Here is a 72,089-nt window from a genome sequence, read left to right on the forward strand (position 1 = left end):
TCAAATGGAATATTTTCTAATGCCCTCTTCAAAGTCATTAAGAAGTAGCAATGGAAAAAGAAGGACATTCCAGAGGGAAAAAACCAACAGACATAGAAAACAATGGACTGGAAAGCACAACAGGAACCTAATCAAGAAATATACTCTACTGCCAAAGCAGAGGTGGTGACGTCACCAAGATGTCGACATAGGAGGTTCTTGAATTTCCTTCCTGCCACAGACAAACTGAATATACACGGAGTATTTCCCTCTGAGAGAAATCTAGAAACCCGTTGAGTATTCCTACACATCAGGCAACTAAGAAAATACCAACATTGAAACTAACAGGAAAGGCTGAGACATACTCTCACCATAAACCCCACTTCTGACATGGCACCTTACAATTGAGAAGAAGCTCTCAACTTCCAGCTTCTCCCTGAGGAGCAAAGAGTTTGGATCACACATTTAGCACTCCACCTTTTAAGGCTATCACACAAGGGATGGACCCCAAATCACCTAGCTCTGCAGGCCAATGAGGCTTGTATTCATGAATCCCACAGGACCACAGCAAACAAAAAAGGAGTTCTAAACAGGTGCACAAGCACTCCCTGTGGCTTTAGTGCAGAGGGAACCAGTAAAAAGGCCATCTCCCAGTGATTCCCTGAAGGGTTTTAATTGCATAATACTTTTCCAGCTGCTGCCTGATAGTTCAGCTTCTAATCAGCCTGTGTCTAGATGTAGACTGGGATCATCCAGGAGACAAAAAGAGCCAGTGGGCATTTCCCCCACATTCTCCCTCTAGCTTGCTCCAACAATAAAATAAAATCACCAGCTACTCCCTGAAAGGAACTTGTCTACACATCTAGTGCCCCAACTTTTATGACTCCCAGCTGAGGGATAAAACCTCAAATCACCTACTTCTGATAAGCAATGGAGTTCAGCATTCAGGAGTTCCACAGGACCATATCAAACAAAAATCAGGATTTAAATGGGCTTGTAAGCACTCCACACAGCTATATTCTCGGGCACAGCATAGAGGGAGAAGGCAAAATATCCATCTCCTAATTTTTCCTTGGAAGGAGTTTGACTGCATACTTTCCTAGCTGCTGCCTGAGGGTCTGGCTTCCAATCGGCATGCAGTTAGTTGCTGACTGAAATCCCGTGAGACCAAAATAGCTGGTGGGAAGTTCCCTGGTGTTCTCTCCCTGGCTGACTCCAACAATAAAACCAAGTTGCCAGCTTCTCCCTGGAAGGAGCTTGTCCATACAAGCGCCCCAACTTTTGCAACTGCCAACTGAGGGACTAGCCCTCAAATCACCTAGCTCTGAAAGCCTAAAGGGCTCTGCATTTATGAGCCACAGAGGACCACATTAAACAAAAGAGGCAGTTTTCAAATGAGCACTCACATACTTCGCACAGAAATCCCTCCCCCTCCCCCCAGCTAATATCATACTTAAAGGTGAATGGTTGAAAGCTTTTCCTCTAAGATAAGGAATAAGACAAGGATGCCCACTCTTTCCACTCCTATTCAAAATAATACTGGTAGTCCCTGCCAGAGCAAATATGCAAGAGAAAGAAATAAAAGGCATCCAGATAAGAAACAAAGAAGTAAAATTGTCTCTGTTTGAAAATTACGTAATATTATATATAATAAATCACCAAGAATCCACCAAATCATGGTAGAACAAATAAACAAATTCAGTAAAAAAATGCAGAAAACAAAATCAAAATATGCAAAAGTCATTGTGTTTCTATGCATTAACAACAAACTATCAGGAAAAGAAATTAAGAGCCAGTCCCATTTACAATAGTATCAAAAAGCATAAAATACTTAGGTATAAATTTAACCAGGGGTGTGAAAAATTTATACTGAAAACTATAAGATTTTATTGAAAGATATTGAAGAAGACACAAATATATGGAAAGTTATTCCACGTTCATGGATTGGAAGAATCAATAATGTTAAAATGTCAATATTACCCCAAACAACCTACAGATGCAATGCAATCCCTGGCGAAATTCCTATGGCATTTTTCACAGAAATAGCAAAAACAATCTTAAAATTTGTATGGAACCATAAAAGACTCCAAAAAGCCAAAACAATCTTGAAAAGGACAAAGCTGGAGGCATCACTCATCCTGATTTCAAAGTATGTTACAAAGTTGGAGTAATTAAAACAGTATCGTATTGGCATAAGAATAGACACACGAATCAATGGAACAGACTAAAGAGCACAGAAACAAACCCAGGCATATATGGTGAATTAATTTTGGACAATGGCACCAAGAATATACAGTGGGAAAAGGATAGTGTCTTCAATAAATGGTGTTGGGAAAACGGAATATCCACATGCCAAAGAATGAAATTGGACTCCTATCTAACACCATACACAAAAATAAACTCAAAATGGATTAAAGACTGAACAAAACCTGAGGCCATAAAACTCTTAGAAAAAAACATGGGGATGAACTCCTGGACTTTGGTTTTGGCAATGATTTTTTGGATTTGACACAAACAAAGGCAACAAAAGTAAAAATAAATAAGTGGGACTACCTCAAACTGGAAAGCTTCTGCACAGGTAAGCAAAGGAAACTGTCAACAAAACAAAAAGGCAGCCTATGAAATGGGAGAAAATCACAGATCTGATAAGGGATTAACATCAAAAGTATGCAAGACATTCATACAAATAAATAGCAAAAAACAAATAATCCAATTTAAAAACGGACAAAGTACCTGAAAGACATTTTCCCAAAGAAGACATACAAATGGCTAACAGGTACATGAAAAGATGCTCAACATCACTAGTCATCAGGGAAATGCAAGACAAAAGAACAGTGAGATATCACTTCACACCTGTTAGAATGGCTATCATCAAAATGATAAGAGCTAAGTTCTGTCAAGGATGTGGAGAAAAGGGAACTCTTGTACACTTTGTGGGAATGTAAACTGCTTTAGCCACTATGGAAAACAATATGGAGGTTCCTCAAGAAATTAAAAATCAACTACCATATGACCCAGCAATCTCATCTCTGGGTATATGTCCAAAGGAAACAAAATCATTATCTAGGAAATTAATCCATACTCCCACGTTTATTGTAACATTATTCACAATAGCCAAGGTATGGAAACAACCTAAGTGTCTGTTTATAGGTGAATGAATAAAGAAAATGTGGAACGTGTGTGTGTGTGTAGACAGAAATATTATTCAATTTTTTTTTTTTTTTTTTTTTTATTAATGTTATGATAGATTACAACCTTGTGAGATTTCAGTTGTACATTTTTGTTAGTCATGTTGTGGGTACACCACTTCCCCCTCCGTACCCTCCCCCCACCCCCCCTTTTCCCTGGTAACCACCAATCAGATCTCCTTCTCAATATACTAATTTCCACCTATGAGTGGAGTCATGTAGAGTTCGTCTTTCTCTGACTGACTTATTTCGCTTAACATAATACCCTCGAGGTCCATCCACATTGTTGTGAATGGGCCAATTTCGTCTTTTTTTATGGCTGAGTAGTATTCCATTGTGTATATATACCACATCTTCTTTATCCAATCATTAGTTTCTGGGCATGTAGGCTGGTTCCACGTCTTGGCTATTGTAAATAATGCTGCAATGAACATAGGGGTGCAACGGACTCTTGAGATATCTGATATCAGGTTCTTAGGATAGATACCCAGTAATGGGATGGCTGGGTCATAGGGTATTTCTATTTTTAACTTTTTGAGAAATCTCCATACTGTTTTCCATAGTGGCTGTACCAGTTTGCATTCCCACCAACAGTGTATGAGGGTTCCTCTTTCTCCACAACCTCTCCAACATTTGTCGTTCTTGGTTTTGGATGTTTTTGCCAATCTAACGGGGGTAAGGTGATATCTTAGTGTAGTTTTGATTTGCATTTCCCTGATGATTAGCGATGATGAACATCTTTTCATGTGTCTATTGGCCATATTCATATCTTCTTTTGAGAAATGTCTGTTCATGTCCTCTGCCCATTTTTTGATCGGGTTGTTTGTTTTTTTGTTGTTAAGCAGTGTGAGTTCTTTGTATATTATGGAGATTAACCCTTTGTCGGATAAGTGGCTTGTAAATATTTTTTCCCAATTAGTGAGCTGTTTTTTTGTTTCAATCCTGTTTTCCCTTGCCTTGAAGAAGCTCTTTAGTCTGATGAAGTCCCATTTGTTTATTCTTTCTATTGTTTCCCTCAACTGAGGAGTTGCAGTGTCCGAAAAGATTCTTTTGAAACTGATGTCAAAGAGTGTACTGCCTATATTCTCTTCCAAAAGACTTATTGTCTCAGGCCTAATCTTTAGGTCTTTGATCCATTTTGAGTTTATTTTGGTGTGTGGTGAAAAAGAATGGTCAATTTTCAATCTTTTGCATGTGGCTGTCCAGTTTTCCCAGCACCATTTGTTGAAGAGACTTTCTTTTCTCCATTGTAGGCCCTCTGCTCCTTTGTCGAAGATTAGCTGTCCATAGATGTGTGGTTTTATCTCTGGGCTTTCAATTCTGTTCCATTGATCTGTGGACCTGTTTTTGTACCAGTACCATGCTGTTTTGATCACTGTAGCTTTGTAGTATGTTTTGAAATCGGGGATTGTGATTCCGCCGGCTTTGTTTTTCTTGCTCAGGATTGCTTTAGCAATTCGCGGTCTTTTGTTGCCCCATATGAATTTTAGGATTGTTTGTTCAATTTCTGTGAAAAATGTTCTTGGGATTCTGATTGGGATAGCATTGAATCTGTATATTGCTTTAGGTAGTATGGACATTTTAACTATGTTTATTCTTCCAATCCATGTGCAAGGGATGTCTTTCCATCTCTTTATGTCATCGCCCATTTCTTTCAAGAGAGTCTTGTAGTTTTCATTGTACAGATCCTTCACTTCCTTGGTTAAGTTTATCCCAAGGTATTTTATTCTTTTCGTTGCGATTGTGAATGGGATAGAGTTCTTGAGTTCTTTTTCTGTTAGTTTATTGTTAGTGTATAGAAATGCTACTGATTTATGCACGTTAATTTTATACCCTGCTACTTTGCTGTAGTTGTTGATTATTTCTAATAGTTTTTCTGTGGATTCTTTGGGGTTTTCTATGTATAAGATCATGTCGTCTGCAAACAACGAGAGTTTTACTTCTTCGTTACCCATTTGGATTCCTTTTATTTCTTTTTCCTGCCAAATTGCTCTGGCCAGCACCTCCAGAACTATGTTGAATAGGAGTGGTGAAAGTGGGCACCCTTGTCTTGTTCCTGTCCTCAGAGGGATGGCTTTCAGCTTTTGTCCATTGAGTATGATGTTGGCTGTGGGTCTATCATATATGGCCTTTATTATGTTGAGGTACTTTCCTTCTATACCCATTTTACTGAGGGTTTTTATCATAAATGGGTGTTGGATCTTGTCGAATGCTTTCTCTGCATCTATTGAGATGATCATGTGGTTTTTGGTTTTCATTTTGTTAATGTAGTGTATCACGTTGATTGACTTGCGGATGTTGAACCATCCCTGTGTCCCTGGTATAAATCCCACTTGATCATGGTGTATAATCTTTTTGATGTATTGCTGTAATCGGTTTGCCAAAATTTTGTTGAGGATTTTTGCATCTATGTTCATCAGTGATATCGGCCTGTAGTTCTCCTTCTTTGTGTTGTCCTTGTCAGGTTTGGGGATCAGAGTGATGTTGGCTTCATAGAATGTGTTAGGGAGTTCTCCATCTTTCTCAATTTTCTGGAACAGTTTGAGGAGAATAGGTATTAAGTCTTCTTTGAATGTTTGGTAGAATTCTCCAGAGAAGCCGTCTGGTCCTGGACTCTTGTTTTTGGGGAGGTTTTTGATTACCGTTTCTATTTCCTTACTTGTGATTGGTCTATTCAGATTCTCCATTTCTTCCTGATTCAGTTTGGGGAGATTGTAGGAGTCTAGGAATTTGTCCATTTCTTCCAGGTTGTTCAATTTGTTGGCATATAGTTTTTCATAGTATTCTCTTATGATCTCTTGTATTTCATTGGTATCTGTTGTGATTTCTCCTCTGTCATTCCTGATTTTATTAATTTGCGATTTCTCTCTTCTTTTCTTGGTGAGTCTGGCTAGGGGTTTGTCAATTTTGTTAATTCTTTCGAAGAACCAACTCTTTGTTTCATTGATCCTTTCTATTGTCTTTTTTGTTTCAATATCGTTTATTTCTGCTCTTATTTTTATTATTTCCCTCCTTCTACTGACTCTGGGCCTTGTTTGTTCTTCTTTTTCTAGTTCTGTTAGGTGTCGTTTGAGGTTGCTTACGTGAGCTTTTTCTTGTTTAGTGAGGTGGGCCTGTATTGCGATGAATTTCCCTCTTAGGACTGCTTTTGCTGCATCCCAAATGATTTGGTATGTCGTGTTCTCATTTTCATTTGTCTCCAGATAATATTTGATTTCTTCTTTAATTTCTTCAATGATCCATTGTTTGTTGAGAAGCGTGTTGTTTAGTCTCCACATTTTTGCACCTTTCTCTGCTTTTTTCTTGTAGTTGATTTCTAGTTTAATAGCGTTATGATCAGAAAAGATGCTTGATATTATTTCAACTCTCTTGTATTTATTGATGTTTGCTTTGGTTCCCAAAATATGGTCAATCCTTGAGAATGTTCCATGTGCACTTGAGAAGAATGTGTAACCTGCTGTTTTTGGATGAAGTGTTCTATATATATCTATTAAGTCCATCTGGTCTAATTTTTCATTTAATTCTATTATTTCCTTGTTGATTTTCTGTCTGGATGTTCTGTCCATTGGTGTTAATGGTGTGTTGAGGTCCCCTACTATTATTGTATTGTTGTTGATGTCTTCTTTTAGTTCTATTAAGAGTTGCTTTACAAATTTTGGTGCTCCTGTGTTGGGTGCGTATATATTTATAAGTGTTATGTCTTCTTGGTGGAGAGTCCCTTTTATCATTATATACTGTCCCTCTTTGTCTTTCTTTATCTGTTTTGCTTTGAAATCTACCTTGTCTGATATTAGTATAGCGACACCTGCTTTCTTTTGTTCATTATTAGCTTGGAGTATTGTTCTCCATCCCTTCACTCTGAGTCTGTGTTTGTCTTTGGGGCTGAGGTGTGTTTCCTGGAGGCAGCATATTGTTGGATCTTCTTCTTTGATCCATCCTGCCACTCTGTGTCTTTTGATTGGGGAGTTCAATCCGTTTACATTTAGAGTGATTATTGAGACGTGGGGGCCTACCACTACCATTTTGTGTCTTGTTTTCCGGTTTTCTTCAGTTTCCTTTGTTTCTCGTCCCATGGTTTAATCTGTTCTGATGTAGAGCTGCTACTCTCTGTTGTTGTCCTTCTACTTATCTCCTCCGCTCTTGGTTTTGTAGCCCCTTTCCTTTTTTGGATTTTTCAGGAATGAGGGTTTTCCTGAGGATTTCCTGAAGAGGAGGTTTTGTGGCAATGAACTCCCTTAATTTTTGTTTATCTGGGAAAGTTTTTATTTCTCCATCGTATTTGAAGGATATTTTCGCTGGGTAGAGAATTCTCGGCTGTAGGTTTTTGTCCTTCAGATTTTTGAATATATCATTCCACTCTCTTCTAGCCTGTAAAGTTTCTGCTGAGAAATCTGCTGATAGCCTGATGGGGGTTCCTTTGTAGGTTAGTTTCTTTTGCCTGGCTGTCCTTAATATTTTCTCCTTGTCGTTGACTTTTGCTAGCTTCACTACTATATGCCGTGGAGTTGGTCTTCTTGCATTGATAAAGTTTGGAGATCTATTGGCTTCTGTCACCTGAAGATCCTTCTCCCTCACCAGATTTGGGAAGTTCTCAGCCATTATTTCTTTGAATAGGTTTTCTGCCCCTTTCTCCTTCTCTTCTCCCTCTGGTATACCTATAATCCTTACGTTGCATCTCCTAATTGTGTCTGATAATTCTCGGAGAGTTTCTTCATTTCTTTTAAGTCTTGCTTCTCTCTCCTCCTCTGCCTGCAACAATTCTATATTGCCATCTTCCAAATTGCTAATTCTTTCCTCCATATTATCGGCCCTACTGTTCAGAGCATCTAGATTTTTCTTAATCTCCTCTATTGTGTTCTTCATTTCCAGTATTTCTGTTTGGTTCTTCTTTATCGTATCAAACTCTTTTGTGACATAGCTCCTGAACTCGTTGAGTTGTCGGTCAGAATTCTCTCTTAACTCAGTGAGTATTTTAATGATGGCTGTTTTGAAGTCATCATCATTTAGGTTATATATCTCATTTTCTTTGGGATTGATTTCTGTGTATTTGTTACTTTCTTTCTGTTCTGGAGATTTAATGTATTTTTTCATATTGCTTGATGATGTTGATTTGTGCCTCCGCATGGAGATAGAGTTTAGTTGCTCCTTTCACTTGTTTCAGCTGCTGCGGTGGGGGGAGCAGCTGTTTATACTTCACCAACCAGGAACCCTGTCCGTAGTTGCTAACTGGGCCTGGGCCCCTCTTCGTAGCCACAGTGGCCCTTTGGATTCCCTCCTCTGCCGTGGGGGCCGTCACGGGGGGCTTCAGGCTGCAGGTGCCTACTGTTGTTGCCCACCTAGATGCGCTCTCTCCTTGGGGTCTGCAACGGTGTTATGGGCTTTTCCAGCGGCCAGGGGTGGGATCACTTTTATTTGTCACTCGGTTGCTGTCGGCACCCACCAAATCTCACTTGTCCTCTATGGGTCGCAGGAGAGCTATTGGCATCTTCTACAGTCTGTGGTTAGTACACCTAGCTATGCTGCTTTTGCCCTGGGGTCTTCCAGCCTTGTGGCTGGCGGCTGGGTGCCTTCTACTGATGCTGTGCAGAGGCTTTCCCTAAGGCTTCTGTGAGCCTGTAGGCTTTCCCCCTAGGCTACTAAGCTGGGTCTCTGGAACTCTCTCCAGCCCCAGTCCTCTCCGAGATCTCCGGCAATCCCTAGCCTCACCGGGTGGGCAACGGCAGCTGGGGGTCGCCCCGCCCTCTGGGCTTCTCTCCGGGCCTCTGCCGGGAGCTCTGAATGCTCAGCGTGGCCCCTCTGCTACCGGCAGACAGAGAGTTTTGTCTGCTGCCTGGCGGAGCTCCGGCGCTTCCCCTCCGGGTCGCCGGACCCGCCTTTGGAAGTTCCCCCGCCCCGGTCCTCTCCGAGATCTCCGGCAATCCCTAGTCCCACGGGGCGGGCAACGGCAGCTGGGGGACGCCCCGCCCTCTGGGCTTCTGTCCGAGCCTCTGCCGGGAGCCCTGAATGCTGGGAGTGGCCCCTCTGCTAATGGCAGACAGAGAGTTTTGTCTGCTGCCCGGGCGGAGCTCCGGCGCTTCTCCACCGGGTCGCCGGACCCGCCTTTGAAAGTTCCCCCGCCCCGGTCCTCTCCAAGATCTCCGACAATCCCTAGTCCCACGGGGCGGGCAACGGCAGCTGGGGGTCGCCCCGCCCTCTGGGCTTCTCTCCGGGCCTCTGCCGGGAGCCCTGAGTGCTCAGCGTGGCCCCTCTGCTACCGGGAGACAGAGAGTTTTGTCTGCTGCCTGGGGGAGCTCCGGCACTTCCCCTCCGGGTTGCCGATCCGGCCTTTGAAAGTTCCCCCGCCCCGGTCCTCTCCGAGATCTCCGGCAATCCCTAGTCCCACGGGGTGGGCAACGGCAGCTGGGGGTCGCCCCGCCCTCTGGGCTTCTGTCCAGGCCTCTGCCGGGAGCCCTGAGTGCTCAGCGTGGCCCCTCTGCTACCGGCAGACAGAGAGTTTTGTCTGCTGCCTGGCGGAGCTCCGGCGCTTCCCCTCCGGGTCGCCGATCCGGCCTTTGAAAGTTCCCCCGCCCCGGTCCTCTCCGAGATCTCCGGCAATCCCTAGTCCCCCGGGGCGGGCAACGGCAGCTGGGGGTCGCCCCGCCCTCTGGGCTTCTCTCCGGGCCTCTGCCGGGAGCCCTGAGTGCTCAGCGTGGCCCCTCTGCTACCGGCAGACAGAGAGTTTTGTCTGCTGCCTGGCGGAGCTCCGGCGCTTCCCCACCGGGTCGCCGGACCCGCCTTTGAAAGTTCCCCCGCCCCGGTCCTCTCCGAGATCTCCGGCAATCCCTAGTCCCCCGGGGCGGGCGTCTCTCTGGGACCCTCCGGGCGCCCCGAGCACCAGGCCGGGTCTCCCCGCCAATGGCGGGGAGAGACTCTCCCCGCGGGCTCAGGTGTGCAACTCCAAAGTTTCCCTCTGCGTTTAGGAGTAATTGCGGGGGGTTTAAGTAGGGTTCTGGTCACCTGTTTCCACCGTCGCTCCTCTGTTGTGTTCTCGCTCCTGCCCTAGATGTGTGTGGATCCTCTGGGGGCGTCCGTTGGAAGAAAGCCGCTTGCGGGTACTAGGCTGCCCGTCGGGGTCGGAGAGTTTTCACCTATTTCCACATCCTCCCGGAGGAAAGTCCGTCCGCCTTCCGATGTATAGTCGCGTGGGTGTCTCAGACGTCCTGAGATGCTGTCTGGATATCCTTTGTCAAGCGATAAGTGTCCAAATAATTGTAGACTCGAAGGGCGAGAGACAAAGAGGACTACTCACGGCGCCATCTTGGAATTCCTCATATTATTCAATCTTAAAAGAGAAGGAGATACCGCCATTTGTGACAAGATGGATGGAACTTGATGGCATCATGCTAAGTGAAATAAGCCAGAGGGAGAAGACAAACAATGCATGATGTCACTTACATGTGGAATCTGAAGGGGAAAAAAAGGGTGGCAAACTCATAGAAACAGAGAGTAGATAAGTGGTTACCAGGAGCTGGGGGTGAGGGAAAAGGGAGAGGTTGCTAAAAGGGAAAAAACTTTCAGTTATCAGATGAATATGTTCTGAGGATCTAATGTATAGCATGGTAACTATGGTTGATAATGCTATATGGTATAACTGATTTTGCTAAGATAGTAAATCTTAAGATTTTTCATTAAAAAAAGGTAACCATGTCAGGTGATGGATATGTTAATTAACTTGATTGTGGGAATTCTTGCATAATTTAAACATATATCAAAAAATCACTTTAAATATATTACAATATTTTTGTCAATTTTCTCTCAATAAAGCTGGAAAAAATTTTAAAATAAATAAATTTTAAAAAAAACAAAAGAAAGTATAAGGTCATGAAAATATTCTCTCCACATTATTTCAGAGTTTTTATGAGCCATGATTGCTGTATGTTTCCTACTATTCTCCTCCTTCAGTGGGACTGCTTGTTATGTTTGTCCTGTCCTGTTTCAACCCTGTTTACTACATCTTTGCCAGGCAGATAACTTGAGTTTTTAATTCCTTGATTACCAGATGAAGTGGAGACAAACCAAACCAAACGTGGATCATAAGAACCTGGAATTCAAGCCTAATTCTGTAACTAAATGAGAATTTGGGAGATGCTCGGGTAGGAGTGAGCATATTTTATATACGGGAGGAAACTGAATAATTTAACCAAGAGTGTAAACTGGGATAGATTGCTTCATTTTCCTAAAATTCTTTAATTCTCATTGTAGTTACAGTCTTTCAAAAGTAATTTTGCAGTATCCTCCACTGTGGGCAGGATGACTGCCTCGTCCGTTGGCTCTGAGCTCAATCATGCAAACTTCCTTTGATAAACTGGGAATTAGTAGGCATGAGGTAAAGAGGTATGAAATGACTTCCACATTGGGGCTGGCCCAGAATTACTCTTCTTCAATTACCATGAGAACATGCCTAGGCTAGTACACTGGTCCAAGAAGGAGAAAAAGAGACTTCCGGAATCAAGTTTTCCCAGGAAGATCCAACCTAAATTGACAATCAGCCAAACTGTAACTGGCTCCTAGGTATACACCAAGTTCATTTAAAAATCATTCAAATAGTTGTTCCTTTTCATATAATCTACTCTCTTTTTCTTTGGCTATTTATAAGATTTTCTCTTTGTCTTTGGTTTCCTGCAGTGTTTATAGGTGAAGTTTTCTTGTTACCTTATGTCATTATCTTATTATCTTAATGAATTAAAACATTTTATCACTTTGGAAAAAATCTCAGCAATATTGCACCCACTTCATTTTTCTCTCTTCTGTCTTCCAGAATTCCAGAAGTATTTCAGACATTCTGACTGTAATGTTCATGTCTCTTGCCCTCTAGTCTGTGTTTTCCCCCTCTTTGTCTCTTTGTGCTTCATTCTGGAGAGTTATCTTCCTAATTCACTAATTCTCTCTTCCACTGCATCTAATTGTTATTACTTATGTCTATTGGATACTTAATCTTGATTATTCATTTTCTCAGTCTTATTGTTTCAGTGATAAGGACAATCTCTTGCTCTTCCTCTATAAATAATCTTCTATGGGGAAAATGAATAAAATACTCATAATACCAAGCTCTTAAAGCTTTCTTATTTTTAGCAATGTTAACAAGAAAATGATAACAATTCCCTTTTTATCCCAAATTTTGGTCACAGAATAGATAAAATCATGGTCTAGTAGCTCTCTAACAAGTTGAAAGGAATGAGTAATGGATTTTCTTGCATAGCAGCTTATCTATTGCTCATTTATCCCCACAGGTTCTTGTTATGTGGAAAAAGAAGTAGCAGGACTTGATCTCTAAATGCCATTCAAATAAGCAAAATGTAATACATCATCACAGGGACACAATCCATGATTTAACCGTTCAGTATTCCTTTTATTCTACTTCCAATGTTAGAAACAGGGCTCTGTGCTTAAACTCTGTGATTTTAAGATCCCCTATTAATGAGTTGCTCTAATAATGCACTTCAACTAAAGAAGAGTCAATTTCTAAATGTATTCAGTTTCACTAGAACTTTGCTATTTACCAAGGTAAGTTACCCACAATGACCTTTAGGAGATTACTTAGATATTGTCCAATTTATGAATATAAACAATTCAAATATGTCATTAAATGTAATACATAATAATGATGATGATGATGACAGCTAAATGAGGGAACTCTAACTGATGGATTTGTCTTCATCCAGTTTTCTAAGTTGCAGAGTTCAGTGTGATAGGAGAACACTGCCGATCTTCTCCACAATCTTATGATACGTGCATCATTCTCAACATTGGGGCTAACTTGAAAGAATAACTTCACCAACTACTTCATCAAGAGTAACTTAAAATCAACATATTTCTGATGATGTATTTGCTATTCCTTTTTCTTTTACTGCATTCTAAAAATTATGACGAAAGTGACCTCAAACAAATAGTTTTTTGCTTTTATTGCCATTTCCTACACACATGTGTATATCCTCTACCTAACAATACAATATATCTTTTTTCATATTTTAATAATATCATTAGCAAGCAAAATTCTCCCCCTACTTATTTGCATTCCCACCTACTATGAATAAATCTGAGTTATTTTATTACAGCAGTCAAAGTAGTTCTACGTATACAAAAAACATGCAAACATTACATTGGTTATGTATTATAGTTTAAAAATAACTTTTGGGTGTCTATGTCTTTTTCTTTTTTTTAACTAACAAAGAACTAAAAAATTTATAGATCTAATTTGTTCATTTTCATTATTGTATCCTATTGTATTGTATCAGTATGCCATAATTTATTTATTCATTTTATTGCTAAAGGACACTTGTACAACTTCTCAATTTCATCTATTAATGAAAATACTAATATACACATTTTTGCATATATATCCTGGTGCACATGTACCAAAGTTTTTGAGTGTATAAAAACAAGAGTTCAATTAATGTGTCTTAGGATATACAAATTTGCCTTAATTATATAATGCCATACTGTTGCACAAAGTTGTTTTACTAATTTATAATCCTATGAATAGTGTATGAAAATCTCTATTGCTTCAGATCCTTTCCAAAATTAGTAACGGTAGACCAATGTTTACACTTTTATATTTATATAAAGTATTATTACACTTATGTTATATTTAGCATTTTATAATCCTTTTTCTATTGTAATTTTGAAATTATCTGTAGCTTGGAAAAATTGCATTAGTCTTTTCCTTTCTATGAATGTAATTTCAAATACATTTTTTCATATTGCGTTGTATATTACTTATACATTTATTAACATTTTATTATATATTTATATAATCTTCTCAAATAATCTTTTGTTATCAGTAAGTGTTATTATAGGAGAGATATTTCCTTTAATTGAACACTAAATCAGACCAGTTGGAGAAAATATGATCAACTAACAGTAGTTACAATGGAAATTTCACTGCTATTTAACCACACCTAAACGGACCCAAGGAGAGAAAAATTGAAATTGAAAATGAACCTACAAGGTCTTCTATTAAGCTATTTTCCCATAGAATATAAGAAGCCCTTTTAAATTCTGCCTATGAAGATAAAGGTTTTGCTTTTCCCAGAGAGAATGTAAGATGCTACAGTAGTCTCAGGTCATCTGTCTTAGCTCGTTGTTTCCCAAAATTATAATTAATGAGTGGCCTGAGGGAAAGATGGTTGAAATTACGATGAGAAACATCATAACCTGATACTTTATACCTTAAGGAAGATCCAACTTGCTAGTAGAGTGAAAACAAAGTAAATGATGAAGAGGAGGAAGAAGGTTGTCACCATCTTCACAGCCCTTTTACGGGCCGCTATGCTGGAGTCCCTCATACCCATCAGGTTGAGCAGCAAATTCTTGGTGTGTCTCAGCAAGGACAGAAATAAAAGGAACAAAGAGGTCAGAGACAGAAGAAAGGGGAAAACATAGGTCAACCTGAGAAGAACAGGCTTTTGAGACAGAACATTTTATTACTGTCTAAGTACAAAGTCATATTTCTTTCCTGCACTTTACAGGTATTCACCCACAACTCACTAAGAGCATCCTGCATTAAGAGATTAACAGTAAGAAAAAAGACCTCAGGAAAATTGCAAGAACCACTCTGTTCACTCTCCACTTCAGCCAGATGAAAAAGAAGTGGGAGAAATTGGCCAACTTAAGGAAGCAGAAAATGCTTAGGCAGGTTGCAAACCAGGTAAAGTGATCAGTAAGTGTCCAAAGAATGTGACCGCGTTTTTGCTAGTTTCCTGGTGGCATACAGATGTGGAGATAGACCCACATTAAATGAACCAAATAGAGTTACCCACAGTTGAATGACTTTGGCCACAGCCAAGTTGGAAAGGATGAAATCACCTGATGAGACCTTTCCATTCTTGATCCATTCGATGACGTTTACCAGTCCAATGAACCCATTTCCTAGCATTCCTTAGATGAGTTATCCTATTGCCACGACAAGAAAGGAGACCTTCATTCCAGGTGACATTTCTATGAAAATATTTATGCCGTGCCTCACTGACAGCTTTATAGTTAAACAGTTACAGATTGACATCCATTTATGATGCCTTTGTAAATGTTCTCATCATAATTCCACAATGTAAAGTCAAAATTCTGCCATGTAGTATAATTTCAGAGATCTTCATGAAGGAATAGTTCATTCTATTTATATTGTAATTCCAGTGATAAGCCAAACATTTTAAAAGACAGAGAGCTTTATGAATACTTTTCTTAGTAGTTTGAGTCACCTACTATATAATTTCCAGAGTAAACACTAATGATGTCCACTTATCCTTGGCACCAGCTACAAATTTCCATTTGTGCTAATTACTGAAAGGATGAAGTCAGGTGCATAAACATGCAAATATGAGAGAGATTATTTTCTGCTAATTTGTACTTTCATATTCCCTGAGCCGTACGTTTGAATGCAAATATTTTAGATTTGAACTGAAATTGCTAGAAAGAATTTTAGTTCAATATTAACTGTGTAGTTAATTAAGATTAAAGTTAAATTTTAATAATTCAGCCATCATTTGTTACTCCTCAGTAAGATCCTTTTACCTGTCAAATATTTTTGTTGATTCAAGATGATTTATGGAAATAATTAAATGCAATTATTTCCAGTTGAAAGAACATACCTGAGTTGTAGAACAAAAAAATTTAAAGAATTAGTACACAGCACTGTAGGAGCTAAATTCGAAGTTATAAGAAAAATATACTGGGGTTGTACATGAGGAAGCTAGAAACACTACAGTGCAGAATCAATTATGGTTTTATAAGGATAGGAAAATTTAGTTCAAACTTAAATTCTTTAGAATTCATGAGGAAATAGAAAAAAGAATTGATATTCAGACTGATGTAAGGACATATACCAATTTTCAAAGTGACATGAACAAGCCACACCAGGCTTTCGAACGGGGGAATTTCTTTTGTTTTACATTAACTTATTGGTTATTTCAATTAAATTATTTCTAAGTGCCCTCCATCTTCTGTGTCCTAAATTCCACGTTCTCCTCTCCTTTCTGGGCTATCGAGAGACTCTATTTCCCAGCATCCCTTACAGATGGTCGTGGCAACGTGCCTGAAATCTGAACAAGGTCACGTGAATGAAAATTATGTGCACCATTTACAGATCTGTCCCCAAAACTCTCCCCATGCACACTCCTCCATATGCCATTCTCCTCCTGGCTGTCTGGAATGGAGATGACTCCAAGGCAATCTTGCAAGCCACATGCTGAAGATGGCATACTTTAGATCAGCCTGATTCCCTGGATAACTGCCAACAGAAGGCCCCTCAGACCCAGCAGTACTGCTGAAAGAGCAGTATTAAATGTACTTTGTGTTTGAGTCACTCTACATTTTGGGTCCTATTGGTGGTAGCATTTTCTCCCTCTGGTCTAATCCAGAAATTGGAACTGAGAGTGTGCAGATTTGTTTAGAGGCATTTGGATGGTGAAGAAACAAAACCAGGAAATCCATGCTACCTGCAGATTTTCTGAGGGGTTTCTTTTTCATTAGTTTTCCAGTCCTAATATGGTTTATTCACCCATTCATCTAGTCATTCATCAGATTATCATTTGGACTAACTATTCTATGGACTGGCTTTTATGTCCTGGGGAGTCAGCAGAAAACAAGATAGACAAGATCCTCACGTTATCCTGATTATATTCTACTGGGGCAGAGAGATTTCTAAAAACAAATGAATAAATCAGCTGTGGAAATGATGTATCTCAAGGTTTATATAATGTTAAAATTTCATACAACTAAGAATTAATATAGACATGTAAATTCCGTTGTTGAACAGGTTATACATTTCTTTCTTATAACTTGCTATCAAAAATATGTTAACACGCTTTCTATTTCATCATTTTCCACAAGATTATGATAAAATAGATCTTCAAGATAGTTGATATAATTGTTACATAGATATAATATATTCCATTTTGATATATGCAGAAAGGTCACTGAATTATATACATATTGTGACATATTTTTTGTGAACATATTTTTAAGATAGGGAAGATTTGAGTGTTCTTATCTGATGTTTAAAAATAATTTTTATGTAGCAAGATGGAGGAGATGATTGGCAATTAAGACGCCCAAAGGCGGTTTTGGAGAAAACTGATAATTTGATCTCAGATCCACTTCAAAAAAGATATTCTTAACTCAAAACCTTGTAAGAAATGACTTTCCTAAGTGCATATGAAAACATTGCGCAATAGAAAACAGGTCATGATCATTTTTTTTTCTCCCTCTTCCCTGTTGTACAACTTGATTTTTACTGAGCTTTTCTTCTACTTGTATTAAATCTAATTTTCTTCAGTACTGTTTATTGCACACATATATAAAATTTATTCTAAATGTTTTTCACTCAAATTTTATTGTGTGCATCGTTTCCTAACAGCAGTTCTGATTGCTCTGTATTAACCATGAAGTAAGAATTTCATGATGGAATAATTTCTATCTCAAACATACATACTCAATGTGTAATTTAGAACTGAAAATCATTACCATCCAAACAACTGGAGGTTCGAGCAATGAAATCTAAACACACTGTTGTACGTATGTTTTGTCCTAATTACAATGAAAATAGAAATGATTTCCTGAGATAAGTTGTCTGCTCTCAAAAGTGCATAAATATAGCTCATAAATTCTTCCATTGAAAGATGATAACTTACAATATCTATGTAAAATAGACATTGCTTCCTAATCCTGAGGAATTTCTTATGATACTTTGTAACATTAGATTGCTTCCCTAAAAAAAATTGGTTAGTGGTCTGGTAATCTTATCATCTTTCTTATAATTTTCAAGGCCTCTCTTAGCTTCTTGTTTCCCCAAATCAGGATAAATGACTGGCTTAAATGATACAACATTCCAAGGGCCTGGCAAAGCATGAAAACCAGTTTGTTCTGCAGACTATGAAAATTCCAAACTGAGGGGGCCGGCCCCATGGTTGAGTGGACAAATTCGCGTGCTCCACTTTTGTGGGCCAGAGTTTCACCGGTTCAGATCCTGGCCGCGGACATGGCACTGCTCGTCAGGCCATGCTGAGGCAACGTCCCACATGCCACAACCAGAAGGACCCACAACTGAAAATATACAACTATGTACCAGGGGCACTTTGGGGATAAAAAGGAAAAATGAAATATTAAAAAAAAAAAAAGAGATAACTAGAATCAGGAAGTAACCAGCATATAGAAAGAGAAAGGAGAGCACAGTTTACATGGCTCTTATGTGGACCTTGGTGCTGGGATCTTGGAATCTTTTGCCATTGAGCTGCATGTTCTTGAGATGTTTCCACAGGGAAATGATTAACAGCAGAAAAGATGTCAGGGACATAGTAAAGGGTATGAAGTGTATTAGTGTGAATAGAGTGACATTTGGAAGGTATAAAATGTCCCTCAATTTGGCCTTCTGAGTGATGTTTCCTTCATGCTCATTAGTCTGCATATTATTATCCATGCATAGCACTGCAAGATGAGGAACCAAAAAGACCAAAGTCCCTAACAACATAACGAGAAGTACACTTTTAACTCTCTACTTTAGGTAAAGAAATACAAAGCTAGAGAAATTATCTATCTTGAACAAAAATGTATGCTGGGACTGGGGCCGGCCCCGTGGCAGAGTGGTTAAGTTCGCGCGCTGCGCTGCAGGCGGCCCAGTGTTTCGTCAGTTCGAATCCTGGGCGCGGACGTGGCACCATTCATTGAGCCACGCTGAGGCGGCATCCCACATACCACACCTCACGGACCCACAACTAAGAATATACAACTATGTACCGGGGGAGCTTTGGGGAGAAAAAGGAAAAAAATAAAATCTTTAAAAAAAAAAAAAAATGTATGCTGGGACTAGTAGCAAGCCAGACATCAAAATGGTTGCTCACTGTCCAGTCAATACAAGCAATAATTTTTACTTCTAAACTATATAAAACTTGAAGGAGCACAGTTGTATACCAAGTGATTGATAGTACCCAGAGCAAACCAATTCTGGAGACCACCAGAGTGTGAATATTTGATCAGCTGAGGACATCTTTTGTCTCTTGACCCAGTCAATGCAGTTCACCAGTGCTATGAAGCCTTGACAAAATTTCCCAGAATAAATTCTGTCGTTATTAGGACAGAAAAAAATGCTTGGTGGTAAAGTTGCCACGTGTATAAAGACAAAAAAGCTAAGTCTAATATTACTTGTCGTGATTCATTTAATATTCTGAACTTAACTTCTGTGTGTAGCTGGAATGTTCAGTAAAGTTCTTATTTCTTTCAAATTTCCAGATTAACGTTTACTTTCATGGCCATGATTTCTAAAAAGTTACCAAAGCACTCAATGGGGAAATGACCTTTGTTCCAACAAATGAAGTTGGAACAATTACATGTTCACATTTATAAAGATGATTATAGATCCTTCCTTCATATCATACACAAAATTAACTCAAAATTGGTCACAGAGCTAAGTGGAACAATCTTTAGAAAGAAGAACGAAGCTGGAGGCATCACTCTTTCCAATTTCAAACTGTGTTACAAGTTATAGTAATCAAAATAGTATGATATTGGCATAAAAACAGATGCATAGATCAATGGAATAGAGCAGTGACCACAGAAACAAATCCACGCATACATGGTGAATTAATTTTGGACAATGGCACCAAGAATATTCAATGGGGAAAGGTTTAATAAAAGGTGTGGGAGAACAGGACATCCACATGCAAAAGAATGAAGTTGGTCTCCTATCTAACATCACACACAAAACTTAACTCAAAATGAATTAAAGATTGAACATAAACCTGGAACTATAAAACTCCTAGAAAAAAACAGTGTCAGGCTCCTTGACTTGAGTGTTGGCAATGACTTTTTGGATTTTATGCAAACAAAGGAAACAAAAGCAAATATAAGTAAGTGAGACTACCTCAAACTAAAAAGCTTCTGCACAGCAAAGGAAACCATCATCAAAGTGACAAGACAACTTATGAAATGGGAGAAATCACAAATCCAATAAAGGATTAATATCCATAATATACAAGGCACTGATACAAATCAGCAGCAAAAAACCAAACAATCCAATTTAAAAATGGTCAAAGAACCAAGCACATTTTCCCAAAGAAGATATAGAAATGGCCAATGGTTCCACGAAAAGGTGATCAATGTCACTAATCATCAGGGAAATGAAAATCAAAAGAACAGTGAGATATCACTTCACACCTGTTAGAATGGCTATCATCAAAATGATAAGAGATAAGTTCTGGCAAGGATGTGGAGAAAAGCGAACTCTTGTACACTAGGTAGGAATGTAAACTGCTCTAGCCACTATGGAAAACAGTATGGAGATTCCTCAAGAAATTAAAAATCAACTACCATATGACCCAGCAATCTCATGTCTGTGTATATACCTAATGGAAACAAAATGATTATCTGGGAGAAAAATCTGTACTCCTATGTTTGTTGCAGCATTATTCACAATGGCCAAGGTATGGAAATAACCAAAATGCCTGTTTATCGATGAATGGAAAAGAAAATGTGCTATATATACATATACATATATATACATATGTATTTAGATATATATGCTGAAATGTTATTCAATCTTAAAAGAGAAGGAGATCCCGCCATTTGTGACAATATGGATGGATCTTGGTGGTCTTATGCTAAGCTGAATAAGCCAGACAGAGATGACAGATAATGCATGGTATCACTTATACGTGGAAGCTAAAAAAACAAAAAGAGAAAGACAGAGTAAACTTATAGAAACAGAGTAGAAAAGTGGTTCCCAGGAGCTGAGGGTAGGGGAAGGGGGGGCGGTAAACTAAAGGGGTAGAAACTTTCAGTTATCAGATGAACAAATTCTGAGGATCTAATGCATAGTATGGTAATCATGGTTGATAATACTACATTGTATAATTGTTTTTGCTAAGAAAGTAAATCTTAAGCTTTTTCATAAAAAAAAGTAACCATGTGAGGTGATGGATGTGTTAAGTTGATTGTGCAAATTCTTGCATAATGTATACATATATCAAAAAATCACTTTAAATGTATTACCATATTTTTGCCAATTTTATCTCAATAAAGCTGGAAAAAAATTAAAATAAATAAATTAAAAAAAAAAAGAAAGTGGAGGATCATGAAAATATTTTCTCCACATTATATCAAAATTGCTATGAGCCAGAATTGCTGTATGTTTCTTTTATTTGCCTCTTTGAATGGGACTATTTGTTATGGTTATCCTGTCCTGTTTCAACCCTGTGTGCTACATCTTTGCCAGGCAGATAACTTGTCTTTTTAATTGCTTAATTAACAAATGAAGAGGAGACAAACCAAACCAAATATGGATCATAAGATCCTGGAATTCAAGCCTATCTCTGTAAACAAATGAGACTTTGGGAGATGTTCAGATAGGAATGAGCATATTTTATATATGGGAACAACCTGAATAATTTAACCAAGAGTGTAAAGTCGGATAGATTGCTTCATTTTCCTGAAATTCTTTAACCCTCACTGTAGCTACAGCTTTTAGAAAGTAATTTTGTAATATCCTCTACTGTGGGCAGGATAACCGCCTTGAGCCTTGGCTCTGAGCTTAATCATGTCAACTTGCTTTGATGAATTGGGAATTAGCAGATGTGACACAAACAGGTTTGAAATGACGTCCACGTTGAGGCTGGCTCAGTGTTGCTCTTCTTCAATTACCATGAGAACATGCCCAGGCTAGTACACTGGTCCTAGGAGGAGAGTGAGAGATCCTGGAATTCAGTTTTCCCAAGCAAGATCCAACCTAAATTGACAATCAACCGAACTATAACTGTCTCCCAGATACATACCAAGCTTATTTAAAAATCTTTCAAATACTTGTTCCTTTTTATATCATTTATTCTTTTTCTTTGGCTATTTCTAAGATTGTCTCTTGGTCTTTAGTTCCCTGTAGTGTTTGTAAGTTAAATTTTTTGCTATCTTATCTCATTATCTTATTATCTCAAATCAATGAATTGAAATGTTTTATCACTTTTGGAAAAAATCTCAGCAATATCATTCCACTTCATTTTCTCTCTTCTATCTTCCAGAATTTCAGAAGTGTGTCAGACTTTCCAACTGTAACATTCGTGTCTCTTACGCTCTACCCTGTATTTTCCGTTTCTTTGTCTCTTTATGTTTTACTCTGTGTAGTTATCTTCCAATTCACTAATTCTTTCTTCCACTGTGTATAATTGTTTGTTACTTATGCATATTGAATTCTTAATCTTGATTATTCATTTTCTCAGTCTTACTGTTTCAGTGATAAGAACAGACTCTTGCTCTTCTTCTATAAATCATCTCCTATGGGGAAACTGAATAGAACAGACATAATATCAAGCTCTTAAGTATTTTTTATTTTTAAGATTGTTAACAAGAAAATGCTAACAATTCATTTCTTTTCCCAAACTTTGGTTGCAGAATAGATAAAATCATCATCTAGTCATCCTCCACCGAGTTGAAAGGAACTGGTAATGGATTTCCTTTCATGGTAGCTTATCTATTCTGGATCATCACCACAGGCTTGCATTATGGTGAAAGACAAGGAGCAGAACTTGATCACTAAATGCCACTCAAATGAGAAAAATGTAATACAACATCACAGGGACACAATCCTATTCCATGACTCAATTTTTCAGTAGTCTTTTTATTCTACTTCCAATGTTAGCAAAAGGGCTCTGTGCCTTAATTCTGTGGTTTTAAGATCACCTGTTAATAATTTGCTCAAGTAATACACTTAAACTAAAGAACGTTCAATTTCTAAATATATTCAATTTGGCTTGACCTTTACTATTTACTAAGGTAAGTTACCCACAATGACCTTTAGGAGATTACTTAGACATTGTCCAACATATGTATGTAAACGTTTCAAATATTAACCCTTAAATATGATACATAATGATGATGATCATGATCATGACGGTGGCAGCTAAATGGGAGAACTCTAATTGATGAATGTGTCTTTATCCAGTTTCTAGGTGGCAGAGTTCACTATGACAGGAGAACACTCCGAATCTCCTCCATGGTCTTATGATAAATACATCGTTCTCAGCATCAGGGCTAACTTGAAAGAATAATTTCACTGACTACTTCATCAAGAGTAACTTAAAACCAACGTATTTCTGATGATGTACATACTATTTTTTTCCTTTATTGCATTCTAAAAATTATGACAGAACTGACCTTAAACAAATAGTTCTTTGCTTTTATTGAAATTTCATATACACATGTGCATATCTTCTACGTAATAATACAGCATATCATTTTTCTTTCATATTTTAACAGCATGATTAGCATGCAAAATTCTCCACCCTACTTATTTGCATTCCCACTTGCTATGAATAAATCTGAGTTATTTTATTACAACAGTCAAAGAAGGGCTACATATACACAAACATATCCAAACAGTGCATTGAGCATACATTTAGTTTTACAAATTACTTTTCTATGTCTATGACTTTTTTCTCTAACAAAGAAATAAAAAATTCATAGATCTAATTTTTTCATTTTCATTATTGTGCATAATTCTATTGTATGAGTATACTATAATTTATTTATCCATTTTATCACTGATGAACATTTGTATGACTTCTCAATTTCAGCTATTAAGAAAAATAGTGATATACGCACTTTTACATATATATCCTGGTGCACATGTACCAAAGATTTTTAGTATATAAAAATAGAAGTGCAATTAATTTCTCTTAGGATATACATCTTCACCTTAATTACGCAATGCTATACTGTTGCACAAAGTTGTTTTACCAATTTACAGTTCCATGAAAATTCCCATTGTCTCAGATCCTTTCCAAAATTTGCAACATCAGATTATTACCTATACTTTTATATTTAAATAAAGTATTATTATACTTACATTTCACAACATTTCATAATCTTTTTTCTATTCTAATTTTAAAACTATATTTGATTTGAAAAAATTACATTACTCTTTTCCCTTTCTATGACTCTGATTTCATGTACATTCACTCATATTGCATTGTATATTACTTAGACAATTATTAATATTTTATTATACATTTTTACAATCTTCTTTGTCTCAAATAATCTTTTGTTATCAACAAATGTTACCATAGCAGAGACATTTCCTTATATCTGACACTAAGTCAGATCACTTTGAGAAAATATGTTTAGGTAAAAGCACTTGTAAGGGAAATTTCTGTGCTGCCTAAAACACCTACAAGGAGAAAGAAATGTTGAAATCGAACCTACATAGTCTTCTATTAATGTATTTTCCCATTGAATATAGGAAGTTCTTTTAAATCCTGCCTATGATGATAAAACTTTTGCTTCTCTCACAGAGAATTTACAGTAATCTCAGATGATTTTTCTTAGATTGCTATTTCCCAAATTTATAATTAATGTGTAGCCTGAAGGAAAGATTGTTGAAATCACCATAACAAACATCATAACCTGAAACCTCTGTACCTTAAGGAAGATCTAACTTTTTCTTAGAGTGGAAATAAAGTAAATGATGAAGAGGAGGAAGAAGGTTGTCACCATTTTCACGGTCCTTTTATGGACCTCTGTGCTGGAGTCCCTTATATCCATCAGGTTTAGGTACAAATTCTCGGTGTGTCTCATCACGGACAGAAACAAAGGAACAAAGAGGTCAGGAACAGAAGAAAGGGGATGATATAGGTCAAGTAAGAAGAAGAAGGCATTTAAGATAGAAAATTTTATTTTCACTTAATGCAAAGTCATGTTTCTTTCACGTCCTCTATGGATATTCATCCACAACTCACTAAGAGCATCCTGCATTAAAAGGTTAACAGACAATCAGAAGAAAGACCCCAGGAAAAGCACAAGAACCATTCTATTCTCTCTCCACTTCAGCCAGATGAAAAAGAAGTGGGAGAAATTGGCGATCTTAAGGAAGCAGAAGATGCTTAGGCAGGTTGTAAACCAGGTAGTTAAGTGATCAGTTAGTGCTCAAAGGATAGTAACTGCTTTTGCTAGTTTCCTGGTGGCATACAGATGTGGAGATAGCTCCACATTCAATGAACCAAATAGTGTTACCTACTGTTGGATGACTCTGGCCATAGCCAAGCTGGTAGGATGAAATCAGCTGATGAGCTCTTCCCATTCTTGATCCATTTGATGCGGGTTACCAGCCCAATGAACCCATTTCCCAGCATTCCTAAGATGAGTTCTCCTGTTGCCATGAGCAGAAAGGAAGCCCTCATTACAATCGACATTTCTATGAAAATATTTCTAATGTTGTGCCTCACTGACAGCTTTAGAGTTAAACAGTTGCAGATTGACACCCATTTATGATGCTTTTATAAATGTTTTCATCATAATTCCAGAACATATAGCCAAAATTCTGCTATGTAATACCGTTTCAGAGGTCTTCATGAAAGAATAGTTCATTCACTTTAGTTTGTAATTCCAGAGAGAAATCAAACAGTTCTATTAAGAGATACAGAGCTTCACGAATACCTTTCTTAGTAGTTCAAGTCATCTACTATATACTTTCCAGAGTAAATGCTAATCACGTCCACTTATCCTTGGCACCAGCTACAAATTTCCGTTTGTGCTAATACTAAAATGACGAAGTCAGTTGTGCAAACGTGAAAATATGAGAGATTATTTTCTACTAATTTGTACTTTCATTTCCCCTGAGCCATAAGTTTGAACACAAATACTTTAGATTTTGAATAGAAATTGCTAGAAAAAATTTTAATGTAAAATTAATGTATAGCTAATTAAAATATATCTTAAATTTTAATATTTCTGTCATTATTTGTTACTCATCAATAAGATCCTTCTACCTATCAAGTATTTTTGTTGATTCAATATGATTTACAGTGATAACTTAATGCAATTATTTCCAGTTCAAAGAACACTTCCAAGTCCCAGAAGAAATAACTACAAATAATTATTACATAACCTTGTGAGAGCTAAGTCAAATGTTATAAACAAATATACTGGGAATATACACAAGGAAGCTACAAATGCTACAGAGCAGAATCAATTATGGTTTTATGAAGATAGGAACATTTAGTTTGAACTTAAATTCTTTAGAAATCATGAGGAAATACAAAAAAGAACTGATATTCAAGATTGATGTAAGGATATTACAAATTATCAAAGTGATATAAACAAGCTACACCGTGCTCCTAAATGGAGAAACTTATTTTGTTTTACAATAACTTATTGGATATTTCAACTGAATTATTACAAAGTGCCCTAAACTTCCATGTCCTAAATTCCATGTTCTCCTCTTCTTTCTCGGCTGGAGAGTGACTTTATTTCCCAACCTCCCTTACAGATGGTTGTGACAACGTGACTGAAATCTGAACAACACTATATGAGTGAAAAATTATGTGTATCATTTACAGGCCAGCACCAAAACCTCTCCCCATGCACACTCCTACAGACACCTTTCTCCTCCTGGCTGTCTGGAATGGAGATGACTCCAAGGTAATCTTGGAAGCCACCTGTTAAAGATGGCATACTTTTGATCAGCCTGATTCCCTGGATAACTGTAAACAGAAGGCTTCTCAGACACAGCAGTACTGCTAAAAGAGCAATATTAAATGTACTTTGTGTTTGAGTCACTCTATGTTGTGGAGCCTATTTGTGACATTTTCTTTCCCTGGTCTAATGCAGAAATTGGGAGTGTGAGTACGTGGATTTGTTTAGAGGCATTTGAATGGTGAAGAAACCAAACCCGGGAATCCATGCAACCTGCAGATTTTGTGAGGGGTTTCATTTTCATTAGTTTTCCAGTCCTAATATGGTTTATTCATATGTTTATTTACTCATCAGAATATCATTTGGACTAACTACTCCATGGGCTGGCTTATATGTCGTGGGGAGTCAGCAGAAAACAAGAGAGATGAGATCCTTGCATTATGCTGCTTATATTCTACTGGGGCACATAGATGACTAAAAACAGATGAATGAATAGGATGTGGAAATGATTTATCTTAAGATTTACATAATATTGTCGAAATTTCATAATACTAAGAATCAATATAGACATGTAAATTCAGTTGTTAAGGTTATATGTTTCTTTCTTATAATAGAACTTTCTATGAATAATATATTAACACATTTTTTCACCATTTTCCATAAAATTATAGAAAACAGATCTTGAAGATATTCCCTATAATTATTGCACAGACATCATAGATACTATTTTAGTATATGTAGAATGGTCATTGAATTATGTACCATAATTTCTTACTATTTTTGTAGTGAACATATTTTTAAGATAAGGAAGATTTGAGTGCTCTTATCTGAAGTTTGAAAAGAATTTTTAGGTAGCAAGATAGAGAAGATGATTGGCAATTCAGAGGCCCAAAGGTGGTTTAGGGGGAAACTGAATAATTTGACATCAGATTTCAACTTCAGAAAAGATCTCCTTAATTCAAAAACTGTAGGAAATGACTTTCCCAACTGCTTATGGAAACATAGTAGCACTGAAAACAGGTCATGATAATTTTTCTTTCCTCTTGACCCTATTGTATAACTCGATTTTTTTCTAAGATTCTCATCTACTTCTATTGGAGCTAATATTCTTCAGTACCATTTTTTGTACACATATATAAAATGTATTCTAAATATGCTTGTCAATCTGAAATTTTATTTTGTGCATCTTTTCCTAACAACACTTCTAGTTGCTCTCTATTAACCATGAAGAAATAATTCATGGTGGAATATTTCTTTCCCAAACATGTATCCTCAATGTGCTATTTATAATTGAATATCATTACCATCCAAAAGATTGGAAGTTCAAACAATAAATCTAAATACACTGTGCAATACATGTGTTTGGTCCTAAATACAATGGAAAATAACAATGATTACCTGAGGTAAGTTGTCAGTTATTAAAAACGCATAAATATAGATCACAAATTTTACCATTGAATGATGACAACAAAAATATCTATGTGAAACCCACATTGGTTCCTAATATTGAGGAATTTCTTACAACATTTTATAAAATTAGATTGCTTACCTCAGAAAGAATTGGCTAATGGTATGGGAATCTTATCATCTTTCTTATGGTTTTCAAGGCCTGTCTTAGCTTCTTGTTTCCCCAAATCAGGATAAATGAGTGGCTTAAAGGATAGAGCATTGCAAGAGCCTCAGAAAGCATGACAAGCAGTGTATTATGCAGCCTATTATAACTCTCAACTAAAGTAACCAGAGCTAGGAAGTAACTGACATACAAGAAGAGAAAGGAGACCACAGTTTGCATGGCTCTTATGTGGACCTTGGTGCTGATATCTTGGGATCCTTTGCCACTGAGCTGCATCTTCTTGAGATGATTCCACAGGGAAATGATTAACAGCAGAAAAGATGTCAGCGACATAGAAAATGGTGCGAAGTTTACTAGCATGAATAGACTCATATATGAGAAGTGAAAAATGTCCCTCAATTTGGTCTTCTGAGTGATGTTTCTTTCATACTCATTAGTCTGAATATTCTCATATATGCATAGAATTGCAAGATGAGGAACCAAAAAGACCAGAGTCCCCAACAGTATTATGAGAAGTACACTTTTAACTCTCCGCTTTAGGTAAAGAAATATAAAGCTAGAGAAATTAGCTACCTTGAGCAAATAAAATATGCTGAGGCTAGCAGCAAACCAGATGTTAAAATGGTTGCTTACTGTCAAGGCAATACGAACAAAAATTCTTACTTCCAAACTATATAAACCCGGATGGAGCACAACTGTATACCAATTCATTAATAGTACCCAGAGCAAAACAATTCTGGAGACCGCCAGAGCAGTGAGAATTTGATCAGCTGAGGACATCTTATGTCTCTTGACCCAGTCAATGCAATTCACCAGTGCTATGATGCCATTGGCAAAATTTCCCAGAATAAATTCCGTCGTTATTAAGACAGAAAAAATGCTTGGTAGTAAATTTACCATGTCTAGAAAAAAAAAAAGAAGAAGTTTAATATCCCTGGTCGTGATTCCTTTAATGTTCTGAGCTTAACTTCTATGTGCAGCTGGAATGTAGAGTAAAGTTCTTGTTTCCATGTTTTCCCTGTTTTAAAGTTCTTTAAATTCCATGATCGATGTCAAGCAGGAAAACACCAGACTATGCAGATGGAAGAGCTCAATACTGTCTTTATGAAAAACATTGTTACTCCCAAAAAGCAGAAATTGTCTCCTATTTATACACGGTGTGTCCTTGCCGTGGGCTGGATTATTTCATAACTGATTTTGAAGTGAAAGATGAATTCTCATTTGCTAGCATGCAAATAAGGACATCTCGTTTTGCAATTTTTTCCTTGTTGAACCTCTCCACAATTCGTGTTCAACAACATTATTTGTTAGTAAAATTTAGAAATCCAATACATAAAACATACAGTGAATGTCTAAACTTTTTGATGGAGCTTGCTTATAAGTAGGATCATTATCATTATGTGTTTATTTATTTTTTTAATGACATATTTCTGGAAAGAATTCAAGCTTTCCCATCAAAGGCATTCATATATTCTTGGGAACCCCAGGAAAGCCAATACACCCTAAATACTAGTTGCTGAAAACTATGTATAAATTTATTGTTTACAAGCTCATAAACACACACACACATTCACATCTATTTCTCATGGATGGAATTATTGTTCTACAATATGAAATGTAAAATCAGGGTTAGGAGGTCCTCTAGCCTTAAATCCTCCTTTTCTCCCATGCAGCAGGCTTTCAAACCATTATTCATAGCTATAAAACACGTATAGATAAAGTTTCTGAGTCTGTTAAATATTAATATTTAATTGAAATGTTCAGGGATTTTATAAATATTCCTTTGGCATTTGAAAAGTATATGTGTTTTCCATTGCAGAACCCAGAGTTTTCCATATATAAATACCAGGGTTTTTTTCTGTTTAATTCATTTTTGACTATTTATTATTTTTTAACATTGATAGATGTTAAAATCAACCTCTACCCTTGGGTTTTATGCAATTTCCATTTTTAAAGCACTCACAGTTGTTTCTAGCAGAGGATCTTGGACCCGGACTGCCAGGATGGAAAACCCAAATTCTCAACTTCCTACGTCTCTGATCTTGGACTCTGTTTTAAAACTACTCTCTGCCTCAGCATAATCATCAGTAAAATACAGATAACAGGGGGATCCTCACCCAGTGGGCTTTTTGAGGCGTGAGCATCCTGTCTGTGTAAAGCATGTTCCCTTTCCCCTGTCTGCTACAGAGCAGGCATGGAGGCTTGTTACTTATTCTGTGGTATTTGATACTTCAGAGTTAGCCTTTGAGGAGTCCCACCTAGGAGTACAATGTAGCAGGTTGAAAAATAATAGATTTCCCCCCAGAACAACACTGATACAGGGAATGAAATTCCAAAAATATATTTTAAGTTCATCAGAGAGCTGTGCAAGGAAGGAGGACCAAGTGCACTGAAATCTGAAATGAAGAGAGTCTTCACATAAAGAGATGGTCGATATAAGCAGTGTGATCCCTGTCTATTCCCAGCAGGTTCTATCTGAGGAAAGTGAAAAGCTATTCCTAAAATATGTATGGAAATGCCAAGGACTCAGAATAGCCAAAAGAATTTCTTAAAAACAGAAAAATACATTGGAGGATTACAGTTCCTAATATCAAAGTTTACTACTAGGCTGCCATAATCGGGATAGTGTGGTTCTCTCATGAAGACACATGTATAAATCAATGAAACACAACTGAGAGTCCAGATTAACATTTTTATTCACAGTCAATTGATTTCAAAAAAGATATCAAGACAATCAAGGTGGAAATGATCTTTTTGTCAACAAATGAAGTTGGAACAATTAGATATTCACATTTATGAAGATGAATTTAAATCTTTATTTCATACCATACGCAAAATTAACTCAAAATGGATCATAGACCTAAACGGGAGAGGAACAACTACAAACTTTAGAAGAAAATGCAGCAGAACATTTTCTAAACTCGCATTAGCTAGACCTCTTAGATTCAATACCAAAAGCATGATTCATAAAATTAATAAACTAATAAATTGGACTGTATCAAAACTGAAACTTTAGCTCCCTCTGATTGCTGGTCCATGATGTTCACACCTGTATAATTCCCTGCCCTTCAGTGTGGGCAGGACCTGTGACTTACTTCTGGCTTCAAGAATACGGCAACCATGAAGGGATTTTGCAGGTAAAATCAATAGATTTTTAACTGATTGAAAGAGATACTATCCTTCAAGGAGCTGATGTAATCAGGTAGAAGCTTTTAACAGTGTGGCTGGGCCTCCCCTGAGCGAGAGAGATTCTTGTTGGCCTTGAAAGAGTAAGCAGCCACATTACGAAGTGCCTGTGGATGGGGCCGCAAGAAAATGAACTCTGCCAAGAACTTGAGTGAGCTTGGCAGTAGATTCTTCCCCGTGAAGCCTGTAGATAGAATGCAATATCACCAAAACTTTTAATTCAACATGATGAGATCCTGAAACAGAGAACACAGCTAAACCTTGCTCAGACTTCTGACCCAAAAAACTGTTAGATAATACATGTGTTTGTGGGCTTAAGCCACTAAATATGTGGTAATCTTATGCAGCTGATGGATAATTCTCATAGAACAATACAGTTTGTCTACATCCTCAGGTGTCATTCAACATATAAACACGGCATCTGATTTCATTGTAACATTGGGAAATTATAAATACATTGCAAATTATATAATTATAAATATATATTTATTTCGAGACATATGGAAAAGATTCTATTCCAGAAATATGTTTTAAAATATAAGAAAGTCCAATGGGAAAATATAGAAATAGTTTTTTTAAACTCTCCAAACATTGTTGGTGTACTTATTTTCCTAATTTTTCCTTTTGGAGAATCATTTTTTATGGAGTTTAAGCTTTCATTCCTTTTAGAAAGCACTTCAGCTGCCCCCAAATCCTAACAGCAGCTTGCTTCAGCTTGCTGTTTCTCAAAATTAGGATAAATGAATGGCCTAAAGGATGGGCAGATGCTATTAATTTACCAAACGTCAATATCAGCTTGTTAGGAGACAATAATGGATGTAACTGTTATCAGAATCAACACAATATAAAGCAGAAAGAGAAAGAAGAAAGAATTCACCGTTCTCATGGCTTTTCCATGAGCTTCACTTCTGGGATCTTGGGACCCTGTGATACTGAACTCCATCCTCTAGCTATGCCTCCAAAGAGAAAGAAATAATGGAAGAACCAATGCTGTGGGAAGAGTTATGGGCAGGGTGATCTCAACACTGATGAGCACTGAGAACATGGTGGGTTTTGTTTGATATGTATTAATCTTCCAAGTCTTGTTTGTTTCTAGATCTAGAATATCAGGAATTATGTGGACTACCACCATGATGCTGAAAAGAAAAATGAGCAGGGACCTCAGGAAAATAATAATAACTATCTGTTAGTTCTCCACTTTAATCAAAGAAAAAGAGGATGGGGAAAAAAAAGTAGCGATCTTCAGGGAAAAGAAGATGCTGAAGCAGGTTTCAAACCGGACATTTAAGTAGTTGATCATTACATAAAAGAGAATATTAATTTTTCCAATTGGCCAGGCTATGTATATCTGCAGACAGCACCATCAGAAGTGAATCAATCAGTATGATGATCCAGTACATTCTGCTTATGGATAAGCTCAGTAGGATGAAGCTAACGAAGCTGTTTTTCCTGTGTCTTACCCAGACAATATAGCTCATTATTCCAATAGATCCATTTCCCCAAGTACCAAGTATGAATTCCATAATTAAGAAACCAAAAACATGTTGTCCTGTGCACTTGACAATTCTTCTGGGTGAAAAGTTACCATCCCCAATAGCACTGTTGATGAATTGATGGATTGCAAATAGTATTTTTGATGGTGCTTATTTGTTTTTATTGGGGCTTCCACTCCATTTCAGTAAACACCAGATTATATTATCACACTGGTCCTCAGCTAACATTGTGGAAATCATTTCAGTTCATATAAAATGTCTTAGTTTGTGATTTCCTTCACAACAAATGTGGATATTTCCCTTTTTGTAGTAATCTCTGCTGTAACTTGTTACGTTCTAATAGGAGTGAAAGAATAGAATTTAGTTTGCTTATGTGCAAATGGAGAAAGATTCTCTTTCATTGTTTCACCCTCTGCTCTACTCTAAAATGCACTTTAGAAAACATGAAAATCCTCAAATAGGAGCTTCTAAGAGCCATCTGCAGAATTAAAATTGGTGTAGAAAATTGAATTTAGAGATGGAAATTCAGCTTCACCATCACAATTAGCATCATCATTCACTATAGTACTAAAAAGGAAATAAGTAAAAAGCAACAATAATTTAACTCTACCTGGGCTGGAGGATCTTAGGTGCCTGTAAATAATTCATAAATTGGGAAAATGGCCAAAATGAATCTCAGTAGTTGAAATTTAAAAGAAATATGCTATTTTTACCAGAATAATCTTTAGTTTGATAATTACAGTAATTCTGATCAACATTCTCTAGATACATGCTTACATTACCAAGTGTTTTTATCGTTGACATCACATTTGCTTCTGAAAAACATCATTTAGTAGAGATAGAACAATATTCTATTTTGAAAATATGCAAACTGGAGATCCCCAAATTTAAATAGTTTGCTCAAGACCATGCAGCTACTGGTGACAGATCAGGCCTTCAATGACATCTTTTGATTCAGAGTAGCACTCTTACATTTCCATTGTATTTATTGTTGCATGCAAACTAACACATGAGCATGCATGCGTTTTTAAAAAGTGAAATTTTCTTCACTGATACGCAGTCCATTAATATGAGAGTTTCTCAGGTTAAATTCCACAATACATTACAATTAAAAGATATTCTCTGAAAAGAATAAGATTTCATAGAGAAAGAAACTTGGAAAATCCCACATGCAGTACTCCCTCTTTAATAGTAATAGAGTATACAGAGAGCCCGTGATTAAAAAAAATGACTGTCAGGGGCCAGCCCCGTGTCGCAGTGGTTAAGTTCACATGCTCTGCTTTGGCAGCCCAGGGTTCACCGGTTCAGATTCCAGGTGCAGAACTATGTACTGCTTATCAAGCCATGTTGTGGTAGGTGCCCTACATATAAAGTAAAGGAAGATGGGTACAGATGTTAGCTCAGGGACAATCTTCCTCAGCAAAAAAGAGGAGGATTGGTGGGAGATGTTAGCTCAGGGTTAATCTTCCTCAAAAAAATTATTGTCATGCTTATTTTTCCCGAACCCAGCATCACTGAAAATTATTTGATATTGAGAACTGCTCCCTTGCTACAACTATAATACCCTGCTGAGCCAGTGGTTTTCAGAACTTTGGGAAACACTGCTCCATACCTCTTTCAATGACCACATCTCATTCTGTTATATTGATGCATCATACTGCTTTTAAGAATTAAAAACTTTTTGGCTTTTATATTAATGTTAGTAAGCTATACATGTCTCTAGAACTAATTCCCTTTGCACATCTGAAATTATTTTGTTGTGATAAATTTTTGGAAATGGGTCCAAAATATATCAAATACAGATAGCATGTACATGTATCAAATATGTATGTGTGTGTACACAGATATAGATGTAAAGTATGTACATATTTATGTTAAATTCCCCTCAAGAGGAAATATCCCTCTATATGCTCAGTCCCACACTATATGAAAGACACTGTCGTGTTTCTGAGGCTTTGACTAGTCTGGATACCATTTTTGTATTTTTCTAATATGTTTTACCAATATATGGCCCTCATTCTTTGCATCTTTAGACATTTTTTTCCTTCAGTTTTTTCTTTAGCTATTCATTCTCCTTTATTCTTTTGGGTAAGTCTTTGACTGATTTTGTGATGTTTGGCAGACCTTGGGGACCTTGAACCCCTCAATTCTACTTATTCTCCTTTGTCAGATGAAGCAGCCTCCCTCCCCTCACCGAGGACGGTTGCCTTCCCTGCCTCAAAAACCTGTCATGACTTCCTTCCGAGGTGGTTGCCTTGGAGAGGAATGCTGACCCTTCTCTAGACATATCCTTACCTCCTCTTAGTTCTTTGACCTATAGCCATACTCAACTCCCAGCAGGCCTCAAATGATAAGATTCAAAATGTGATCACAAGAAGATAATATAGACGAAAAGAATTGTAAGATATTGTCAACTTTATATCAAAAGATACTTGAAGAATTTGAGTAGGAAGGAATCCTGCAGATGGAAGGAATTAAAAATTGGAACAAACCAAATGTAATAATATGTGCTCACTAACAGATATACCAAAAAAATGGCAAACAAGAGAGTCAAATGAATAGTCCATGTACAAAGCAAAACAGTGGGCCTTTTTCCTGGCTTAAAATCAGGATATAGACGTGATACAAAAAATAGTGTAAAGTATTTTTTTATCATAAAAGATTTTACATTTAGTATTCAATACAATCAATTCTGTAGATAAATTTGTTAGGATAAACTCACTCAAGGAAATCTGATAGTTGAACCAAGAAAGGCAGTTTGTGGGTACTATCAACCAATTCCAAAATTCCTACATGAGTTCTCCTAAATCTATCATCAGCAACGTATTTTCCAATTCAACTGAAATACCTAAAGAGAAAAAAATCTTAATCTCTAAGGATGCAGTTAAGAGTTTGCTTCACTTTGCTCCATATCTCGTGAAGTGTGGCATGTATGTGATGCTTCATTGTATAACATTGTATAAAAATATTTCTGACAGGTTGTGGGCAAAAAATTTGTAATAACATATAGCAGTTTTTCTTCTCATCAAACCTTTCCTCTAATTCTAGGCAGTAACACTCTATGAGTGATGATGACTGAGAGGCTGAATTCAATTTGATTATTATGCAAACATGAGAAAGAATAACTTGCCCTGATTTGCAGTTTTCTTTTTACCCTAATACTTGGGTCACCTGGATCAAAATATCAGTTTACCTGAACCTCTACTTACAACAGAGAAGGCAAAAGCTTGTCAGGGCAAAAGCTTGTCAGTATTATTCATGGTACAAGGACGTATATGTAGATTTTCTCACTTGAGATAAAACCAGAGAAGGGTGCAGAAACCTGGGAAAATGATTGTGAGTCCATTTTAGAGGATCCTAAACCAACTAACTCAGGAAAAAAAACATCAAGACTAAAATTCACTGTGAAACACAGAAAAAAAAACTTAGAGATGAGGTAAGCAGTTTAAGAGCAAATGCACAGAGGTGCACTCATTGTTTAGAAAGGTTGCTATTGCTGATGTCTGGCTTTTTGGGGATGGACTATGCCTGCAATATTGAAGTGTCAATATCTATGACGAGAATAGAATCCACAGTCATCTAAATTGTTCTTTCGCACTCCACCTTTCTACCAAAATTTAAAAACCCAATACATAGAACATATAGGAAAAGTCTCAACTTTTAGAGGGAACTTGCTCATGGCTAGGATCACTATCAGTACGTTTTTATTTATTTTTTTAAATGCCAATTAAATGTAGAAAGAATTCAAGGTTTTCCTATCAAAAGCATCCAAGATTTTCTTGGGAACCCAAGGAAAGCCAATACACTGTGAATGCTGGATGCTGAAAACTAATATTTATGTATACAATTCTTGTTTATAAGTGTATAAATACACACACACACACACAAATTCACACCTACATCTCATGGATTGAATTATTGTTCCATAATTTCCAAAATGTAACATCAGGGTCAGGAGGTCATCTGGGTTTAAATCCCCCTTTTCTCCCATGTGGGCTTTTCAATCCATTATTCATAGCTATCATAATTCTCTCTCATGCTTAGGTCTTTCAAAAGTTTCCCTTTGAGTCTATTCAATATTAAAAATAATATTTAGTTGAAATATTCTCTGATTTTGTAAATATTCCTTTGGCATTTCAAAAGAATACGTATTTTCCATTGCAGAGTCCACAGTTTTCTATACATGAGTGTCAGGTTTTTTTCTCTATTTAATTCATTTTTGACTATGTATTATTTTTGAAGATTAATCGATGTTAAAATCAACCTCTACCCTTGGTTTTAAGCAATTTCAATTTTATGGAATTTATGACTGTTTTCAGCAGAGGATCTTGGAGCCAGACAGCCAGGATGGAAAAGGCAAATTCTCGGTTTCATATCTCACTGATCTTGAACTCTCTTTTAAAACTACTCTCTGCCTCAGTGCAGCTGTCAGTAAAGTGCAGATAATAATGCTGTCTGCATCTGCTGGTCTTCGTGAGGAGTGAGGACACTGTCTGCGTAAAGCACATTCCCTTTCGCCTGTCTGCTACAGAGCAGGTATGGAGCCTTGTTACTTATTCGTATGATTCTTGCTATTTGATACTTCAGAGTTAACCTGTGAAAACTCCCAATTAAGAGTACAACGTGGCAGGTTTAAAAGTGTAAATTTACCCCCAGAACAACAATGATACTGGGAATAAATTTCCAAAATTATATTTTAAATTCATCAGAGAGCTGTGCAAGGAAGGAGAACCAATTGGACTGAACTCTGAAACGAGGAGAGTCTCTTCAGATAAAGAGACGGTCGATGTATTCAATGTGATCCCTGTCAAATCCCAGCAGGTTCTATTTGAGGAAAGTGAAAAACTATTCCTAAAATGTGTATAGAAATGCAAAGCCCCCAGAATAGCCAAAAGAATTTCTTAAAAACGGAAAAACGTTGGAGGATTACAGTTCCTAATATCAAAGTTTACTACTAGGCTGCATTAATCAGGATAGTGTGGTTCTCTCGTGAAGACACACATATAAATCAATGAAACACAATTGAGAGTCCAGATTAACATTGTTATTCAGTCAATTGATTTCAAAAAAGATATCAAGACAATCAATGTGGAAATGATCTTTTTGTCAACAAATGAAGTTGGAACAATTAGATGTTCACATTTATGGAGACGAATTTAAATCCTTACTTCATACCATACACAACATTAACTCAAAATGGATCATAGACCTAAACGGGAGAGGAACAACTGCAAACTTTAGAAGAAAATGCAGAACATTTTCTAAACGTGCGTTAGCTAGACCTCTTAGATACAACACCAAAAGCATGATTCATAAAATTAATGAACTGCACTACATCAAAACTGAAACTTTTGCTCCCTGTGATTACTGCTCCCTGATGTTGACACCCTGTATAATTTTTTGTTCTTCAGTGTGGGCAGGACCTGGGACTTACTTATGGGCTGCTGAATATGACAAGCATGAGGGGATTTTGTAAGTAAAATCAATTAATTTTGAATTAATTGTGAGGTACATTATCCTTCATGGGCCTGTCGTGATCAGAAAAAGCTTTTTAAAGAGTGGCTGGGCCTCCCCGGAGTCAGACAGACTCCTGCTGGCCTTGAAGAAGTAAGCAGCCACGCTATGAAATGCCTATAGAGAGAGTCGCAAGAAAATGAGTTCTGCCAACAGCTTGAGTGAGCTTGGAAGTGGATTCTTCTCCAGTGAAGCCTGTAGATAGAATGCAATATCAGCAAAGCTTTTATTTCAGTGAGGTGAGATCCTGAAACAGAGACCACAGCCAAACCTTGCCCAGACTCCTGAGCCAAAAAACTATGAGATGATACATGGGTTTGTTGGTTAAAGCCACTATATTTTTGGTAATCTGTTACACAGCTGATAGACAATTCCTAAAAAACAATACAGATTTTCTAAATCCTCAGGTGTCATTTGACATATATGAAAAATGGATCTGATTTCATTATAAAATTGTGAAATTATAAATACACTGCAAATTATAAATTTTAAATATGTATATATTTCTTTCTAGACATATAGAAAAGATTCTATTCTAGGAATATAGGTTATTTTCCTAGCATAACTTTTTTGTTTTCCTTTACCATAAGTAAATTAGAAAAGTTTACTTTCCTATGTCATCAAGCATTATAAGGACTGGCTACTTTCGTGAATTATAATTTTGTGTTGGACCCACCCATGTCCTTTATTTTATTTTTTTAATGTCATAATAGTTTATAAAATTGTGAAATTTCCTTTGTACGCTATTATTTGCCATTCATCATATAAATGTGGCCATTATGCCCACACCCAACGCCCTTCCCTTCTGCTAACTGCTAATCTGTTCTCTCTATCCATGTATTTATCTTTCACATATGAGTGAAATCATACAGTGTTTGTCTTTCTCTGTCTGGCTTATTTCACTTAGCATAATACCCTCAAGGTCCAACCATGTTGTTGCAAATGGTTTAACTTTGTCTTTTTTCTGGCTGAGTAGTATTCCATTGTCTGTTTATACTGAATGTTCTTTATCTATTCCACAGTCAATGGGCACTTGGGTTGCTTCCACATCTTGGCTATTATAAATAATGCTGTAATGAACATAGGCGTGCCTAAGTCTCTTTGAGTTGTTATTTCACATTCTTTGCATAAATAAACAGTAGTGGGATAGCTGGATCATATGGTATTTCTATTTTTAACTTTTTGAGAAATCTCCACACTGTTTTCCATAGTGGCTGCACCAGTTTGCATTCCCACCAGCAGTGTATGAGGGTTCCCTTTTCTCCACAACCTCTCCAACATTTGCTGTTTTTTGTCTTGGTACTTATAGCTATTCTAATAGGTGTGAGGTGATATGTTATTGTAGAATTGATTTGTGTTTCCTTGATGATTAGCGATGTTGAACATTTTTTCATGTGCTTGTTGGTCATTGGCAAATCTTTGGGAAAATGTCTGTTCATAGCCTCTGATTTTTGATCAGATTGTTTGTTTTTTTGATGTTAAGTATATGAGTTCTTTATATATTTTGGAGATCAACTCCTTGTCAGATATATGATTTGTAAATGTTTTCTCCCAGTTTGTGGGTAGTCTTTTTGTTTTGGTCATGGTTCCCTTTGCCTTGCAGAAATTCTTTAGTCCGATGAAGTCCCATTTATTTATTTTTTCTTTCATTTCCCTTGCCTGAGTAGACATGGTATTCGAAAAAATCCTTCTAAGACCAATGTCAAAGCGTGTACTGACTATATTTTCTCTAGGAGTTTTGTAGTTTCACTTCTTGCCTTCAAGTATTTAATCCATTTTGAGTTAATTTTTGGGTATGGTGAAAGATGATAGTCTATTTTCATTCCTTTGAATGTGGCTGTCCAGTTTTCCCAACACCATTTATTGAAGAGACTTTCCTTTCTGCATTGTATGTTCTTAGCTCCTTTGTCAAAGATTAGCTGTCCATGGATGTGTGGTTTTATTTCCGAGCTTTCAATTCTGTTCCTTTGATCTTGAGCCTGTTTTTGTACCAGGACCATACTATAATTTTTTGGTATATTTTGAAGTCAGGAATAGTGATACCTCCACCTTTTTTTCTTTTGCTCAGAATTGCTTTAGCTATTCGGGATCTTCTGTTACCCTATATGAATTTTATGTTTCTTTGTTCTATTTACATGAAGGATGTCATTGGGATTCTGATTGGGATTGCATTGACTCTGTAGATTCCTTTAGGTAATATGGACGTTTTAACTATGTTTATTCTTCCAATCCACGTGTACAGGGTGTTTTACCCTTTCTTTATGTTATCATCAATTTCTTTCAATAATGTCTTATAATTTTCATTGTATAGGTCTTTGACCTCCTTTGTTAAATTTTGTCTTGGAAATTTTGTTCTTTTTGTTGCAATTGTAAATGGGGTTGTATTCTTGACTTCTCTTCCTGTTAGTTTGTTATTAGAATACAGAAATGTAACCAATTGATGTAAGTTGCTTTTATACCCTGCAACTTTGCTGTAGGTTTGGATTATTTCTAATAGTTTTCCAATAGATTTTTTAGGGTTTTCTCTATATAAAATCATGTCACCTGTAAACAAGGAGTGTTTCACTTCTTCATTGCCTATTTGGATTCACTTTATTTATTTTTATTGCCTAATTACTCTGGCAAAAACTGCCAGTACTATATTGAATAAGAATGACAAGAGCAGGCACCCCCGTCTTGTTCCTGTTCTAAGAAGGATAGGTTTCTTTTTTTTTTTCCCATTGAGTATGGTATTGGCTGTGGGTTTGTCAGATACAGTTTTTATTATGTTGAGGTATTTTCCTTCTATACTCATTTTGTTGAGAATTTTTATCATGAATGGATGTTAGATACTGCCAAATTCTTTCTCTGTGTCTATTGAGATGATCATGTGGTTTTTATTCTTCATTGTGTAATGCACTGTATCACATTCATTGATCTGAGGATGTTGAACCATCCCTGTGTCCCTGGTATAAATCCCACTTGATCATGGTGTATGATCCTTTTAATGTATTGCTGTATTAGGTTTGGCAATATTTTCTTCAGGCTTTTCATATCTATGTTCATCAGCAATATTGGCCGGTAATTTTCCTTCTTTGTGTTGTCCTTTCTGGCTTCAGGATCAGGGTGATATTGCCCTTGTAAAATGAGTTAGGAAGTGTCCCATCTTCTTCAATTTTTTGGAGTAGTTTTAGAAGGATAGTTATTAATTCTTTGAATGTTTGATACCAGAGAGGCCATGTGATCTTGGACTTTTATTTTTCAGGAGGATTTTGATTATGATTTCAATTTCTTTACTTGTGGTGATCTATTCAGACTCTCTATTTCTTCTTGATTCAATTTTGGGAGGTTGTATGAGTCTAAGAATTATAATCATGTATATTTCTGTGGTATCTGCTGTAATTTCTCCTATTTCATTTCCAATTTTATTTATTTGAGACTTCCCTCTTTTTTTCTTAGTGAGTCTGGCTAAAGGTTTGTCAATTTTGTTTATCTTCTCAAAGAGCCAACTCTTATGTTCATTGATTCTTTCTACTGGTTTTTTTTAATTTCAGTTTCATTTATTTCTGCTCTAACTGTCATTTCCCTCTCTGCAGGCTTTGGTCTTTGTTTGTTCTTTCTCTGGTTTTGTTAAGCACAGTTTAAGATTACTTATTTGAGATTTTTCATGTTTGTTATCATTAGCCTTTATTACTATGGATTTCCCTCTTAGGATTGATTTTGCTGCATCCCATATGTGTTGGTATGATGTATGTACATTTTTTCCAAATGTTTTGTGATTTCTCCTTGAATTTCTAATAATCCATTGGTTGTTCAGTAGCATGTTATTTAGTCTCCACATATTTGTCTCTTTCCCAGCTTTTTCCTTGTAGTTGATTTCTAATTTCATAGCACTACGGTCAGAAAAGATGCTTGATATGATTTCAGTCTTCTTAAATTTACTGAGGCTTACCTGGTTTCCCAACATATGGTCTATCTTTGAGAATGTTCCATGTACACTTGAGAAGAATGTGTATTCTGCTGTTTTTGGACGGAGTCTTCTCCATATATCTACTAAGTCCATTTGGTCTAGTTTTTCATTTAGTTCCACTATTTCCTTGTTGACTTTCTGACTGAATGATCTATCCATTGATGTAAGTGGGATGTTAAGGTCACCTACTTTTATTTTGTTTCTATTAATATCTCCTGTTACGTCAATTAATAGTTGTTTTATGTACCTTGGTGCTCGTTTGTTAAGTGCATTTATACGTGTTATGTCCTCTTGGTGGAGTGACCCTTTTATCATTATACACTGCCCCTTTTTGTCTCTCATTGCCTTTTTTATCTTGAAGCCTACTTTGTCTGATATGAGTAAGCCAGCAGCTGCTTTCATTCATTTGCCATTAGATTGGAGTCTTGTCTTCCATCCCTTCACTATAAGCCTATGTTTGTCTTTATAGCTGCAATGTGTTTTGCAGGGGCAGCATATTGTTCAGTCTTGTTTTTGAATCCATCTAGCCAGTCTGTGTCTTTTGATTGGAGAATTAAATCCATTTATATTTAGAGTGATTATTGATATATGAGTGCTTAATGCTGCCATTTTATCCTTTGTTTTTAAATTTTTTATTTCCTTTGTTTCTAGTCCCATGTCTTTCAGACTGCCAATTCAGTTTGGTGGTTCTCTATGAGGATTTTCTAAGTTTCCTCTTTATTTGTCACTTGTGTCTCTGTTCTGGTTTTTTTGTTTCATGGTTATTGTGAGGTTTTCATAAAAGCTGTCATTGATGAGATAGTCCATTTTCTGATAGCGTTGTGTGTCCTTAGTCTAAGCAGTTTTCATTCCTGTCCTCATCCCCATCTAAATTACTGTTGTCACAACTTATTCTATTTTGTGTTGTGAGTCTGAGGTTAATATGAAGTGATTATATTTATTCTTGATATTTTCTGTCCCTTTATATTTAATGTTATAATTGTTTGCAAATCTGTTCTGAGAGAACAGCAATTTTCTGATTTTGTCTGCCTATTTATCTCCTTGCTCAAGGCCTTGTAAATCCTTTTTTTTCTGGTATGAGGGCTTTCTTGACCATTTCTTGCAGAGTGGGGGTGGTCTTGTGGTGTTGAACTCCTTCAGCTTTTGTTTATCTGGGAAAGTTTTTATTTCTCCATCATATATGAAGGATATTTTTGTTGGATAGATTATTCTTGGCTGAAGGTTTCTGTCTTTCAGAATTTTGAATATTATTATACTGCTCTCTCCTAGCCTGTAAGCTTTCTGCTGAGAAATCCACTGAAAGCATGATGGAGGTTACTTTGCAGATTATTTCCCTCTGCCTTACTGTTCTTAAATTTTTTTCTTTGTCATTGACTTTGGCAAGTTTTACTAATATATGCTTTGGAGAAGGACTTTTTACACTGATGTTATTAGGAGTTCCATTGGCTTCTTTTACTTGTAATTCCAGCTCCTTCCCCAGGTTTGGGGAGTTCTCAGCTATTATTTCTTTGAACAAGCTGTCTGCTCCTTTCTGCCTCCCTTCTGCTGCTTGAATACCTATAATTCTTATGTTCCATTTCTTAACAGAGTCAATCATTTCTCAGAGAATCTCTGCATTTCTTTTTAGTCTTGGTTCTCTGTTCTCCTCCACATGAAGGCTTTCTATATTTCTATCCTCTAAATTGCTAATCCTGTCCTCTGTAATATCAGCTCCCTTATTTAAGGACTTCAGATTCTTCTTTATGCCATTAATTGTGTTTTTAATCTCCAACATTTCTGATTGGTTTTTCTTTATAGTTTCAATCTCTTTTGTGAAGAATTCCCTTGTTCTTAATTTTATTACTGATTTTATTGAACTGTCATTCTGACTTTAGTCTTATAACCAGTTGAATTTTTTTTAATGATAGCTATTTTGAATTCTTTGTCATTTAGATTGTACATTTAGGTGCCTTAAGGATTGAATTCTAGGTGTTTGTCTTTTTCTTTCTGGTTTGGAGTATTAATATACCTCTTTATACTATTTGATGGGTTGGATTTGTGTCTTTGCATAGTGATAGTATCTAGTTGCAGATTCCACCTGCCTCCCCTAAGGGGGTGGGCAGGACCTGTGAATTCTGAGCCTGCCACAGTCCCTCTCAGCTGTGCCTGTCTGAGCCTGAGCTTCTCCTTGGGACAACAGAGGCCCTGTAGGCTCACCCTCTGAACAGGAAACTGATCACGCACTGTCTGCTCCCATAGTCCCCCCAAGGCATGCTTCCACCTTCAGGGCCACAGTGGTACTCTGCTCATTCTCAGCAGGTGGGAAGTCATTCACTCAGGTAGGTAGATCCACTGTCACTTCTTCCTAAGTCATGCCAGTCATTGCGCTTGATGGATGGGGCCTCCCCACAGGGTCTGAGCCTGGGCTACTCTCGGGACCATGGGGTCACTGTGGGCTCTCCCACCAGATGGGAAAGTGATCATGAAGGGGCTCAGGGCTTCTGTCACTTGTTTCCACAGTCACGCTGAGGCACACTCCCACCCTAGGGACTGCAGTGGTGCTATGGTTGCTCCAGCCAGGAAAGGAGTCACATGCATTCACAGGGTTGCCTGGGTGCCAGGGAGTGCTCACCTATCTCCATCACCTCCTTTGGGGTAGTCCGTCCACCTTCAGATGTATAGCAGCATGGGTCTCTCAGGCATCCCATTGTACTGTGTGAGTATCCACCTTCGATCAATGAATTTCCATTTAGTTGTAGTTTGAAGGGGAGAGATAAAAGGAACAACTCACTCCACTGAGTTGCTGACATCATTCCCCAGGAATATGTTTTAAAAGATAAGAAAGTCTAATGGAAAATAAATGAATAGATTTTTTAAACTCCCCAAACATTCTTAGCATAAGTATTTTCCAATATTTTCCTTTTTGAGATTCATTGTTTACTGAGTTTAAGTTTTCCTTCCTTTCATTTTTTTTTCGTTTGTTTAACTTGATTTTTTTTTGTTTTTTTTTTTTTGGTGAGAAAGATTGGCCCTGAGCTAACATCTGCTGTGAATCTTCCTCTTTTTTTCCTTCTCCCAAAAGCCCCAGTGCATAACTGTATATACTAGTGGTACACCTCTTTAGTTTTTCTGTGTGGGATGCCACATGAGCATGGCCTGATGAGCAGTGCTAGGTCCATGCTCAAATTCTGAACTGGAGAACCCCAGACTGCAGAAGCAGAGCATGTGGACTTAATCACTACACCACTAGGCCAGCCCTTTTCCTTCCTTTTAGAAAGTATTTCAACTGCACCAAATCCTAAGAGTAGCTTGCTTCTGCTTGCTGTTTTGCAAGATTAAGATGAACGAATGGTCTAAAGGATAAGCAGTTGCTATGAATTTACCAAATGTCAACATAAGCTTGTTAGGGTACAATAAATGGCTGTAACTGTTATAAGAATCAACACAATATTAATCAAAAAGAGAAAGAAGAAAGAAATTACCATTCTCATTGCTCTTCCATAAGCTTCACTACTTGGATCTTGGGACCCTGTGATACTGAACTTCGTTCTCTAGATGTTCCTCCAAAGAGAAAGAAGTAACAGAAGTACCGATGGTATGGAAGTAGTTATGGGCATGGTGATCTCAACACTGATGAGCACTAAGAAAATGGTTTGTGTTTCATACATATTAATCTTCCAAGTCTTGTTTTTTTCTAGATTTAAAATATGAGGAATTCTATGGTCTAACACTGGAATGCTAAAAAGAACAAAGACTCCAGAAAAATAGATATAACCACCTTACTAATTCCCCACTTTAATCAGAAAAAGAGAGAATGCAAAACAAGTAGTAATCGTCAGGAAATAGAAGATACTGAGGCAAGTGTCACACCAGAAACTTACGTGGTTGATCATTATGCAAAACAGAAGATTAGTTGTTCAAAATGCACCAATGCTATGTGGATGTGCAGATAACACCACTAGAAATGATTCAGTCAGTATCAGGATCAAGAAAAATATTCTGCTTGTGAACAAGCTAGTGAGGATGAGGTTTATGAAACTGACTTTCCTGTGTCTTACTTTGTCAGTGAAGTTGATTATTCCAACCAATCATTTCTCCAAATACCTATTATGAATTCCATGTTAAGACAACAAAAAAATGTTTTCCTGTGCACTTTAAAATTCTTCTGAGTGAAATATTACCATCCCCGATAGCACTGTTGATGAATTAAAAACTAGCACTTTTTGTAATGCTTATTTTTTGGGGGGGCGGCTTCCATTACATTTCACTAAACATCTGCTTCTATTATCACACTGGTCCTCAGCTAACATTGGGAAAATCATTTCAGTTCATTTAAAACGTCTTAGTTTGTGATTTCCTTCACAATAAATGTGGATATTCCCCCTTTTTAGTAATGTCTGCTGTAACTTGTTATGTTCTATTAGTCAAAGAATAGAATTTAGTTTGCTTGCATGCAAATGAGAAAGATTCTCTTTCATTGTTTCACACTCTGCTCTACTTTAAAATGCACATTTAAAAACATGAAAATCCTCAACCAGGATATTCTAAGAGCCATCTGCAGAATTAAAATTGGTGTAGAAAATTGAATTTAAAGATGAAAATGCATCATCATCAAAACAATCAGCATCATCATTCACTATAGTACTAAAAAGGAAACAAATAAAAAGCACAAATAATTCAAGTCTACCTAGAACGGAGGAAGGACATTTTCTCCAAATAATTTATAAATTGGGAAAATATGGCAATGAATCTGAATAGCTGAACTTTAAAAGATATATTCTATTTTTACCAGAACAATCTTTATTTTGATGATTACAGTAATGTTGATCAATATTTTCTAGATATGTGCTTACATTACAAGGTATTTTTATCCTTGACATCACATTTGCTTCTGAAAACATCATTTAGTGGAGATAGAAGAATATTCTAGTTTGAAAATACGCAAACTGGAGATCACAGAACTTAAACAATTTGCTCAAGATCATGTAGCTACAGGTGACAGACCAGGTCTTCAATGAGGTCTTTTGATCCAGAGTGGCACTCTTACATTTCTACTGTATTTATTTCTGCATCCAACCTGACATATAAGCCTACATGTGTTTTTAAAAGTTAAATTATTCCTCACTGATACACAGTCCCTCAATATAAGAGTTTTTCAAGTTAAATTCCTCAAAACATTAGACTTAAAAGCTATTCCCTGAGCAGAAAAGGATTACATAGACAAAGAAATTTGAGAAACCCCATGTACTGTACTCCTTCTTGCATATTAATAAAGTATACTGAGAGCTTGTGACTAAAAAAAATTCTTCATTCTTAAGTTTGCTTATCCCAATATTACCTTAAATCATTGATATTGAGAACATTTGCATTGTCATAATGATTAATACCCTGATGAACCAGTGATATTCAGAACTTTTGGAAACATTACTCTATATCTCTTTTAATGACCATTTGTCATTATGTTGTATTGACACATTATGTTTTTAAAGATAAAATTTTTTTTGGCTTTTATATTAATGTTAATAAACTATAAACATCTCTAGAACTGATTCTCTTTGCACATCTATAATTATTTTTTGTGATAAATTTTTAGAATTGTGTCAAAAATATATCAAAAAGATATAGTACATATGTTCATCAAATATGCGTGTGTATGTACATAGATAAAGACATAAAGTATATCTATGTTTATGCTAAATTCTCCTCAAGAAGGAATAGCCCACTATATGCTCTGTCCTGAAGTATAGGAAAGACAGTGTCCATGTTTCTGAACCTTTGACTAGTCTGGATACCATCTTTGTATTTTTGTAATATATTTTATCAATATATGGCCTCCATTGTTTCCATGTTTACATACATTTTGTTTTCAGTTTCTTTTCTAGCTATTCTTTCACCTTTATTCTTCTTGGTAAGCCATTTATGATTCTATGATGTTTCCCAGATGTTAAGCAAAGTAAACTACTCTAAATGAGGAGACAGGAGGCATTTCTGCTATGATATCTTACACATATGGGTTAATTGGGCAAGACTAGATGCCACTTAAGTACATTGTTGTTGACTTGCTGGCTCACTTTGCTGATGTGGAGCATCTGCCAGGCCTGTAGTTGATTGTGTTCCACTTTGGTACCTCACTTAGCTTCTTAGTGTCCTGGTTTGGAAGCTTCTCACACTCTGTGGTGATGTGATACTAACTCAACACAAGATTGACACAAGGAAAGCCATATTGTAGAAAATAAACCGTATTGTAACTTTGAATGACTTCTGATTAACCAACCCAGACATACTCTGTAGATTTTTGGCTCCACCCAGATGCCAAAATTTGATAACTTTGTTCTTTTGAGTTCCTTAGGAATGTGATGACCCCTGGGCAAGAAGTCTGTACTGATAGCCATCATCAATGACAACTGGAAGATTAGAATATAGGGCATTGCTCTGGTCTCTGATGCATATCCAGTAAAACAAAAAACTATCAGGAACTAAGACCAGATGTCTGACCCTGCATGGAGATCAGATGCCTCCCCCACATGGAGACTAGCTCTTTATATAAGTGGGCTGTAGTCTTTTGTAAGATGGTTCTTTCAGACATTAGTCAGCCCTTTTCCCCCTTGCCAGCAAGCTGTAATTAAGTACTTTCTTTCATACCACCTTGCCTCTTGACTATTGGCATGTCTTGACATGGGCAGATGACCCTTGGGCAGTAAAAACTTTGGCACCCCAGCTAGGACATTAAGTCCTGCTCATGTCCAGTCAACCTGGGATGGGAAACCTGATGAGTAAATCCCTAGTGGCTGCCAAGGCTCTCTTTGTCTCAGAGAACTGCCCTTCTGCTTTCCTCTACCAACACTGGCTGCATTCCAACACTGACTGTAGCAGGAAGAGAAACAGCTACATCAATGGGCTCAATCTGGAGTAGGGTAAGTCACCTTGGGGATGCCTGTGAACTCCTTTCCCCTCCATCTAGGGTCCTTCCACGTACAGCAGGGTCATCTAGGGACCAATAGGACTATCTGTGCATACACTCAGAGTGGGAACAGTTGTAGACCTTTTTATCCTAAAGCTGGGAAATAGTTCACTGGTGTCTGGTTTGTCTGTGTCTGTGTCAATAAACAGCTTAAAATTGGCTGTTTGGGGACTGAGGTTCTTGGTGATAGTAACAAACTCCCTTCAGAAATTACCTTGTTTGTTATGGCCACCTTGGGCAAAGCCCTCAAAAATGGGGATAAAGGTAAATAACTGGCAAGATAATCTGGGATAATTTTAAATTACAGTGGTTATTTTGGGCTCCTTTTGATCTTTTGAACTGAGAAACAAAGAAATCTTTAAAGAGTCAAAGGCTCCAACCCTGGGAGCTCTCCTCTGGTCTTTGGACAACTAGAGTGATTCCAGGTTGGCCCCAGGGTGAGTCACTTGACGGACAATCTAAAACCTTGTTTTCTTTCCTGTCAAGAAGCTGTTGAGTATTTTAGGTGCCTACTGAGTCAGTTGTGGGGGCAAGAGACCTATAATTTGTTCTATAAACAAGTTCTTTCTTTGGATTTGGAATTTTTGTTTGTGTGGCCCTTATCTTGATAACTCTTGGGAAGAGGCTGTAAGGGTGAAGCCTGATCACTTCTTCCCCTTCCTTGTCTGTCTCATTCATCACCTCTTCTGTTTTTAAGATGTTGAAGTTAAGTTCAGCCTGGGCCTGAGCAGAACGTGGACCTTCTGTAAAATGAAAAACTTGAAAATCTTTTTCCAGGGGCTCTCAATCTCAGTATTGGGAGCCCCAGCCCCTGGTCCACACCAGGATTTTGCCTCTTGCCTCCCTGGTTTGCCTTGTGCTGGCTCAGGGACTAAGTGCCCAAGCTGTGTGGAGCTTGACTAAATCTTATATTGATACCTGAAGTCAAGCTCTGCACCCTTCTCCAGGCTCACTCTCAGCCAGACACAAGCTTTACTCCCATGGGGAACACCCCAAGCATCCATGAAGACTCACCACTTAAGTGCATTTTAACTAATTGCAAGTCCTTTCAATTTCATGGCTTTGCCCCAGAAACTCCATCTTGGAGAAAACTTGAATGGTTTCTCTAAGCCTTATGATGCAAATTTTCTATTCCCATCTTCTCTAGGGCCTTAAAGCCATTGTTTGAAATGAAATGTTTCTCATAAACTAGTTAGTTTTGTGTTGCACCTGATTCATAAAAATTTAGCAGAAAACATAAGGTCTCTGTGTCTACCTGTGTGCTCATGTATGTGTTTATATATGTGTATATGTTTATGTTGTAAATGTGAGATATTTTTCTAACTCAGGATGATATGCGTAAAATTAAGAGCTTTATTGAAATTGGCTTAAAGTAAGCACTTACATAAATTCTAAATGTAATAGGAGTTAACCTAAATGTGTTTCAAGTTAACTTGATATAAATTAATCTTTGGTAAATGAAAGCCTTGTTTGAGTTTGTTGGTTTGATTAAAATAGGCATGTCCATAGAATTATCAGCATTGGAGATGATGCAGACATGCAGTCTGGGTTTACTAGTGAAATAAGCTCATGATATCCATGCTACAAATTTTTCAGCAAAAGTAGCTTAGAATGATAGCTAATTTTGTCTAATCTCTCCTGAAATTTTTGTGGGTAATCTAAACATAATTGTTGGAAATAAATAATTTAGACAGATGAAAATGGATGTGTGTGTGTGTACAATAATTATGTTTTATGGCATGTATACTTAAAAAAAATAGCTTCCAAATCCTTTTTGGTAATGTAAAGCTTTAGAGTTTTGCCAAATTAAGTTAAATGATAAAATTTTGTTGAGTGTCTAGGTCATGTGCACATAAGATAAAATATTAGAAATTCATTATCAAGCATAGATTTGTCTGCCTTTGGTTTCTTATCTCAGAGAAACCAAAAACATGCTTATTTTTGTTGATTGGCATGTTTTGTATATGTTGAGAAACTTTCCATGGGAAACCATATATTTCTAGAAAGTCTTACACAAGGAAAGTAAAATATTTTCAGTAGAGAAGGTCTAAAGAATAGAGATTTTTGTTTGTTTTGTAAAAAATAAAAAAAGATAAATTTGTCCTAAAGTACTAGGAAAGAGAAAAGGAAAAAAAAAAAAACTTGGGACAAATTCTGAATGTAAAAAGTTAGCAACAGAAAGTTTGTGAAAGCAAAACCCTCAGGAGTTTTATGCATAGTAGAATTGGATAAGACTAATGTAAATCCAATTGAGTAAATGAGTTTTAATGTCAAAAGTAAGCTGGTGCAAAACTCGACTTTGGTCTTCTTTCTCTTAAAAGGGTAGTTTTCTTGAACTTTTGGTCTGCTCTGGATAAAGAGGTTATAAAGATTTTTCTTTATTTTTGAATGTCTACCTTTAGGTAGACAGAAAAACTAGGTTTTGTTAAAATAATTTCTTATGTTCAAAAAGACTGAGGTCTCTCTCTTAAGTTTTTCAAGATATTTGGCTCTCTCTGGTTGCCTTCAAGATCTTCAGTTGTCACCATGGTTAAATGGATAGCTAAGTATTGTTTCATAGGAACCTTTGGTATTGTTGGTGACTATTATTGATACAAGTGTTTTGAAATTGCACAACATTACTAAAATTCTGATCTGACTTGGTTATCAGTCATAATTCTGGTTATTATTTTAAAATGTTTTATGTCACAAAATTGACCAAATTTCTTCATCAAGTGCTGTTTTTGGATCTTCTTGTTTACAGACTGTTATTATTTTACTCTGATGCTTTTGCAAAATATGTTTCTTCTTCAGAGAAATTCATGGAAAGGATTCTGGTGCTTTCTCTAGAATACAGGTTTCTCATAAGCTTTTGGATGATAGAACTGAACTGGGTAAGAAATTATAGAACTCCAGCAGAGAAACAGATGGCTTCATGAAACTCATAGGATTAAGAGCAAGAATCAATTACAAAGGACTGAATGAACTTATGAGGATGATTATCATTTTTATGACTTTTGTTTGAAATATTGCTGAATTTCTAATGTTTTGGTTTTTTTCAGATATAAGGAAATCTTTTTCTCTTTTCTCTCAAACTAACTATAATTTATAGCAATTTGGTGAATCATACCTTTGTAAGCAGAATTGAAACATTTATTTTTTCTTCCCTATCTGGTCTCTCTAGAATTTGGAATTTCCTAGTGAGTGAATATTGTTTTCATGACAATATAATTATTGCATAAGTTCGATAAGAATCTGTTCTCCTTATAGCAGGACACAATTGGAAACATTGCTTATATTACCAAGGCTTTTACTGGAACGTCATATTTGAGAAAAACACAAAGACTCAGATATGATGAGACAGCTTTTGAGGAATAAATTTCAACTTTCTGGAATAAAGCCATTTGGAAATATCAGCCTAGTACCTTGTTTACAGGTCTCATAGTAACCTTACCAGGTGAGTAATGAAGTTCACTTCTGTGGCAGGTGCAAGGAGCCTCGAAATATTTTGGTGTACCTCAAAAAGAGAGGAATTCATCCAAATCTAAGATATTAAAGGTGAAGCCTGATGACAAATGCTTGGCTTGTCTTTCCTGGCCTCAAGAGGCCTTTAAATTTCAATCTGAGGTTCCTTATAAAATGTTCCAGCAAAGCAGATTTCAAAGAGCCTATATGGTCAGTGACTGTTCTTGCTGCACTTATGAAAATAACTAGATCAATTTTTATGGAACTGGACTTATTTTGCAAACCAGTTACTCCTAATTTGGCTATCTTTTATAAAAAATTGGGGTGATTTTAGAGAGAAAAATTATGTTTTAATAGAAACTGTACTACACATTCATGGATATTAGATTCTAGTTCTTTAATTATCTTTGACATTTTTGTTTTATCTGTTAACTAGACTGGATCCTGAATTCTTCTAGTCTCCTGAAATATCTGGCTAAAAATCTACAAACTACCATTTTCAATTTTTTCCATCATTTCCATTTGGACTCATTGAGAACTGAACCTGCCTGTTTTCCTGAAGCCAAGCAAACTGAAGCTGGAGGACTTGATATAAAATTAAGAGAGATTCATGTCTGTTGCTATGTAAGCCATTCATAAATATACCTGAATACCCAATGACATCATTAGAGACGTTTCAAACTTAAAAAGATGCTTTGACGCTGACATCTAGAAATCTTTTTGACAGGCTGCCCCCTGGGCTCTGAAACTGGTTTATAATTTGCTCCCACCATTAATATTTTTTCTTTTTGTCTTATTAAATACCTGCTTACTTGCTTACACAAAACAGACCTAAATTTGGGAGCCTACCTGCATCACCGTCTTACTAAGACTGGTTCAATGAGATGGAACAACTAAGGCCCCTTATCAACAGGACATCCCTCAAGATTTAGGATGAACAACAAAAGTTGGGAATTGATACTGGCTCAACACAAAGTTGACATAAGGAAAGCCATATTGTAGAAAAGAAACCATATTATAACTTTGAATATCCTCTGATTAACTAACCCAGACATACTACGTAGATCCTATGGCCCTTCTCAGCTGCTATAAGTTGATGACTTTGCTCTTTTGAATTCCTTAAGAATGTTATGACCCCCCAGGCAAAGCATCTATACTGATAGCCATCATCAATGTCAACCGAAAGATCAAGCTTTAGGGCCTTGCTCTGGTCTCTGATGCATATCCAGTAAAACAAAAGACTACCAGGAACTAAGAGTAGGTGTCTGCTCCACTTGAAGACCAGGACCCTATATAAGCAGGCTTTAGTCTTTGTTCTGTAAGATGGGTCTTTTGGACATTAATTGTCGATCTTCCCCCTCACTAGCAAGCTGTAATAAAGTCCTTTCTTTCCTACCACTTTACCTCTTGACTATTGGCATGTCTTGCAGTGAGCAGACAGTGCCCCCACCTTGGGCAGTAACAGGAGAGCACTATCTTCCTCTGCATGTAACCTACACATGTGAGGCTTCAGTTAGAGACAGACATGGAGTTCGGTTTTTCCTCCAGGGTTACACTTTATCATTGCTTTTTCCTATTTATCCTTGTTCTCCTCTGCTTTACATCCCAATTTTCTTCCAGACTATGAGCATTGTTGACCTATCTTTCCTTCCAACCAGACAAAAAGGTGGAGCCTCAATTATGGACTTCTTCACAAGCTCTCAGAATTGTTTAAGGTGTAATTTGTATAATCAACCCTATGTTCCATATTACTCACAGTGATTCCATTTCCCTGATTAAACCATAACCAGTGCAAACATTGGCCATGAAAGTACTTCCAAGGAAGCCAAACTTTTAGGATATGTTCTTGGAATTGCATCTGAGTTCTCTGGAATTAGTTTTCTTGTATTTTAGATTTAAGGTCATTCATGACTCTATTTACAATATTAAAGTGGACACCTGTAATTCATGGCATGCAGTGACATAATAGTTACTTAAATTATCATCTGTAGGTACATGTAATCAAGTGTCTATAAAAGGCAAAGCTTTGGGTAAGCAAGTAGTTGCTACTATCAAATACAATAATGAAATAAGAAGTACAAATAGGTTGGTTGGTTGTTTCTAAGTGTGCTGGAAAACTGGGAATAAGAAAATGATGAGTGTAAGACTTTAAATTCCTAGTTTAAAATCCAAGAAAAGATCAGAACACTTCTGTGACTATATAAAAGAAATCCTTCTCTTCTGCACAGAAGGGCTGAAATTTCTGAAAATCAAACTATATCAGATCCTGAAACAGATGAATCACATTGCAAAGTGAATTCACGACCTCAAAACCTCCTTTGTTAATGAAGGGCATTTGTTAAAAAGAAGAGAGACCCCAGAAGTTTGGATGGGGCAGTATGGGGAGACTTCAAAGTACCTGGGGGACCTTGAACCTCTCAATGCTACTTAGCCTCCTTTGTCAAATGAAGCAGCCTCTCTCCCCTTACTGAGGAGGGTAGTCGTCCCTTGTCTCAAAAGCCTGTCATGACTTCCCTTTGAGTTAGTCATCTTGGAAAGGAATGCTGACCCTCCTCAAGACATTTCCTTACCTCCTCTTAGCACTTTGACCTACTCAACAACCAGCAGGCCTCAAATCACAAGGCTCAAAGTGTGATGCATGTGAGGCTAATATTGACCAAAAGAATTGTAAGGTTTCGGTAATTTTATATCAACACATACCTGGAGAACATGAATAAGAAGGGATCCTAAAGATGGCATAAATTGAACATTGGAACAAATATAAAAATATGGGCTCACTAACAGATATACAAAAAAAAAGGCAAACAAGAGAGTCAAATGAGTAGTCCATGTACAAAGGAAAACAGTAGGGTCTTTTTCTCTCTATTTAAATATTGGAATATAGAAGCAATATAAAAAAATAGTATAAAATACTTTTCTCTAACCACAGGACCAGGAATAAAATTTGTCACCCCAAAATATACCTCTTTGGCATAAGAATTATTTCAGGCTGATTATTTTTAAGAAAGAACAGACACAGGGAAAAGCTCTGAAAACCTAGTAGAATTTACCCATTTGTAACAGAAATCTACAATTATAAGAGAAATCCCCATTTGTTAGGGTCCCCTCCTCTCTATGCCAGATAGTAGAAGACGACTAAATCTCTAGAAACTCTTATCAATAGAGAAGGCAATGACTTAAACCTACATAACAGCTTGAACCCTATTACCTGTGCTGCCCACATCTTGACAACAAAATGTTAAAGCTATTTTTCAGAGTCAGCCAGCCAGCCAAGAGCATGCACAGAAGAGAAAATTTTGATCTGCCAATCGAAATTCATCCTGCCAGTGCTTCTGCATACCAGCCTGCCCTCCCTGATCATTTAAACCTTACCTCATACACCGGCTTGGGGAGAAAGAGTTGAGAGGCTGTCCTTCTGTCTCATTACCAATTGAATGTGTAATAACTTCTTTTCTCTCAAAGACCAGTGTACACACAGTATTCCCTTCTGTGTGCACAGGTGGAGAGAGCCCTTGCTAGACGTCATTTTTATTATAAAAAATTTACATGTGGTATTCAACACAGCCAATTCTACAGAGAAATTTGTTCAGATAAAGTCACCCAAGGAAATCTGACACTTGAGCCAACAAATGCAGCTTAGGGACCCTATCAAACAATTCCAAAAATGTTCCTATCATGAATTCTCTTAATTCTACCATCAGCAACATATTGTCCAATTCAACTGAAATACCTAAAGAGAGAAAAATCTTAATCTCTAAGGCTGTAGTTAATTGTGTCTTTCACTTTGCTCCCTATCTTGTGAAGTGTGGCACATATATGATGCTTTAATGTACAGTTTTAATCTAGAAATCTTTTGGACATATTGTGGGCAAAAAATTGGTAGTAACATGTAAAAATGTTTCTTCCATCAAACAGTTCTGCTAATTCTAGGCAGTAACACTCTATGAGTGATGATGATTGAAAAGCTGAATTCAATTTATCATGCAAATATGAGAAAGAATAACTGGCAGAGATTTGAAGTTTCCTTTTTGCCCTAAATCTTAGCTTATTTGGATTAAAATACCAGCTTTCCTGAATCTCCACTCACAAAGGAGAGGTTGAAAGCTTGCCAGTATTACTAATGGTACAGTGGCTTACCTGTAGATTTTCTGACTTGAAGGAAAACTAGAGAAGGGTACAGAAACTTGGAAAAAGGATCTTAAGTCTTTTCTAGATCTTAAACCAATTAAGTCAATTAAAAAATCAAGACCAGAAATCACTATGAAACACAGAAAAGAAAACTTAGGGAAGAGGTAAGCAGTTTAAGAGCAAATGCACAGAAGGCAGAGTCACTGTTTAGAGGATTTCTATTATGGTTGTCTTGTTTTTAGGGGCCATGGATTTCAATAATTAAATGTCCATATGTATGAAGAGAATAGAATCCACAGCCATCTAAATTAGTTGCTCTTTCCCACTCCACCTTCCTACCTTCCAGTTCACCTAGTTATAATTCCTGAAGGATTATAAAATATAATATAATGTATTTATAATATATAATACTGTAAAGACATATATATATATATATATAAATATATAAACGTTAACATCATTGATAGGGAATCTACCTACACGAGATGAACATTGAGGTCATAGTAGGGTGCAGACAGGTGACAATTCTTTCTACAGAAGTTAAGAACAAGTATGCAATTTTTAAGACATCTTTGGGCTTGGCCAGAGTTGTCATTTCATCTAAATCTAACCATACAAGAAGCTGCTCTATCCCTGGAATTTTCAGTTGTATAAGCTATAAATCAGTTTCAGTTGCTTTTCTCTAACATAAAACTGAAATTTCTCTCACTAGTATGAGAAAATCCACACCCTGCAGTTCTATTTGAACAACTATGTTTATGTTGTGAGATAGACTGAGGAATCTCTTGCTCAATTTGGTTCCTGATAAAGATCACTTTTACCTCAATTTAAAGCTAATGTTCTGTAAGGAAAGACACACAGATTTTGGAAATAAGACAGTTCTCAGCTTATAGGACAGCCTAAATAGAAGATAAGACCAAATCTCCATACTCACTCTGGCACTGACATACTTTAGTTCTTAAGGGTCAGATGACTACAAAAAGCATTAATAGAACATGGAGACATTTCTGGTATTAATTATTGAATTTCAAGGTATACCTGAATGTATGTCAGAAGTTAAGGATGACATGTATTAGGTATCAAAATGTATAGAAATATATAAAATTAGGACATTAAAAGAAAGTACATGGAAGAGGAGAGAGGGAGAACTGGCACGATGACAATGGACTAAATTCAAACTTGGAGTGGATGTTTGATGATGAGACGTGTTTGGATTATATTACCTAATCAATGACAAGAAAATAGGTTGAATTTATTTAAATAATAGTTGTTTCCATCAAAAAAAAAACATATTTACACCACGTATCTTACTATAATGAGGGTCCCCAAAATGTAAAATTTAGACAAATAATGCTTGGGAGAGGGAGAATATGAACAAAAAAGTACACATATAGTAATTGCTTGCCCAGTATTTTTAGCAAAGAGGAGGCAAATTCTTCAGTAGGGCTCCAGGGAAAAGATGAGTTCAACCTATGGAGGAATTAAGAGAACAGAGTTAATATAAAGCAGAAAATTGTGAGACGTTTATACCCGGGCAAATGTCAGACCTTCTAGGAAAGTTCCATGAAAAAACAGAATTTTCAAAATCCAGAAAAGAAGGCAGTAGTCATCTCTGTAATACAAATCAAAATGGAGCTATCAAAACTCTTTAAGATCTTACTATAGATGGATGAAATCAGATAAAAGTAGATAATAAGAGACAGAGATATGCAAAAGAACATAAATATTGCTAAGAATGTATGAGATTCTGTAGTAGATTACTTAAGGTGATCCCAAGTCATCAGCCTGTAACTTTGTATACTCTCTCACCATGAGAGGGAGAATCTCTTCCACTCCTTGAATGTATGCTCAGCCATGTGACTAGCTTTGGCTAATGAGATGTTAGCAGATATTCTGAAAGCGGTGTCTTGCATTGCTAGGAGTTACATCACTGGGCCTTGCATATTGGGCCTTCTTCACTGTTATACTTCTGCTATCACCATTAGAAGGACATGTCTAGACTAGTGAACTGGTCCAGGGAGAAGGATGAGACATATGGGGATCGAAGTTGCTCCATCAGGTCCACCTTTGATCAACTAACCTCCTGTTGACCTCAGGCACATAATTGGCTATCTGAAAATAGCAGAGAGTCCCAGGAAAGTCCAGCCTATGTCATTGGTCTCCAGAGATATATAAGAAATAAATATTTATTGTGGTCCATCCCTGAATTTTGTGGTTGTTACCCAATAAAAGCTAACTGGTACAAAAATTGGTATTAGAAGTGGGCTATAATGGCAAAAGGAGCCTTAATATATGGCATTGATTTTGAGAAAACTGATTGAGGAGCCTATAAAAATGGTGGCACATGTGAGGCACTTGTGAAATATTTGTAATTCTGTTTTCAAGATAACTTGGAAGACAAAGGAAAACAAAGGAAATGAACTGTTGTATCTGGGTGAAGAGATCATGAGAAAAAAATGTTGAAGCAACAAATGACTGCTTTTAGTCATATATCATATGGAACTCAAAGAAAGAGATGACCTCTAAAGGAACTATCGAGTTTGCAAAGAGAATTTAGAGAAGATATAGAGAGCTCAACAATTGTGGGATTTACTGAATCTTAAGAGTGTTTTCTACAGCAACCTAATATGGCTAAAGTGGCAAGATTAACCTATACAGAGAGAAGTGAGTGCTGATAAAAAGTACGGATATGATTTTTGGCTCACAGAATATATTATAATTAAATACATAGAAAATGAAAAACGTTTTTGAGTAAGCTCTATTGTAAAATTGCTGCCTGTCTGGTCTGGGACTCTTTAAAATGTCAAAAGGGAATCTGGACCTTAACTTTCAGTATCAAGAAGCAGGCAGAAAACATTACTCAAAGGGCATGTTTTCCACTGCCCTCTTCAAAACTATTCAAAAACCGTGATGGGGAAAGAAGGACATCCCAGAGGCCAAAGCCAACAGCTATAGAACACAATAGACAGGAAAGCACCACAGGGGTCTAATCAAGAAACATAATCTACTGTAAAGGACAGGGCATGAAAATATTTTCCACATGTGAGGTCAGAATTTCTGTGAGCTAGAATTGCTGTAGGTTTGCTCTTCTTCCCCTTATTAAATGGGACTGTTTGTGATGGTTAGCCTGTCCTGTTTCAGCCCTGTTTACAACATCTTTGACATGCAGATAACTTGTCTTTTTAATTCCTTGTTTTCCAGATGAAAAGGAGACATAACCAAGCAAGATGTAGATCAGAAGATCCTGAAATTTAAGGCTAAGGCTGTAATTGGCTGAGACTTTGGGGATGCTCAAATGGAATGAGTATGTTTGTATATAGGAGAAAAATTAGTAATTGTAGTGAAGAGGGTGGACTGGGGTAGTCTTGTAATTCTTTTTTCTGCAATTCCTCAAATTCCCTGCAATTCTTTAATCCCCACTATGCTTTCACCTGCAATACTGCTATATCCTCCTTGATGACCAGGGTGAATATCTTATTCCTTGACTCTGACCTTAGTCTTGTAAACTTGCTTTGAAAAATGAGAAATTGGTAGATCTGACATAAGCAGAGGTTTGGAATGGCATCCACCCTGGGGCTGGCCCAGTCTTGGTCTTCTACAAGCACCATGAGAACTTCCCCAGGCTAGTGCACTGCTCCCAAGAGGAGAATCAGAGACTCACGGAGTTAAGTTGCCTCAGCAAGATCCAGCTCAAAATGCCAATCAGCCGAAAGATAACTGGCTCCCCAATACATTGCCAAGCCCATTTCAAATCATCAGAGCCATCCAACACAATGCAGTGTAGATAAACTGAATTGTGCAAACATGTAAGATATAAATATCTACTGGAATTTAACAGTGAAGTTTTTGAGTGGTTTGTTTTTCAGCAAAAGCTAAATAATACCAGTTCTCTGCTACCCTAACTATGTAGAAAATATGTTCATCCTTTACCTTTGGTGTATCAGGAATTCAGGAGCCAGAGGAAAAATAGATGGAGTATATCAAAGTTTTGTCATGGGAGGTGGATAATGCTGGAAGAGAGCTTTCATAAAGCTCTGACAACTGCAGATACCATCAGCTCAAATTTCTGCATATTGCAACTAAAATTAAAAAATTCCCACTTTATCTCTCTTAGACTTGAGTACCATACAGACGGTGGACTTTCCCCCTAAGTGTGTAATGAACTCAATAATCATTGATTCTTATGGAAAATTTACCCTGAGACTTTTTTTAATTATATGCAGATTTAGAAATAGCCAAACAAAAACGTGAGGTGCGATTATTGATCACAAAGCAAACACCCGTGTAACCACCATGCAGGTTAAGAAATGGCACATTGCCAACAGCCCAGGTCACCTCCATGCCACATTCCAATCACTACACCTGTCTCCACTTCTCCTGAGTGACCAATATCCATACATTGTCACAATCGTTTCTTTGATTTTCTTATACTTTACCACCTTAATGTGCAACTCTCAACTCTGTAGCTTTGTTTTGCCTGCTTTTTGAACTTTTGTAAATAAAATCCTATAATATTGTATTTTTTGTGGCTTCTCTTTTCATTCAATATTATGTTCTTCAAATTTATCCACACAGTCGCATGTACGTGTAGCTCATTCTTTTTTGTTTTCTGTATCAGTCCATTGAATTAGTTTACAAAAATATTCATTCAATCTTGGTTGACAGATATTTGAGCTATTTCCTTTTTTAAATCTTCATTAGATTTTCTTTTTGTGAGGCTATATGGACATATGACATTAATTTCATATGTATAATATGATTAGATTTGTATATATTGTATTCGTATTGTATTTGCATATATTGCAACTGATCGCAAGAATATGTGTATTTAACATAATTTAACTCGGCTGTTTCTTTTCTGAGCTATTGTAAATAATGTTCCTATGAGCTTTCTTTTACGTATTATTTGATACCCTGGTCTTGCTATATAAACAGGAGTAGAATAGCAGGGTCCTTGAATATGAAACTCTGACTCTCCTCACAGAAAATGAAAAGTTCAAACTGCAATTCAACTAAATTTACCCTTTTCACATTCACTCTCAGTCTATATGTTGCTTTTCTCAGAAATTTTATTCATTATATATTTTAACCCCACCTAAAATGATTGTTTCAGACAGTGAACATTCATTGAGATTTACACATGTATTTACAATTTACATTAATTTTCAGTCATTCTTGAATCTTCAACTTTGTATTTGGAATAATATTTCTTCTATCTGAAAAATATCTTTTTGAACTTCTGTTTATGAAAAGTCTACTCTTCTTTTGAAACACACTGAAGATATTATTTCGTGCAGTTCTAGCTTCTATTTTTTGTTGAAATCAGCTGTGTTTGAAACACCAGCTCCTTTCAATATAATCTGCATTTTTTTCTCTGACTACTTAGAAGATTTTTCTCTTGCACTTTGGTTTTCTGTAATGTTTATATGTTAAATTGTTTTAGTTATCTTGTGTAAGATTTGATGATTTCTTCAATCAATGGACTGATACATTGTATCACTTTTGGAAAAATCTCAGCAATATTGTTTCCACCCCATTTTCTCTCTTCTAACTTCCAGAACTCCAGAAGTATGTTAGACTTTCTGACTGTGACGTTTGTGTCTCTCACGCTCTAGCCTGTGTTGTCCACCTCTTTGTCTTTTTATATTTCATCCTGGGTAGTTATTTTCCAATTCACTCATTCTGTCTTCACTGTGTCTAATTTGTTATTAAATATGTCTATTGAATTCTTAATCTTGATTATTCATTTTCTCAGTCTTATTGTTTCAGTGATAGAAGCAATCTTTTGTTCTTCTATAAGCCATCTTCTATGGGGATATGGAATAAAATGTTCATATCAAGCTCTGAAAGGAAACTTTTTAATTTTTGGTAGTATTAACAAGCAAATGGTAACAATTCCCATCGTTGCCAAACTTTTCTCACAGAACAGAGTAAAATTATGTTCTAGTCATTCTCCACCAAGTTGAAAAGAACTGGCAGTGAGTGTTACGTAAGTAGTTTTCTTGGATGGCAGCTTGTCTGTTATGGGGTCATCACCACCGGCTCTCATTCCAGGAAAAGCTTTCCTTTACAGTGGAACTTGATTTCCAAATGCCATTCAAATAAGCAAAATAGAATATATCCATCACAGTGACACTCTGTTCTCTTATGGCTTAATTGTTCAGTAGCCCTTTTGCTCTGCTTCTGTCATCACAAATGGGGCTCTGTGCCTTAGAATTTCATCACCACCCAGGAGGATATAAAAGGTACAGGGGCTTACTACTATTTGGTCCACTGACTCCTAAAGTTCTCTCTTTAGAAATAAGAGCTTGTTCACAAAGTGATTTATTTACTTTATGTTTTTTATTAAAGGCATTTTATTTAAAATGAAAGCTAAATCTTTTTTGTAGTTATCTCCTGATGAATTTTCAATCATGTATGAATATTTTGCTCAAGTAATACATTTTAAAGTAAAATAAATTCAATTTCTAAATGTATTCAGCTTGACTTGAACATTGCTGTTTACAAAGTTAAGTTACCCATATGAAAATCTTTAGGAAATTACTTTCACATTGCCCAAATTATGCATATAAACATTCCAAACATATGTCATCAAATGAGATACATGATGATAATGATGATGGTGATGATGATGGCAGCTAAATGTGAGAACTCTAAATGATTGATGTGACTTCATCCAGTTTTTTCTAAGTGACAAAGTTCACTGTGATAGAACATTGCTAATCTTCCCAACGGCCTTATGATACCCATATCATTCTTAGCTTCAGGGCTTCGCCTGGAAGCTCACCTTCACCCACTACTTCATCAAGAGTAACTCAAAATCAACATATTTAGGAGGCTTTACTTGTTATTTTTCCTATTAGTACATTCTTAAAGGTATGGGAAAAGTTATAGCAAACAAACAGCACTGTGCTTTCATTGAATTTTCATATAGACATGAACATATATCCTCTGTAAAATAATATAGTAAATCATCTTTCTTTCATATTTTAAGGGCATCAAGAGCAAGCAATGTTTTCTCACCTGCTTCTTTGCATTCCCAGCTGGTGTGATTATATCTGGGGTATTTTATTACAGCAGTCAAAGCAGCTTTACATATGCACAAGCATATCCGTACATCACACCGAATATGTATTATGCTTTAACAAATTTAACTTTTCATATCTATGTCTTTTTCCCCTTTAACAAAGAACTAAAAGAATTTACAGTAACAAAATATATGCCTCAACACACATGTGCTCATCCATAATTATGCATACACACGTCAGTTCTTAGTGTGCGATTATGATTGTAAACTTTGGATGGTAGCAAGAAAAGTATTGTTACTCAATTTGAAGATAAGCTTAGAGATAATTGTCCTATGTATTTGATATCTATACCTTAATTCATTGGAAATTCACTCATTTCTGACACTTTAAAATATGTACTGTAAATAATTAAATTGGAAATTAGAAAAAAATGTGTTCAGGAAAATCTACATATTTGAAATTTGAAGTTTCAAATTAAGACTAGCACTAAGAATATGAATTTATAATTCTTGCTTATTCTTCCTTTTTCATTTAATTAAACTTTTTTAAATTTTAGCTTTGATTCCATACTCCCATAATCCCATATTCCTCTTTATTCAGCCAGAATTCTAATTACAATGGTCTCTATGAGAATATTTGTCTCCAAGTTAATTTTGTATTCACTAACTTACTTTCTGTTTTCTACTTTCTAAACATTTTCATTATTTTGAAACATAGCACACATATAGGACAAAAGAAAATATAACTGCAAAGTAAGAGAAATAATTATAACACTAATACCCATGTTACTCTTTAGACAAATATAGAATTTTGTCAGATTTCAAGAAACTGCACAGTATTCCTTCTATTAATATCATTTTCTTTTGCTTTCCTCCCTCCTTACTATCCCAATTATTACAATAAACATTAATTTGTGTCGCTTTAGAGTTTTGCCACAAACATAATAAATTTTAAAACTATATAGTTCACTTATTTTTTTAACTTTATATAACTTGGAATATACTGAATATTTTAATTTATATTTTGATACTTCCTTTCAATTTCCTGTGTGCGTTATCTATGTAGCTCTAATTTTTTGGTTTTCTTTGTTACACAAATTCTATTGTAAACATGGAGCTCTAATTTGTTCATTTTCACTACTGTATAGTTTTCTCTTATATCAATATTCTATTATATCCCTTTTATCAGTGATAGGACTTTGGGTGGCATCTCAACTCTAGTTATTGAGTGATATGCATATTCCTGTATATGTATCGTAGTACATATGTGCCAAAGATTCTCTAAGGTATAAAAGTAGGAGTCCAATTACTGGGTGTTACAATATGCAGCTTAACTTTAATCGTATATGCCATATTGTTGGTCAAAGCAGTTATAACAATTTTTATTCTTAGGAGTAGTACACAAAAATTCCCATTGCTTCATACTCTTTCCAAAATTTTTAATATCACACTAATTTTTACACTTTTATATTAATATAAAATGCTATTATACTTAGCATTTTATAATCCTTTTCCTATTCTAATTTCAAATTTACCATTAGTTTGAATTCATTAAAAGTTACTCTTTTTCCTTTGTATAACTATGATTTTGTACATGTTTCTTCATATTGCATTGTATTATATACACATTTATTAAATAGTTCATTATATATTTTTATCATCTTTCCTCTTAGTCTCAAATACTTATTTGTTATCAACATGTTATTATAGCAGATACATTTCCTTTACTCAAAGTAAGATCACTTTGATAAAATATGATTAGTTAACAGCAGTTGTAAGAGAAATTACTGTGCTGTTTAACAATACTTTAAAGAATCAGTGAAAGAAATAATAAAATTGAAAATGAACCTACAATGTCTTCTATTAAGTTATTTTCCCACAGATGATGGGACGTCCTTTTAGATTCTGTCTATGAAGCTGAAAGTTTTGCATATCTCGAGAGAGAATTTTAGACACCACAGTAGTCTCACGTTATCTGTCTTACCTTGCTATTTCCCAAAATTACAATAAATGAGTGGCCCGAGAGAAAGATGGTTGAAATCACCATGACAAACATCATAACCTAATACTTATGTCCCTTAAGGAAGATCCAGCTTGCTATTAGAGTGGAAATAAAGTAAATGATGAACAGGAGGAAGAAGGTTGTCACCATTTTCATGGTCTTTTATGGGCCTCTGTGCTGGAGTCCCTCATGCCCATCAGGCTGAGCTATAAATTCTTGGTGGGCCTCACCAAGGACAGAAATAAAACCAACAAAGAGGTCAGGGACAGAAGAAAGGTGATAACATAGGTCAAATTAAGAAGAAGAAGGTTTGTAAGATAGAAAATTTTATTTACATCTAAATACAAAGTCATGTTTCTTTCATATGCTCTAGAGGTGTTCATCCACCACTCATTAAGAGCTTCCTGATCCTGCATTAAGAGGTAACAGACAACAAGAAGAAAGATCCCAGGAAAAGCACAAAAACCACTCAGTTCACTCTGCACTTCAGCAGGATGAAAAAGAAGTGGGAGAAACTGGTTATCTTAAGGAAGCAGAAAATGCTTAGGCAGGTGGTAAACCAGGTAGTTAAGTGATGAGTTAGTGCCTAAAGAATACTAACCACTTTTGCTAGTTTATTGGTGGCATACAGATGTGGAGAGAGCCCCATTATAACTGAATCAAATAGTGTTAACCACAGTTGAATGATTCTAGGCAGAGCCAAGCTAGTAAGGTTGAAGTCAGCTGATGAGACTTTCCCATTCTTGACCCATCTGATAGTGTTTATCACTCCAATGAACCCATTTCCCAGCATTCCTAAAATGAGTTCTCCTGCTGCCACATCAGAAAGTAGACCTTCATTCCAACTGACATTTCTAGGAAAATATTTCCAATGTTGTGCCTCACCGACAGCTTTAGAGATAAACAGTTGCAGATTGACATCCATTTATAATGCATTTTATGAATGATTTCATCATAATTCCAGGATGTGCAGCCAAAATTCTGATGTAATATAGTTTCAGAGATCTTCATGAAAGAATAGTTCATTCTATTTATTTTGTAATTCCAGTAATAAACCAAACAGTCCTATTAAGAGTTACAAAGCTTCATGAACACCTTTTTTATTACTTACGATCTGTTACTGTACAATTTCCAGAGTTAATGCTAAGGATGTTCTCTTATAATTGGCATTACCTACAAATTTCCATTTGTGCTAATGACTAAAAGGATAAAGTCAAGTAAGTAAACATGAAAATATGAGCGAGATTATTTTCCACAAATTTGTACTTTATCTCCCCTAAGCCATACATTTGAATGCAAATATTTTAGATACTGAACAATCATTGTTGGTAAAAAAATGGTTTGAAAATCAATTGTATGACTAATTAAAATGTTTTGTAAATTAATAATTCAGTCATTATTTGTTATTCATAAGTAAGATCCTTTTACCTCCCAAACATTTTTGTTGATTCAATATGATTTATAGAAACAATTTGATGCAATTTATAGTTCAAAAAACACATCCAAGTCTTAGATTAATAACTGTAAATAATTAATAAATAATATTGTAGGAGCTAAATCAGAAGTTATAAGCAATATATACTGGGAATAGTCATGAGGAAGATACAAATGCCATAGTGGAGAATCAATTATGTTTTTAGGAAGATAGAAACATTTAGTTTGGACTTAAATTCTTTAGAATTCATGAGAAAATAGAAAAACGAACTGATATTCAAGACTTATGCAAGGACATGTACCAATTTTCAAAGTGACATGAACAAGCTACATCTTGCTTCTAAATGGAGGGACTTATTTTCTTTTACAATAACTTAATGGCTATTTCAACTGAATTATTTCTAAGTGCTCTAAATTTCCAAGTCCTAACTTCCACGTTCTCCTCTTCTTTCTGGGATATACAGAGACTATATTTCCCAGCATCCCTTACAGATGGTTGTGGCAATGTGGCTGAAATCTGAACAATGTCATGTGAGTGAAAATTATGTGTAAAATTTACAGTCCCGTCCCAAAAACTCTCCCATGCACACTCCTCCATGTGCTTTTCTCTTCCTGGCTATCTGGAATGGAGATGACTCCAAGGCAACCTTGGAAGCCACCTGTTAAAGATGGCATAATCTAGATTAGGCTGATTCCCTGGATAACTGCATAGACAAGGCTCCTCAGACACAGCAGTACTGCCAAAAGAGCAATCAAAAATGTACTTTGTGTTTGAGTCACTCTATGTTGTGGAGCCTATCGGTGACAGCATTTTGTCTGTCCGGTCTAACACAGAAATTGGAACTGAGAGTGTGCGGATTTGTTTAGATGCATTTGAATGGTGAAGAAACAAAGCCAGGCAATCGATGCAACCTGCAGACTTTGTCAGGGGTTTCATTTTCATTGGATTTCCACTCCTAATATGGTTTATTCATCCATTTACTTAGCCATTAGAATATCATTTGGGCCAACGATTTTATGGGCTGCATCTGTGTCCAGGGGAATCAGCAGAAAACAAGAATAGACAAGCTCCTCACATTATGCTTCTTATATTCTACTGGGGCAGACATATGACCAAAAAAAGGAGCAAATCAGATGTGGAAATGATTTATCTTAGGATTTATAAAATGTTAAAATTTCATAATATAAGAATTAATAGAGACGTGTAAATTCAGTTGCTGAAGAAGGTTATACTTTTCTTTCTTATAATAGAACTAGCTATCAAAAATATATTAATACACTTCCTATTTCATCATTTTCTACAAGATTATAAAAGAACAGATCTTGAATATATTCCTTGCTATTATTACACACACATCCTACATATCATTTTAATATATACATAGAGGTCATTGAATTATGTACCATAATTTACTATTATTGTTATCATGAACATATTTTTAAAATAGGGAAGATTTGAGGGTTCATATTTGAAGTCTGAAAGAATTTTTAGGTAGCAAGATGGTGGAGATGACTGGTATTTTAGAGCCAAATGTGGTTTAGGGGAAAACTGAATAATTTGACATCAGATCTCAACTTCTAAAAAGGTCTTCTTAATTCAAAAACTGTAAAGAATGATTTTACAAACTGCATATAAAAACGTGCAGCATTGAAAACAAGTCATGATCATTTTTCTTTCTTCTTCATCCCTGTTGTACAACCTAATCTTTTCTAGATTTTTCACCTAATTGTATTAAATCTAATATTACTCAGTGATGTTTATTGCACACATATACAAAACGTACTCTAAATACGTTTGCCATTCTTTAATATTATTGTGTGCATCTTTTTGTAACAACAGTTCTCATTGCTCTCCATTAACCATGAAGTAACAATTCATGGTGGAATAATATCTATCCCAAACATACATCCTTATGTATGATTTAGAATTGAAAATCATGACCATCTGAAATATTGGAGGTGCAAACTATAAAATCTAAACTCACTTTGGTACTTATATTTGGTCCTAATTACAATGAAAAGGCATTGATTTCCTGAGATAAATTGTCTGTTCTTTAAAACACATGAGTATAGCTCATAAATTCTTCTATTGGAAGATGATAAAGAATATTATATAAAATACATATTGCTTCCTAATCCTGATGAATTTCTTGTGATATTTAGTAAGAATAGTTTCCTTATATCAAAAATACTGATTAATGATATGGTAATCTTATAATCCATCTCATATTTTTCAGGGCCTGTCTTAACTTTTGTTTCCCCAAATCAGTATAAATAAGTAGCTTCAAGGATACAGCATTCTAAGAGCTTGGCAAAGCATAAAAACTGGTTCATTCTGCCACCTGTTAGGTTCCAAACTGAAATAACTAGAGCCAGGAAGTAACTGGCATATGGCAAGAGAAAGGAGACCACAGTTTGCATGGCTCTTATGTGGACCTTGGTCCTGGCATCTTGGGATCCTTTGCCATTGAGGGAAATGATTAACAGCAGAAAAGATGTCAGGGACATGGTAAAGGGTATCAAGTTTACTAGCGTGAGTAGAGTCATATTTGAAAGGCCTACAAAATCCCTCTATTTGGTCTTCCCAGTGATGTTTCCTTCATGTGCATTAGTCTGTGTATTCTCATCTATGAATAGCACTGCAAGATAAGAAAAAGACCAAACTCCCCAGCAGTATTCTGAGAAATAAAATTTTAACTCTCAAGCTAGAGAAATTAGCTATCTTGAGCAAATAAAATATGCTGAGCCTAGTAGCAAGCCACATGCTAAAATGGCTGCTTACTGTGAAGGCAATATAAACAATAATTCTTACTTCTAAAATATAAAACTGGAGTAAGTACAGTTGTATACCAATTTATTGATATTACCCAGAGCAAACCAATTCTCAAGACCACAAGAGCAGTGAGAATTTGATCAGCTGAGGACATCTTTCATCTCTTGACTCAGCCAGTGCAGTTCACCAGTGCTATGAAGCCACTGGCAAAATTTCCCAGAATAAATTCTGTCATTATTAGGATAAAAAAAAAATGCTTTGTAGTAAACTTCTCATGTCTAGGAAGAAAAAAAAAAATCCAAGTCTAATATCATTGGTCTTGATTCCTTTCATATTCTGACCTTAACTTCTATGTGCAGCTTATTTCTGAATGTTTAGTAAAGTTCTTGTTTTACTGAGCCAGGTTTGTTATTGCCCGCCACCCAGAAACCCAAACACCAAGACGACGAGATTGCAGCAGGGAGAGAGTTTATTCACAAGGCAGCCATGCAAGGAAGCAAGAGCATGAGCCTCAAATATGCTTCCCCAAAAATAGGGACTCAGAGATATTTATGGGATGGGAGCAAGGTGGTCTGAAATGTAGAGAGGTGATTGGAGGTCAGGTAATTGACGATCTGCGCAAGCGTAGTCAGATTTCCCGCCTCTTCATAGGACCCATGTCCACAAAATGGTGGCGTTAGCATGATCTGAGGGTGGAGTTTTTAGCCTCTTGATGTCAAAAGGTCACCTATTGGACATCTGCGTGGGCCTGGTTGATGAGTTGGTGGTCTCAACCAGCCTGATGCAGACAAGGAGTTCTAATTCCTGAAAAACAGCTCAAACACCCATTACCATGGTGACCCAGGCTCCAGAAAGATGTAATCTATAGGAGCCTAGTGGGAGTCAGACAGCATATTGCCTAAACAGCACAGTTAACCATGGGTGGGTTAAACAGCTAAAAGCTGTAATCAGTAATTGCAAAAAGGAAAAAAACCTTTAGTTCCTAGCTACTTAATCATCAATGGCTAACTCTGCTGGTTTCACTTGTTTCTTTTAAAATCTGTGCCCAATGTCAAGCAGGAAAGCAATAAGGTATGCTAACAGAAGAGCTAAATACTGTCTTTAGGAACCACCTTGTTACTCTGAAAACAGCTCAGATTGACCTATTATTTACATACTGTGTGTCCTTGCTGTAGGCTGGATTATTTTGTAACTGATGCCGAAGTACAAGATGAATTCTCATTTGCTAGTATGCAAATAAGGACATTGTTTTGCAATTTTCTCTTTTGTTTAACATCTCCATAATTTTTATTCATCAACATTACTTGTTAGCAAAATTTAAAAATCCGGTAAACAGAACATACATTGAATGTCTAAACTACCAGAGGGAGCTTGCTTATAACTGGGATCATCATCACTATGGATTTATTTATTTATTTATCTATTTATTTATTTTTTTGTCAAGGAATATTTGCACGGAGCTAACATCCGTTGCCAATCTTCCTCTATTTTGAATGTGAGCTGAAGCCACAGCATGGCCACCAACGAGCAGCGTAGGTCTACAACCAGGAACTGAACGTGGCACACTGAAGCAGAATGCATTAAACTTAGCCAGTAGGCCACCAGGGCTGGCCTTATTTATTTATTTTCAATACCAGATTTATGGAGAAAGAATTCAAGGTTTTCCTATCAAAAGCATCCAGGATTTTCTTGGGAACCCCAGGAAGACCAATACACCCTCAATGCTGGTTGCTGAAAACCAATACTTATATAAAAAGTTTCTATTTACAAGCTCATCATAAACACACACACACACATAGATTCACACATACATCTCATGGGTGGAATTATTGTCCTATAATTTCCAAAATGTAAAATCAGAGTCAGGAGGTCATCTAGGTTTAAATCCCCCGTTTCTCCCACGCAGGCTTTTCAACCTGTTATTAATAGCTATCAAACATATTTCTCATACTTTGATCTTTGATAAAGTTTCTCTTTTGAGTCTATTTAATATTAAATATTAATATTTAATTAAATATTCAGGGATTTTGTAAATATC

The 72,089-nt window shown here is 36.4% G+C and overlaps 1 protein-coding gene and 2 pseudogenes across 1 annotated transcript; all 3 read right to left on the reverse strand.

The window, feature by feature from the left end:
• Positions 1-17,921: 17,921 nt before the first annotated feature.
• Positions 17,922-25,366, reverse strand: LOC103546725 (taste receptor type 2 member 19-like; annotated as a pseudogene).
• A 2,786-nt stretch (positions 25,367-28,152) lies between these two features.
• LOC103546724 (putative taste receptor type 2 member 33) lies at positions 28,153-29,061 on the reverse strand. Its single transcript, XM_008513551.1, has one exon. The coding sequence runs from the start codon at positions 29,059-29,061 to the stop codon at positions 28,153-28,155; it is 909 nt and encodes a 302-aa protein (XP_008511773.1).
• Positions 29,062-69,562: 40,501 nt separating this feature from the next.
• The window catches only part of LOC103546723 (taste receptor type 2 member 50-like), a 9,123-nt pseudogene continuing 6,596 nt past the window's right edge, over positions 69,563-72,089 (reverse strand).

The sequence above is a fragment of the Equus przewalskii genome, chromosome 5, assembly GCF_037783145.1.
Source record: "Equus przewalskii isolate Varuska chromosome 5, EquPr2, whole genome shotgun sequence".
NCBI lineage: Eukaryota > Metazoa > Chordata > Mammalia > Perissodactyla > Equidae > Equus > Equus przewalskii.

Excerpts from the sequence above, each read along its gene's own strand:
- LOC103546724 (XM_008513551.1), bottom strand. The coding sequence starts at position 29,061 with ATGGTAAATTTACTACCAAGCATTTTTTCTGTCTTAATAACGACGGAA.